Here is a 72,089-nt window from a genome sequence, read left to right on the forward strand (position 1 = left end):
GCTTTTTTAAGGTACCTCTCTATTAATACTCATAGTATATAATATAACTATTTTCATTTGCAATAACGTATATTCTTCTTTTATATTCTTAATAACAACGTTATACGAGTATTATACTATAATAATTTATTATATCGTCATAAAAAGATACTGATATGCTTTATAATTTATAAAATCAATGTATTTTTATAGATACCTTCAAAATACCCGACCACTGTAAAACCGGAGACTGATTTTGAGCGGGTTGAATCAGAGAATGAGATTGTCCAAGAGGATGTAGAGAAAAGCAATTATGATTGCCCTCAACCTAGTTGCTCTTATTACAAATGCAACCAAGGAAATCAGGTATATGATAATCTATTCATTTAAAATAATCTACTTATACTGATATAACATACACTTCTACCTCTAAATTCGAACCTCCCAAAAGTCAATATTCCTATATAATCTTTAAGACGTTTGATGTTTAAATAATATTCTCTGATATACCTAAGTCTTTTGCCTATGTTTATGTTAACGCGATGTTTACCTTATTTTAGTTGATTCCTGCAACCACTGCCGTGACCTATTTCGGTAGTCTCGGGTTTTCAGAGAGCAGCAAACCACAGGAGGCTTACGATGAAATACAGATCGACGATCAAAACATTAAAAAAGAATTAAAAATGATATATAAAACCAATAAAAATATAGTCAGTCGCACCACCAAACGTAAGCATATACAACCTGACGTCACAGATTCCAAATTATCAGTGGCTTTTATAAAGTTGGAGAAAAATTCTTTTAATAACGAAAATTTTGTGTGCAGTTTATGTTTCCATTTTTTCGCATCGTTATCTCTATTGACGCTTCACAAAGCGTGTCATAAAAAAATAAACGCGGACAAGACGGAAAATTGCTTGAACATTCAAACTAATTTTAAAAATCTAAACAAAATGAACAAAAATACTAGTAAAAAACGATTTAATTGTGACCACTGCAATAACTCTTGTAATCAATCCTGTAATTTGAAAAAACACAAAATGATTCATTCCGGTGAAAAACCATTTAATTGTGAACAATGTAATTTCTCTTGTATAACATCTCGTAATATGAAATTACACAAAATGACTCATTCCGGTGAAAAGCCATTTAAATGTAACCAATGTAATTATTCATGTATTACGTCCAGTAATTTGAAAAAACACAAAATGACTCTTCCGGTGAAAAGCCATTTAATTGTGAACAATGTAATTACTCGTGTATAAAATCGGCTAATATGAAATTACACAAAATGACTCATTCCGGTGAAAAACCATTTAAATGTAACCAATGTAATTACTCATGTATTACATCTAGTAAAATGAAATTACACAAAAATACTCATTCTGGTCAAAAGCCTTTCAAATGTGACCAATGTAAATACTCATGTAAAACATCTCATAATATGAATAGACACAAAATGACTCATTCTGCTAAAAAGCCATTTAAATGTGACCAATGTTATTTTATTTGTTCACGCTCTGATTCGATGAAAAGTCACAAAAAAACCCATTCTGTTGAAAAGCCACTTAAATGTGATCAGTGTAATTACTCTTGTATTCGATATTGTTCGATTAAAATGGACACAATGACTCATTCTGGTGAAAGGCCATTTAAATGTGACCAATGTAATTTTATTTGTTCACGCTCTGATTCCATGAGAATTCACAAAAAGACTCATTCAGGCGAGAAGCCATTAAAATGTGATCAATGTAAATACTTTTGTATATCATCTAGTAGGATGAATAGACACAAAATAACTCATTCTGGTGAAAAGCCATTTAAATGTGACCAATGTATATACTCATGTAATAGATCCAGTAACATGAAATTACACAAAATGACTCATTCTGGTGAAAAGCCATTTAAATGTGACCAATGTGATTACTCGTGTATCAAATCTGGTAACATGAAAAAACATAAATTAACTCACTCTAGTGCAGTAATTTAAATGTGTACAATTTGATTATTTATGTTTGACATCTGGTTAAATGAAATTACATAAATTGACTCACTGGTGAAAAGCGTTTTAAATGCAATATTGTGGGCTTCCTTCGTATTATGTCCAGTAGCATAAAATCTTATAAATTTACACATCCCGTGAAAAGTTTACATGTATCGAGTCTAATAACACATGTATATCACTGATAGGATGAAAGCACACATATTAACTCATATTGGCTAATATAAGATTTTACGGCAATTCCATTACGCTTTAGAAAAAAGCATGGGCGCCATATATAATAGAAACTGTATTATTCGTATTCTTTTTCTTTCTTTTTAAAAATATCAATGGTTGTGTTGACTCGCCAAACCTACTCGAAAGGGTGGGTCCATCAAGATTTTCGCGAAACCAAACATTGTTCCATATCAGTCGTAGCGGTTCTAATTATGCACAAAACTCTTTTATTCGGCGCTCTTGTTTAAATTATAACATGTATTTCTCCACCGTTGATCCTTTTAATTAATCACCTGTTTCATTTAAACACGCCATCTCCAAAATATTGTATAAATAGATATACTTATATATATATACATATATATATATATATATATACATATATATATATATATATATACATATATATATATATATACACACATATATATATATATATATATATATATATAATATATATTTTTCATGTTACTTTTTTTTGTATATATTTTAATTATTAATTATACTTTCTCATTTTTCTCTTATGTAATTTCTTTATATTTATGTTATTCTTACTCTCAATCTTGTTAGGCTTAACGTTATAATGTATACATGGAAACTTTAATTAAATTTTAAAATTTAAATTTTTGTAATCAATATGTACTGTTTGATTCCTTAATAAATAAAATAAAAAAATCTTAAATTAGTCCAGAACTTTCCGATATATCAGCTGAATCAGTCAATTTAAATTCTGTACACATGGCATCAACAATATTACATGAAAATTGAAACGTTACGTTAGTGTTGAAATTACCAAATTATCAGAATGGTGGTTTTTGGAGTGCATTAAAATTACACAAAATATGAGAGTAAAACAGTTTTATTTATAATATATCGTCTGTAATTTTATACAAAACACGTAAGTATCTAAAAAAACTTTTTAGGAGAGGCAAATAACGACTTTATACTCTCAGTTTTTAATTAGGAAATAAATTTTCTTCCATGAAATATCCACTTATTAGAGTTACACATATTTTCATGTAAAAAATGTTGTTTCTTCAATTTATCGCACTATACTTTCGACCGATCAGTCATATTGTCGGAGATACGAGAACGCGCTGCAACTTTACTGTTAATATTACTTCAGTTAACACGTATCTTGACTTACGAGAAAGATCTTCAGAACAATCATCTGTCGGAGTTCAGTATTCTGTATACCTACAAACACGTTACTCAAGATACGAGTTTATAATATTTATAAAAGTTTTTTTATTGTGATACGCGTTTTTGTTATTACTTAAATATAGTATGTAAGTTGTAAAGTATGTTTTGAGATACGTATTGGTGGAATATGTGCGTATTCTAATTCTGAATTCGTTATATCAAACAACTCAAAACTGACGAAAATTGAGATACGTGTTTGTAGAAAATTAACGACGATATGTGCATTATCGTTAGAATATTATTTTTAGCTGCCTGTCTGCCTGACTATCCAATTATATCACTGGTTAGTTTTATTATTGTTTGTTAGCTATTTTATTATATTTCATAAAAAAATATTTTATAGAAGTCCATATTATTATTATTATTATTCTGAAGTGCATCACGGTCGTTCATGTAGGTAGGTACAAGGTTAGCTTACAACGTCGACAGGTTTAATTATTTTGCTTGCTTTTTTGACTTGCTTGAGGCACCTTAGACTATAGTTGAAGTTATTGGCGTTGGTATTTAGAACACTTTTCTACAAAAAGGTCAGTTTTTATGTTTTTGGTACTAAGCGCCTAATTATTAATACACGTATTCATTTTACAAAAAGATTAAGTGTTTATATAGGACAGGTAGGTAGTTACATTAGTAATTTTAATATAATAATTGGTATTTTAATTTTGTAAAATAGAATTCTAGGTACCAAAATAAGCTAACTCAATCATTATTTTTTTTGAAACCAGGCAAACGTGCATCAGAATATCAGTCATATTATGCTGCATGGTGCATAAAAATGGCTAGGTCTCTGAAATAACAAACTTTTGCTCAGTGTCTGTTCTATCTGCACCGGTAAAACTATTTGAGTCAATTTTGTATACCTACTTAAATATATAAACATGTGGATGGTCAGCTGACTGACGCTCAACATGGTTTTTGATCTACTCTATCAACAGTTATCAACCTCATAGAGTACCTACACTGAATACATATCTTGTTCACTTGAACAAGATATGTATTCAGTGTACTCTATGAGGTAAATGTGTACAGTGTACTTTATGAAGTCAAAGGCCTTCGATCGAGTTGACCATGATATTCTAATAACTAAACTAAGTGCAGTAAGCGACATGGTGAAATCCATGGATAAATTAGAATTTTTACTTTTTGCAAATTTGAAATTATATGCACAAATTCGCAATGAGTTGGACTGTTGCATATTACAGCGAAATCTCTCTTCAATTGGTCAATAAAGAATAAATTAGAATTTAATACTGACAAATGTTTTGGTATTACTTTTTCTAGGTCAAGAACCCCGATTAAATATGATTATTATTGTGACAAAAATTTCATTAAAGCGTCAATATGAGATGAAAGATCTTGGGATATTTTTTTATTCTTTATTAGGTATCATTTCACTCGCATATAACTTCTACGGCTCTACGTGCGAGTAAGATTTTAGGATTCATCATGCGACAATCCAAACCATTCAATAATCCAAATTAATGTCTTAAGCGTCAATTACATTGAGCTTCTTTACGAGCTGTTTGTTGGCGAATTTATAATCTGCCTGTAAAGTCGCCCAGTGTAATCATCGAATATGTTAGCTTGTTCGATGATTACACTGTGCGACTTTACAGGCAGATTATAAATTCGCCAACAAACAGCTCGTAAAGAAGCTCATTGTAATTGACGCATAAAGCACTCTATTCCTCATTAGTTTGTAGCATTCTTAAATATGGGTCGATTATCTAGTGTCATAAGGTTTACTATCAGCTTTTTTTGAACGTGTCCAGAAGAAATTTCTTCGATGTCTTTATTTTAAGTATGGACTGCATTTTTACAAATAGCAAGGACGATCCTTAACTCGTTACTCACCTTGAGTGCATCACTCGACTCTACTCATCACGAGTCCGCTCACTCGACACAGTCGACCACCATTCCACTCGAGTCCAATCTCGCAGTCCTATAATTTCTCAATAACATCGATCTCACCATTACATCCATCCCGCGATTATAACATTATTTACTCGGTCATCTTTATTGTAAGATTTATTTATTCTTGTATCAATACATAAACTCTCTCCTCGAAACATCCAACCAGCTATGACTATTCTCTCTCCACACCTCATCATCCCCAAAATTCTATCATTCTAAATAAAAAGCTTCTATGAACGCATGGACTTAAAACATTTTAAACAAAACATCAAATAAAAATTACATTTCTCTTAACTACCTACGAAAGTATAATTTTTTAAATGTAAATTATGACTTTTCCCAAGACATATTATTTATGATGGTTTTTAAACTACGAGTATCATCCTTTTTACAATAAAAACAATTCCAAATACAAATTTCAGTTTACCATATAAAAATTTGTTTACAGTCAAATTCTTGGTGGAAGGACAATGTTTTATTTTATTTTATGCATTTGAAATAATGGGAAAGACTTTTACTCAACTCAGTGTTTGAAGTACAGTGGATTTGTGCTATATAAAAACAGTTTCATCTATAAAAAAATAATGAAATAAAATCATCTGCAATACATATTTTAAATGTTCCAATAAACACACACCATGAAGACCTTTTTCACACTACTTGTATTATTCCTCGTGTGGCATGACCGATTGTTTGCAATAACCGATAAAAATCAAAACTCTGTGCGTGGATCGTGCATTTCGCTCGCTCTCGCGATCGCCTGTATGATAGAGGGAAAAAGAGATATGTCAATTACTTGCCTCGTTATCTATTCAAAACGATACATTTATTACGAAACGTGCTTTCCGATTTCGCAGAATCAATTAGAGTGGTAAGGTGTCTAAAAATAATACAATACTTTAATTTATCGACAATTATTGGTAGCAATCCTCGACCGGATTTTGCACAACATCGTAGCAGCCAAAGGGTTAAGTAGAATTGAATTCATTTTCAGTTAATTCTGTTTTATATGAAAAGTTATTTCGACACCATTATTGGTGCTAGGGGTCTGGGATCCTAGCAACTAAATTATTAATATATACGTGCGTTACTATAGAAATCAAAATGAAATATCAAAAATGACGTTTCTGTATTATTTCTATCAAGTACAAATTTTTTTGATCGTTTAAGCTAGTCAAGTCAAGTTTATATGATTCAACAGAGGATTTAAAAACGTTGTATATAAAAAGTTCTTTTTATCTTGTAATTATTTGTATCTTCACTTTAATTTAATACTTCATATTTTTAGTGCATTCCTGAAACCTCTGCATTGACTTACATTCCTGGTCTCGAATCGTCAAAGAGTATCTCAGAATTACAACAGCCATACAATGAAATAGAGGTTAATGAACAAGACATTAAAAAAGAGCTGGAGATATATGAAACAATTACTAAAACAGACACCATCCTTCGTATTACTAAACGTTATCATATACAATCTAACGTCAAATATCCTGATTTATTAATAGCTGTTATTACATTAGAGAAAAAACAGTTTTATAATGAAAATTTTGTATGCGGTATTTGTTACGATTTTTTTGAATCGTTTCATTTATTAAAGCTTCACAAAGCATGTCATAAAAATACAATTGCCAAAAAGACTATAACAAGTGTAAAGCCATTTCAATGTAAAGACTGTGATTACTTCAGCTATCGATCTGCTTCCATGAAACTTCACAAAATGAATCATTTTGGTGAAAAACCATTTAAATATGATCAATGCGATTATTCGTGTATAACGGTTTATAAGCTGAAACTACACAAGATGAATCATTCAGGTAAATAGCCATTTAAATGTGTCAAATGTGAATACTCGTGCTCAACAACTAGTAAGTTAAACGTACACAAAATGACTCATACTGGCGTAAAGCCCTTCATTTGTAATCAATGTGATTATTCATGTGTACAATCAAGTTACATGAAGATACACAAAATGACGCACTCTGGTAAAAAGCCATTTAAGTGTGATATATGTGATTACTCTTGCATACAATCTAGTAGCTTAAAATTACATAAAATGACTCATTCTGGTGAAAGGCCATTCAAATGTGCCCAGTGTGATTATTCGTGTATAACTTCAGGTAGAATGAAAATCCACAAAGTTACGCATTCTGGTAAAAAGCCGTTTACATGTGATATATGTAATTACTCCTGTATAAAGTCAAGTAGCATGAAAACACACAAAATGACTCATACTGGCGAAAGGCCGTTCAATTGTACTCAGTGTGATTACTCATGTATAACATCAAGTAGTATGAAAAAACACAAAATGACTCACTCTGGTGAAAAGCCGTTTAAATGTGACACGTGTGAATACTCGTGTATACAGTCAAATAATTTAAAATTACACAAAATGACTCATTCTGGCGACAAACTATTTAAGTGTGATCAATATGATTACTCATGTATAACATCTGGCAATATGAAAAAACACAAAATAATCCATTAAACCCTTCATATATCTGCGTGATAGTTCTAATTGGGATGAAAAATAAGCTGAAAGGGATATTATATTCTTTATATGTATTTTATTAAAAACACCAGGGTACTAAACTATATGATGATGTATGTATGTATGAGTGGTAGGTATTTAATAGCCAATAGCTAAAATATTTGTCGTTATTAGTATGTCTTCCGTGGCATAATGGCTGAATGCGATGAGTTTGGGGCGTTTACCCGTTGGAGATGCCGGGTTCGATTCCCGACCGGTTGGTATACTTTTTTCAAAAAAGATTTTTCTATTGGTTGTGATATACTCTCTCAGTTAGTGTTTTTCTAAATTATATAATGTTCATATACATAATATGTAGATATGTACAATAGAGTTCAATAAGAAAATTGATATCTTTTTCGCCGTTTACCTTATTCTTTTGACAGTCGAAGAGATAGGCGAATATTTTACTCCCGGTTTGTGACTTGCAGTTATCGCATATACCATATAATATAGAAACGGGGATCATGTCTACATTGATTTGATTTATTTTGTCAATCGAATCGTAATCAAACAATACCAATACTATATTTTATGAAATCTAGTGATATTTTTACGTTCCACAAAATTCCCACCATCGGGAACAAAACGAGCCGTCTATGAAAATTTGGGAACATGCCACCCGCGGCGAAACTTTTGTCATAAAAAAAACGAGCCGACTAGTACGAAAAATTGGCTACCTGTGGCCCGCGGCGAAATATTTCTTTTTAAAAAAAAGAGCCACCTATGAAAAATTGGGAACCTGCGGCCCGCGGTGAAATATTTCTCCTAAAAACAAACGAGCCTACTATGAAAAATTGGGAACCTGCGGCCCGCGGTGAAATATTTCTCCTAAAAAAAACGAGCCGACTATGAAAAATAGGGAACCTACGGCCGGAGGTGAAATTTTTCTCGTCTAAATTGAGAAACATAAATCTGCTGATATTTTGTCGAATCTACTGAAATTTGTTTCTACATTCTACTGAAATTTCAAATTTTGACTTGGCAATATTGCTTAAATCTTGAAAATGGACACTAAAATTGAACCGGTAGATTTTGATTCCGATTTAGATGAATCCACTGGAACCTGGTCAAGTGATTCGTACAGCTCGGATGAGGATTTTTCTTCGGAATTTTCCGTCAAGCAGGAACGTGTTGATTTCACTAATTTTGAGGCGGTTTTTTTACATCCATCCATCCATACATCGGTATAATATATTATGACATGCGGTAGTTAACAACAAAATTACTGCGCCCCTTTCATTTATGTATTAAAGATATTGTATTGTTTTCAGTTTGCCGTCAAAGCTGAAAACGAAACATCGGAAGTCAAAAATTTCATTGACGACTGCCTTGGGCCAAGTCCACAAACTGGTTCACATGTAAGTTTATATCGCCAACTATATGTAATATTATTTAAGTTCAATCAGGTAAGTACTTATTATTTTAATAGTAGAGATCTTCAGTCCGCCATGAAAAGTATGCCTTTAACATTGATGTTCCGCGGCAGGTTTTTAAAAATTTACGCCTGTGCCCTTATAGAGTTCGAGTGAAATTGGTTTTGGTTATTTTCTGTTTATAGCCACCAGCAAAGAATTTTGAAAACAGCTGACATAGGTACTCGATCATTTGTTAGGTTAGGTTTTCGTTTTCATTCTTGAAATCATGAATTTTGCCAAAATCGCATAGGTATGTAAATTAGCGCGGTTCCAATCTGACCTCCTGTAAACCGACATGTACCATGGATTGTTGGTTTTTCTAGTAAATAATGTAATCTTTGTTAATTGGGTTATTTTATTGCCATATTTAATTTAAACTTTCAAAAACAATAGAAAACCGTTCAATAATTCACTAAGCATCTCACTCTTTACACATGTACCGTGTCTGGCAACTCATTTTCATTTGGCACACGCCTTCTTATGTGTCGCTGGATTCGCCTGTAAGGTATACCTTGATTTATAATATCTCTAGATCATATTTATTATATACATATAGGTATATAATATTGATCTTATCTCGTTGTAGATTTCTACCCAGCGATGTGTCACTGAGTATCCCAATATGGATGGCAGCCGACAATCCACAACTGATGGAAACCAAGATGGCGTGATAGAGTATTCAGAAATAACTGTAGATGAACAAATTATAAAAGAGGAAATTTCCGCAGCCAATTCTCCGAAGGTTGCTGCAATGGTGTTGAGGAGAGTAATGCATTTTCCACGAAATTTCATATGCAGTATCGATAATGCAGTCTTAGAATCCTCTAGTATTTTAAAAATACATAAAACTATTCACAATGATATTAATGTAAATAGTGAAACGCATGGCCGTTCACCCACAAGTGATGATAACCAAGATGGGGTGATTGAGTATTCAGCAATAACGATCGATGAACAAAATATTAACGAAGAAATCTCCGCAGCTAATACTCCGAAGGTTGCTGCAATGGTGCTGAAAAGAGTAATGCATTTTCCACGAAATTTCATATGCAGTCTTCGAATCCTCTAGTATCTTAAGAATACACAAAACTATTCACAATGATATTAATGTAAATAGTGAAACGCATGGCCGTTCACCCACAACTGATGATAACCAAGATGGGGTGATTGTGTATTCATAAATAACGATCAATGAACAAAATATTAACGAAGAAATCTCCGCAGCTCACACTCCGAAGGTTGCTGCAATGGTGCTGAGAAGAGTAATGCATTTTCCGCGAAATTTCATATGCAGTATCTGTAATGCAGTCTTCAAATCCTCTAGTATTTTAAGAAAACACAAAACTATATACAATTATATTACTGTAAATAGTGAAACGCATGACCGTTCACCCACAACTGATGATAACCAAGATATAACGATCGATGAACAAAATATTAACGAAGAAATCTCCGCAGCTCATACTCCGAAGGTTGCTGCAATGGCGCTGAGAAGAGTAATGCATTTTCCGCGAAACTTCATATGCAGTATCTGTAATGCAGTCTTCGAATCCTCTAGTATTTTGAAAAGACATAAAACTATCCACAATGATATTCATGTAAATAGTGAAACGCATGGCCGTTCCCATTTGCATAGTGCTTGGATAATTTGGGGCATGAACATTTTGAATACGAGATGCCGAGATTATGAAATTCACACGTAACAGTCCACATCGTGCTGCTGCCTTCTTTAAAATCATCAAATATTTTCCAATTAAGGTACTGCCATTTGTAGAATTCTACGAAATCCTGGCTGAAAAATTCTACTCCACCAGACGGGATATAAAATGTCGATGTAGTACCCCCTTTGTCTTCCAGTATATTGACATCCGACCTGGCCCACTGATAGGCATTAGTCCAAATTTTAGTAGTGTAGTCTACCGATGTAGTAAACAATTTACAATTTATATTCGTAGGATTTCGTTGCGTTGACCAGTTCCTAACTAAAGACTAATTTAACAACTCCAAAAATTGACCAACAGGAAAAACGCTCACGGAAGGTATACCTCCGTTTTATAACTGCATTTGTTGACTCCAATGCATTATTAGTACTAGGGAAACATGGCCTTGCCCCTTCATACCAATAACGGTGTGCTTCGAGCCACACTGATTGATATTATTCAAGAAAACTCTTAACACTGCCATCACTTTTGGAACTCCACTTGCGTACGAAAAGTCTTGCAGCAACATCAAACATATCATCGTCACTGCATTAATGCAACTCGCCGTCACACTATCATCAGTAAGATAGACATCAAGTCACTCTTGATGTCTATTTTATACATGATGGTTCGTAGCCTATCATCAATGTTTTTAATAACATGTAAGTAACACATCAACCGTCGTTCCGGTGGGTCAAAAACATTTTTGAAGCCATTTGTAATGGCATCACTGGCATGGCCAATAAAACTTTTGGCTTCCACGTTGTTTCAAAAATGAGAAACAAAGTTTCTTTTATTGTTTGAAATATGAATGTGAAGTCCGCTTCACATTCATTGCTACAAACAGCAATGGCAAATGGGTGGAATGCTCGGTTGCAATCTGACGTTCCTATAATTAGTACAGGATAACCCTGCCAAACCAGTTTCTAAGTTGCATCAGCTTGCATACCCTCACTATCTAGAGCAAGCCGGAGTAACCGTTTGGTTGATAGGACAATTTTGAGGCCTTGTTTTGTATGATCAACCTTATCCACCTCAATATTGGCATTTGCCACAAATGGCGTGTCATCGTCATCTGAAACACCTTTTCAACTAATTCCGCTAAAAATATAGTTGGCGGGCCAAACTTTTCCTTTCGGAATGACGTCAGAAAGGACTTCAATTTTGATTTTTCTGGCCCTTCTAGATTGCGGGCACGAATGCACTCAAAATAGCATTCGGTTTTCTAACACTGTCATCAAATAATTGCCGTACAATGTTTTTTGCTGACGCTGCAAGACCTCGAGGACCGTCCGCGTGGCTGTCATGCTCATTTATTATTTTATACATGGACACCTTTACATTTTCCGCATGAAATAGTAGCTGGATTCTAGCAGGGCGTTCTTCTTTTCGGTTTAAACCGGCTGTGCAGCGATAGCAGTCCTTCGGACGTTTTGTAGCATGCGTACTTGCTCCACGTGTTCAAAGAGGCCACGTGGGCTCGAGCCAATTCTGTTGTGTCAAATTCTTGACATTTCATCCACTCACGGTTGATAGCTGGCTTTCTTCTATTCAAAATGTGCGGCACTTCAATAGGTATCATCGGAATCACTGTCTGATTTATATGCGTCCACATATTGCAAAGAAGCCATCGTAGGTGCACTTGAACACGAAAGTCGAAAAAGTTATAAGTAATAATAATAGGCGATGTATTTACGATGTAGGTAGTCACGAGTGAGGTTGTAACACGAATAATCTAATCATAATCATAGAGTATAATAAACAAAATAATGACAGTACAAGACGCCGTAAAGTTGGTGACATTTTCGAATTTCAGCATTGTTGGCAGTATATGGTATTGCCACTACAATTATTACTTTGACATTTGTGAATTTCTACCTATTCTTTGTGCGATCTATTATTATTTATCGGTGAAACAATTTTAGCAAATTGTGCAGTTGTCAAAATTTTGTTAACTTATATTTACAATGAGTGACGTATGATTTTTGTTTTGTGAAACAAACCATTTTGTGTTATTTCATTTATTTATTTGTGAAATCATTTATTATGTGTGAAAACTACTTTCCAAATGTTAGAGCTATTTTTTTGTGAATTTTGTTTATTGCATTGTGCGATTAAGGGGGGGCTGAAGAGCCCGGTATTCAAATATAATTTAGTATGAAATGGACCTCGGCGTCGTACGCACGTTAATTTAAATCGATCTTTTGGCAAAAATCACTAATCATCGGAGATTTTATTAAAAAAAACATTATTATTACTATTGTCGACCTTCTACATTATTATTATTGTGGACAATCTTACATTATTATTTGATAAACACCTGCACGTGTCCGCTGATCAGAAAACAGGGCTGTCAAAATAATATAATATTTGTAAAATGTTAATTTCATCATAGTTTTTAATCAAACCTGTGCAAGTACATACTGATAACTTGGGTGGATATCGTAGCATACATATTATTGATATATCTACGGGTATATTATTATTATAACCCAATTCAAATTGAACATAGGTTGATACTAAATTACTATTATAGTATCTTTATGATTTCGAGAAAATAATACGATGGAATATATTATTTATAATCCATATCAATTATTTGAAAACATTATATTTGCATGTATATAATATAGTGAAAAGGTCAGATAACTGTTTTCTCTGCAAGATAACATCAAAATTTATATAGACTTACTTAAATGAAGAATTACATTCATGAGTGAGCACGGCTCAAAGCTCAAAGTTGACTTTATATAACTAATAGAAAATGCTGTTTGTTTCTACGAATAAAAAATCACGGCAATCAGAAAGGCCGGAAAATATGGCCGACAATGCATGATACACAAACATAAAATACACAAAATTACAAACACATACGAAGTTTACCGCACACGTGCAGACCACGTGATATTTGTTTACGCAAAATCGTCGCTTTCTCGAAAATGGCGAATTTGGTTGCCAGTTTTTACTGCGATGAACCAATGTGTTCCTTCCTGTCTTTTTTTATTCGTAGGTTTATTTACTATGTACACCGAGAAATTTCCATTAATAAAATCGGAAATGAGTTGGAATATAATGCAACCAAAACTGGAAAAATTCTATTATGGGTGTTTACTTTTTGAATTAGTTGACCCCAAAAAACAGGTACATGCCACTACGTGAACCGCAGTGGATATTAGATGGACAAAACTTAAATAATATAAATATTATAAATAAAACTTAAAAAATACAAAATAATTACGTCTTCGACAACCCAGACGTTATTTTTTGCCTGCCAGCCCGACTGGCGAATAAAAAATGAATGTGTGTGGTGACTGTATGTTAATAATTATTTTTAGGCACTCATGATATAAATTATTTCGTCCATTGGCTTTACATACAATAATGGTAGGTACTACCTACCTATTGTTTCACTATTTGTATAAAAGTGAAATTGCGCAATAAGTACCTATTATTTTTAATATGTAGGTCCTACACATTAAAAATAAATACTATTCATTATTAATGTTTTTTGGATAGCACATGAAATAAAAATGTAGGTAGATATGCATTTCAACATCCTTCGTATGTTTAATTCTCGGACAATTTCAGGTTAAAAAGTTATTAATATATTATTAAGTTTATATTGTGGCAACCACATAATTGAAAATGTCACCATCATATTGGTTGCAATACTTTCTCCCAAACAGTTGATTAACTAATTGAATTTAGTAACATTTACGTACCTACCTATATTAGAAGATATTATTTTTTGGTCACCCCATTCTGTCTTCACGTCGACCGTGTTTATGATTTAAATTTAATTTAGAGACCATTTACATTTGACACAAGCATTGTCGGCGACCTTTGTATATTGCTAGTAGACCAACAATTCCGGACCACATATAAAAAAATCATATTTTCAATTCACAAGGGCAATTCTGTAGAGCTTACCCTTAATTCCCACCCAATATTATAACTATTAGTGTGTTGACTATTAATTATTGTGGCAGTGGCAATGCAGACGTTTTGTCTATGATCAAGGATTAATATGGTTTAGCCGATTGTCTATTGTCACGACTGTCAATTATCTATGCTGTCAGTCTCCTTACCTACACGACTGCCTGTGATATTTTTGCGTCAATTAAACTTCGTAAGATGGATGTAAAACGTGAACTAGATGATTTTGAATCTGATTCAGAAGTGCAGCAATCGTTTGATGTTAAAACAATGCATACAAACAATCCGGTTACAAACATTTGTATAAAACAAGAGAAAGCTTACGATGCCAACAGAACTATTGAGGTTAGGTTTTCCGAACATATTAATCATTGTCAGATTATGCTTATTCTATGTTAAAGTGGTTTCTTACTAAGGCAAATAAAACATTTGGGAGACATTTTGAACTTTACTAACTGAAACATGTAATGAATTATACATCGTTGTATTGTCATTTTACAACGATTATTTGACTTGGTACCAACCTATAGGTTCTACGTCTCTGTGGCCACTGGTTCACTTCTTTCATTCATCTGAATACAGCTTATGAATATTTATTAATACTAACTGAACAGTGTCAACCCGTGATAATAGGTCGCAGCCAGAAACGCCCGTGTGTTGGCGCTCAATACAAAATACTAATATAGGACGTATAAACACGTACTATAAAATACCTACTGTCTTCTTTTCAGACTCCTGTAAGTAGCCTTGCTATTATTAAAACCGAGATTGATTCTCTCCGAGTTGATTTCAAAGATGAATTTGACAAAGAAAGTGATCCGCAACCATGTTGCTCATATTCAAATTGCGAGTCTCCAAATCAGTTGCTTACCTACTTACAATATTTTATTTATTTTAAATTTATAGCTACTCTAAAATAACTGTGATAACACACTTATTTCTTATTTAAACGACAGTTTGTTTATTTATAGACTCTTTCACTTCGATCTTTGAAGTCCCAAACTTACTTCTCTCTACTACACTTTAAAATGCATTTCTCATATATTTCGATAACTTCTCGTCATTTTATTCCGTGCTGTCATAATAGATACACCCATGGCCCCCACAAAGGGAGGGCTGACAGGGCTCTAGCCTGGGGGCCTGAGCTTAAGGAGGGCCCGGTGTAGTGGGTCGAAAAGTTAAGTGAGAAAAACATACACCACAAATTTGCTGTAATAATAAAAAAAAGTTGTATAGAATTTTATTTTATAATTAATTATTTAATGCAATGCAATTTGATGTTGATGTAATATGATGATTGATATAATTAGAAGAAAATTCAAGTGTAGAATGTTATTTAATAATTATCTTAGTGTATTTTCTGACTAATAAAAGTGGCTATTTATCCAAAATGGCAAAGAGTTGCATGTCACTTAGCTACCACAAAAAGGGCTCGATATCAGTGCTTTTTAATATGCTCTGGATCTCTGCGGAATACCATATATGAAACACTAGTGTAAGACATCATACTGCACTTAACTTTAGCGATAGATAGGGGGCCCACCAAACATCCTGGCCTGGAGACCCGCTTCAGGATGTGGGAACCATGGGTACACCATCATATCGCTTATTACATTTAATATACATTGCCTGTCAATATTCAATGTGTTTATTCAAATCTATAAAGCCACATTGGCGATCAACGATTATTAGATGGCGGAAAAGAGGAAAAAACGATTAAAACTCCATATAAAATGATACTTCACATTTGCATCACTTGACGGACTACACAATTTCGTTTGTTTCTAAGGCGTACCTAATATATCATTTTCAAATACCGAATCATGATGCGTTTTGTATTATTTTATATTTTAAGTAACTAGTAATACTGGGAAGAAGGGCGAGGAACTCACATGTATGCTGGCAGCATTCTTCAAATGTATCACTTAATTTGAGGGAGGTGTGACATCACGAGGTTTAATTTATATAAAACACATCTTCGATTCAAAAGCCTCCGCGCGGAGAATATATTCAATTACATTAAATTATACAGGTTAGGAATACAGGGATTCAGCATGACTGAGATAAAGTAACATTTAAATGACAGAGACTACGCGAAGCATGTGGGTGGCCGGCGGGCACGCGGCATTCGAATAGACAACACTTCACTTTGCATTCCTTCTCACCTGGACGCGTTTGCACATTATTTAATTTAGTTTCGCGGGCACTTTGATAGTTATCGATAACCGCGCGTGATTCGAGACGTAATAATCGGCAGGCGGGCGAGTCCACGCGGCACTTTCCCGCCACCGGGGATACGCGGGGACACGCCGCTTCGGTATTTTAGTGACACCTCGGTCGTGGGTAGATTCGAACTGTCCGCAAAACTATTTTTTCAAGGGATGCTTCCCCCTCGCGGGGTAAGGGATGAGGTTGCTTAACAAAACTCGAACGAATTACGGTATTTTTCACCGCGGAGTAGGCAACCGTCAATGCCCTTGGTTGTAGGCAGGTACTTCCCTTTGTGACCGTGGATACCCGAGATTCGCATCGTCGTTTTGAAAGATAATGTTTGTGAGGTAGGGCTGTGCAACCTTTTAGTTGGGGAGGTGTTTCGATATTAATGTTAAATCGTTGATCTAGAATTTGAAACTGTCGCGCCGGGGTCTTCTCTTTTTTGTCTGGTAACACTAGGTACCTTCCCACTGCCTAATAATACTCAATGTATATATATATATACATATTTTATTTTCAATAATGTTTGTTCTCCTTTTATATTGTAAATAACGACGCTATTTTACACTATAATATCATAATATCGTCACAAGAAGATACTGATATTATGCTTTTTTTATAAAATTAATGTATTCTACAACGTTTTATAAGCTCATATTCTTATTTGTCCGGTACAAATCTTGCAATCGATTTTTAACTAACTTTCTGACTAGCTAGTATTTGAAACTTTCAGAACACGATGCCAATGCATTCTTTGAATACTTTTAGCCATCTTTAAGTAGAATTGAATTCATTTTCAGTTAATTCTGTTTTGTGTGAAAAGTTATTTCAGAATAAATCCGTAATCCAATCCACTATTATTGGTTGCTAAGTGGGTGGTCTTAGCCACTAAATTATTAATATATACGTGCGTTACTATGGAAATCAAAATGACATTACAGTATTCTATATTTTGTTTGTTTGTTTTTTATTTACTTCATATCAAGTACAAGTTTGAGCATATTGAGCATAATTTAAACAGAAAATTTAAAAACGTTGTATATAAAAAGTTCTTTTTATCTTGTAATTATTTATAGATGCCTTCAAAATACCCTACCACTGTAAAACTGGAGACTGATTTTGAACGGATTGACTTAAAAAATGAGATTTTTCAAGAGGATGTAGAGCAAAGCAATTATGATAAACATCAACCTAGTTGCTCTTATTCGAAATTCAACCCAACAAATCAGGTACATATTGTATAACAATCTATTAATTAAAAATAATTTCGTAACATACTAATTTAACTGATTAACACCATCTTCTCCTAAATTGTATCCTCCCTGCACATCTTTAAAATGTTTGATTTTTTAAATAATATTCTCTCATATACGTATGCCGTTTACATAATATATGCTAAGGCGATATTTTACCTGCTTTTAGTTGATTCCTGCAACCACTGCCCTGACCTATTTCAGTAGTCTCGAGTTTTCAGAGAGAATCAAACTAGAAGAGGCAAACGATGAAATACACATCGACGATCAAGACATTACAAAAGAATTGGGGATATATGAAACCAATAAAAATATTGTTAGCCGTACTGATGACCGTAAGAATATAAAATCTAACATCACAGATCCTAAATTATTACTAGCTGTTATACAGATGGAGAAAAAATTGTTTAATAACAAAAATTTTGTGTGCAGTTTTTGTTTTGATTTTTTTGCATCGTTATCTCTATTAAAGCTCCACAAAGCGTTGCATAAAAAATCAATAGCAGAAACGGGTAATTATGTAAGCATTAGATCCAATTTTCAGAATATAAAAAAAATTACTCAAACTGGTAAAAAAACATTTAAATGTAATCAGTGTGACTACTACAGCAATCAATCTGCTTCTTTGAAACTACACAACATGAATCACTCTGGTATAAGGCCATTTAAGTGTATCCAATGTGACTACACATCCAAAACGTCTAGTACTATGAGATTACACAAAATGAGTCATTCGGGTGAAAAGCCATTTAAATGTGATCAGTGTAACTTTTCAAGTATAACATATTGTAAATTGAAAATACACAAAATGACTCATTCTGGTGAAAAGGTATTTAAATGTGACCAATGTGATTATTCTTGTATACAATCTGCTGGTATGAAAATACACAAAATGATTCATTCTGGTGAAAAGCCATTTAAATGTGATCAATGTGACTACACATCGAAAACGTCTAATACTATGAGATTACACAAAATGACTCATTCTGGTGAAAAGCCATTTAAATGTGATCAGTGTAACTTTTCATGTATAACAAATAGTCAATTGAAAATACACAACATGACTCATTCTGGTGAAAGGCCAATTAAATGTGACCAATGCAATTACTCTTGTATACAATTCGGTGGGATGAAAAGGCACAAAATGACTCATTCTGGTGAAAAGCCATTTAAATGTGACCAATGTGAATACTCTAGTGTAGAATCTAGTAAGATAAAGAAGCACAAAATGATTCATGATGAAAAACCATTTAAATGTGTTTAATGTATATACTCATGTGTTAGATTTCGTGATATAAAAATACACAAATTGAGTCATTCTGTTGAAAAACTATTTAAAAGTGACCAGTGTACATGTTTATTATCTAGTGTAATGAATGTATACAAAACGACTTATTCTGATGAAAAGCTATTTAAATGTAACCTATATAATTACTCATGTATTAGATTTGGTGGTATGAAAATACACAAAATGGATCATTTTTGTGTGAAGCAATTTAAATTTGTTCACTGACAATGTATTACATCCAAATCTATTAAAATACACAAAGGGACTGATTAAAACTCGTTAAAACTGGCATCGTCAGCATTCTCTTGCTCAATACAAATATTGGCAGCCGGACTGTTTAGTTGCAATATTGACACATTGCTGTCTTTCAAGTATATTATCATCATATATATGCAAAAAAGATCCAGCCTGTAAAGTTATTCCTTTCCCGTCAATTTATTTCTAAAATAATGCCGTATTACAAAGTCCAGTGATAGTTGGTCTCGATTCCGATTTCAATCATTTTTGTATGAAAGACCCAATTGTCTTAGGATCTTTCTTGAAACGATTTTTGCAATGGTAACATTATGTGAATCACCGCCATGTCTACTGAAATATCAGTAGATCTACTTACATTTTTGGGAAACTGAATTCTTGATTTTTTTTCGAACTGCAAGAAATCAACTGATGTATTTTCATATTTGTTGTTGATTCATGTTTATTATAATAAAAAATTTGAAATGATTTCCGAATTCTTTTCTTGATTTGTGACGCTTTTAAATTGACAAAGAAAGCAACTCAAGACCGCCTTTTCACTCAAAATAATCATTGTTTATAATACTTAAATATTATTAGGTTTTGTTAATATTAGTAGTTATTCCTCTTTATTAGTCTTATTTTTTCATATAAATATAATAATATAATCTAGATACAGCGATGATTTGTGTAACCGACAAATAAAATGTAATAAAGTTGAAGAACTGCGTTATTATGAGTACCCAGTATCAGAATACCGAATAAAAACAGGAAACATGTATTATTCAAAAATTTAAATCAGGTTTACGAAGGTGTCCAGTCAACTAAATTGTTTTATAAATTTCATAATTATTAAAAGACCATAAGTCATGATTTGCACAAAGTGAGGTCTCTCCTTATTTTAAATCATATCTAATATATTATTGCATTTTCCAAAATCTACTGATACTTTATGGAATCTTCTGAATTTTTTGTCAAAATTTTCTGAAATTTAAAATTCTGACTTAGCGACACTAATGTGGAGTGTGCAGCACAGCAATATGTATTAACAATTCATAAGTACGATGTATTTTACACACATAACACTAGCCCTATTAGATTCTAGCACTATTATTTTAAATAATTTATGATATTGTAAACATACTGACGTTACTTGGAATTATAATGACATTCTTAATCGATATACTTACTTACAAGTCTTTATGATTTACTTAAGACGATACATCAGTGAAACGGCAAATAATTTTCAACTATATGCGCGACGAAATTTTGGACTCGCTGGCATTCGGAGAGCGAACGTCGAGGTGTCAATACGTCAACTTGTTTCGTGATGGCGACGGGGGTATTAATTCTTAAATCGTGTATAGATGACTAAAAACGTTACCATTTACTTGAAAAAGAAAACATGTCAATGAATATATTATTATTGTTACTAATAGAACAATAAACAGAACATTAAATGTACTCATGTTGGATTTATATGACAAATTATATTTCGTTCGCCATGCGTCATTTTCACCCGCGACCTGTATCTCGCGCATCGCCTAGCCACGATCTTTTTAAACCATGCCTCAACTGATGTATAGCCTTAATATTATATTTCTCAATCATAATAATATGTTTCTAATGTTTAATTTTTTCATGGTAATTCTTGGCCAGTCGGGTACCCCCTGCTATTACCATTTTTACATAATATAAAAAAATCGATCCTGAAAATCAGCTGTAAGTGTCAGGGTCGCGCAACAAAGCGTTGTTTGTGGATTGGATCTTCCACGCATATATTATGTTTTACATTATAATAGAAATTTATAAGAGATCTAATTCACATTGACCACTTGGCCTAGGTTTGGTGTGATTTTGCATAATATAAAAATTAAGAAGTTTTCACTATTCTTTATAGATATACAATGAAGTATTGCGTTGTCAATTTCATGCAAGTGACGTAAAAATGCACATTTTATAGCAAAATTCTCCTAACTATGCCTATTGTTGTATTTTTCAAAGGTTGCCATATACCCGAAGAAAGAAATAGATTTATTAGAAAACAAAATGAACCATAGTGATGGTTGTATAAGGTTCAATTTAGCACGATATTGGTAGTAGGTGAAGTTACGAACCGGTTCTTTCATGTTTTCATACATTTTGATAAACTTCTGTCAGGCTTGGCAATAAAACTAATGTGAAATAATTATTTTAATAATTCATGAAAACTTTTTGACAATGGAAATACAATAGTTCAAAACTAGTATAAAATAAGTATAAAACTTTATATTATAAAGCATATAAGCACACCGAATGAACTAAGACGTGTTCCCTATTTTCAGAATTTTTAATACAACTACAACCTATACTCATCCTCACGTAGGGGGAATATATCAATATACCAAGCGATTTGGTTAAAAAGTAATATTGCCTCCCAATTGACATCGCCACTGGTAGGTTAGTTCTGCTCCTTGAGAAAACAAACAACTGATGCTTTCGATTTCTAAGATAGTTATCAGGTCAATACTACCAAGAATGGCAGAGTTTTCATTTAAGCAACGTATAAGTTGAAAAAATACGTAGCCAAATATTGATGTCTTATAGCATTTAAACTACAGTATTTCAGCATACCTAAGAGGAAGCTAGTTGGATAAGGCCACGGATAGTAGATATCCATATTATAACCTCAAATAAAGGAGTCTCAAATATTTCTTTTGAACTCGCTCCACCATAAGTAAAGTTCGTATTTCAACTGATGCGGGGACAAACAATTGACCCACTTTATATAGTGGCTGGCTTCGAACTAAGGAGTTAGGTATATACAATTTTAATACTGTAACATCCGAAAAAATCTGGGAAGTCCGCAAGACGAAGCCCAGTATTAATTGTTGCGACTTTCTACAAATGATAGGTAGCTAGATAGCTAGATAATAATTGCCAAGATCCCTTACAGATGGTATTCGCGAAAGAACTCTGCCTTGCATCGAATAGAAATAATATGAGCAACAGTCACGTCTCGTATTATTATTGCATTGTGTGGTAATAAACTTATTCATATTAAAGAATATTAAATTGTAGCGCGTAGATCACAGGTACCTACCAATATTGTCCTTCTGCACCGGATTTTAAATCACCTGATTTACGTTCCACGTCGATTTTAGCTACCTATTGAAAGATTTTTGTAATAATATTATAAAGCATGTAGGTACAAACCTTGTTCTGAGATATTCAATGTCAAGCCCATATTCCATTGGCAGATTGCGTCTGGCCCGATCGTCTGCCACGACTGTCAAACTCTATTCTCTATGGTTTTCAAGGATCGTGAGCGATCGGGTCGAAAGTGGAAAATTTTCTATTATCCGTCGTGCGATCCTTTCATTATCAAGCGAAGATTGCCGAAAGCGTACGAAAATAGCCGAATATGCGCCTGAGTCATGCAAACGGTCGTTCATTTCATCTGGTCGATTTCAACAGAGCAACTACAAGATGGCGAAAACTTAAAAAAATATATATGGAGTATCACCGAGGACACAGTCCTCGTCGAATAAATACACGCCAAAGATATAGTGTGGAACGTAAAAAAATCCGCCATATTCAATGGCGATCACGCTGTTCTTCAGTTAGCCAACTTTTGACCCAGTGTTTTCGTTTACGGCTAGTCCTGACCGCCTGAGCCAGTTGAAATATAGCCATACTTGCTACAATAAATTAGTCTTTGGATTATTCGATTTCGATATTCGAATTACTCAATTGGTTTGGAGATTCAAGCTCGTCCAGTTATTCATGATGTAAAATAACAATAAGTATACAAACTTTCTATAAATGTCAAACGGCCGCATAAATTTTAACAGATCTGATGCTCGCTAGGTTTGACAGCTGACAGCTCAGTTTTGTTGACGTAAAATTGCGCGGGAATGCGTTCAGTGTAGCCACCAATCTAAGAAATATCTAGTTTTCACTCAACCTATAATTTTAATAATAGCAACACTAGTATTATTTTAACCAATCAAATCAAGGACCTACGAGATTGAATCGTTGCGTGTAATTGCAAATAGCTAGCGACAACGGTTGGCGTCGATCGTTGGATCGGGTTGGGTCTGTGCGTCTGCCAATGGAATATGGCCTTTAAACATTTTGAAACGTTTCTTTGTATTTGATAATAGGAAATGTTATCATATTTATGCTTTGATATAATATTTCAACATTATTCAGCTACCTACGTAGGTAACCTAAGTAGGTAATCAAATGAAAATGTTTTTTTTTATTCTTAGTAAAGAAAATATAGCCTTGTAAAATAAATGACCCAATAATTTTATATGTTAAGGGGGGACATGCTCAGCGTATGTCAAAATGGAGCTTTTATTGTATTTTTCAAAGCATGATCCTGGACATTCCTTAAACGTTGTAGATAATCTATTTATGTAATTTTGAAGCCTTATTATCTTTTATATTTATTTTAAACATTTAATGACTGCATAAAGTATTTTTATTACATAAAATAGTATTCTTTTAAACCTCTCGCTCGAATGTTTAAGAATATAGTCATATTTCAGTACATCCACGTGCAGTGGTGTTAAGATTTTTACATTTATTAATTTTTAAACGCATTTATAAAATCATTAGTATAATTAATTTATGTCGAGATTATTATAGTGAAATATTTACGATAAAGAAACATATTGATAATCTCTGTGATCCCAAATTTGACAAGAATTAGGTTTAAAAAAAAAGATTTTTTTTTCGGTTAGGTACATGTTCAAACACGCGCGTTAACATGATCTTACTCCCTACTTCAGTTTTAGTTTGTAAATTTATGGTTACGGCCGTATGTTGTAGCTTAACCACTGGAAAATGCCAAAAGAATATTTAAAAAAAAACACTCCCTTATTCTTAGGTCAATAATTATTATAAAGCAATCATTATTCGTAGGATGTTTATCACACTGGTGTATTGAATAATTAATTTTTTTTCTTTGATCCTGACCAGTTTAGGTAGGTAGGTACCTAACACAAAAAAATTAAAGCTCGATTGATGTTCTTAGGATAATATTAAATAAAATAAAATTATAGATCTTATACATGCAATCCGATTCTCGGTGCAAATTAATATGAACACATTGGATAACTAATCTGGCTTTAGTTTGCAAAATACCTAAAGGCTCGATGACATTGAGCTACTTTACACGCTGCTTGTTGGCGAACTTACAATCTGCTCGTAAACTCACCCAGTGTCATCATAGACAAGCTAACAAGCATAATTATTATAAACAATCTAGCGAGAAAAGTTGACAGCCGGTCAACTTTACAAGCTTACACGCTTACGTGTGGGCCTACTGCGTCTGCGCAGTAGAGCGATGGTAGCGACCTGCGGAAGACTGCGACAGCGGAAAAAATAATTTGACCATGAACAAGATAGGTCATAATTTATAACAAAAAATATAAGTAACACACTTATTTTTAGAAAAATGTACATAGCATTGATAACGACTATGTTCCAGCTCGTAAAATAAATTGTCCATTTCGACCGCTGCAGCGAATGGAAAGTTTTGTGAGTCATCATCACAATCGCAGTAGCTGAATCGCCCGCTTTTAAATTTTCCAATAAACAGCTTGTAAAGTAGCTCAATGTCATTGACGGTTTACTGGTTATCACGTCAGTGGGAAAGAGGACCATTTACCTGGATCACTCAATGTTAAAACTCCAACTTTTGTTGGGTGCGTTCGTTTGTGCACGATTTGTTTTCGTTAGTGCACCTATAATAACCGAAAAAATCCAATTTCAAATTGGGTGTTCCAGCTAAACGTTGGGTCCCCAATGTTGAAATTTCAACTTTTTTTGAGTGCGTTCATTTCTGCATCGCTACTGCACGTTTGTGCACGCACATTAAGGGAGTTATTCGAATTTCAATTTGTGTGACCCAGCTAATTGCTGGATACTTGTGTTACTAAGCTTGGGTTTTTTCTTAAATTTAAATTGTTAACACTGTCTTGTCGGTTGGTAGTGAACGTTAGTGCACGATTATGTTTTGCTTTTTCACTTATATTCAGTGCGCTATTTAATTTTTAAGTTTTTGTGTAAAACCTGACTGCGTGGGTTTCAAAATTTTTTTTAGTGGAATCTCTTTTCGCATAGCTAGTGTACGATTCTGCATATTTTGTTATTTTTTTCTCATACTATTATTTATTGTGCGTGAGTTATTCGATATTGAATATTTGATACGACACAGTGTAGCCAACCGTACTATAATTATAGTTCATATTTGTAATATAATTTTTGTCTGCGTACTATATACGATATAAAACAGGTATAGTACGCCCAAAATAGGTACTATAATTTTGACTATCGGAAAAAATATGTAAAAAGTACTAAAATTTCGATATTTTCATTCGATACATTTGTGCAAAGTACTATAATTTCGCAATATAACATAATTTGGAAAACTTGGAAAAAAATGCTCGAAAAACGTAAGAAAATCCCAGCATTTTTGGTCGGAAGAGGTACCTATCTAAATAAAAAGGGGTCTCGGAGTTTCTCAAATTCTCCGTTATTTTTTTTTCTGAAAAACAAAAAACCTATACATTTTCAACAGATGACAACGCGTACTATATTTTTTCCCCAAATACTATAATTTTTGAGGCTATGTACTATAATTTCACTTTGAAAAGATGGCAACACTTCGCCGGCCAAATTGTGTTTTGTCCACTGTCATCGTGCCATCTACAGTCGGCTAATGCCAGCGCTCCATTGGCGAGCCAAAAGTCCGTGGACAATAAATCGTCCGATTTGTCTATGCCCTGCTACTGATCAATGAACGAATAAAAAAGTCGAGCTGTCAAAAGTCAAAAATTGCGATTATCGTAATGTCTTCTGATAACCCTATAATTTTGTGTTATTCATATGTAGACTTGCGTAAAATAATATAGCAGTGAAAACAACACAAGATTTACGTTTTCTTTTATGAATTTCATAAATACAAATAAAAAAATAATTGGTAAATCTCTCATTTTATAATGTGTAAATTAACAAATAAATCAATGAAAATGTTTAAAACAATTACAGATTTTTTTGCGGTCCGAATGATTGCGTATTAATAAAAAAATCGAATTTGCATTGCGATCGACGGACGAAGTCTGGCAACTCGGAGGTAAAATATCAAACATGTTTGAAATCCAACGAGCCTGGTCTGCGGATTAAAAAGTCCGCAGACCTGGGGTGCTCCACGCGAAAAAAAAGTCCGAAGACTGTAAATCGTCTGACTTGCGTGCCAATGGAGCGCCGGCATAAAAGTATATTAGTCTATGAGTCGCAGCGTTGCCATGTCTACTGAAATTTCAGTAGATCTACTGATATTTTTGGCAATATACTGAATCTACTGATATTTTCTGAAATCTACTGATATTTCTTCATTTCACAAAATTCCCACCAGCCGGGAAAAAAAATAGCCATTTTTGAAAACTTGGGAATCTGCGGCCCGCGGCGAAATTTTTTCTCCTAAAAAAACTAGCCGACCATGAAAAATAGGGAACCTGCGGCCCGCGGCGAAATATTTTTCCTAAAAAAAACAAGCCGACTATGAAAAATTGGGAACCTGCGGCTCGCGGCGAAATTTTTTTCCTAAAACAGAAATCTACTGATATTTTGTCGAATCTACTGAATTTTTTTTACACATTCTACTGAAATTAAAAATTTTGACTTGGCAACACTGATGAGTCGGCTTGTCGGCTATGGTCTGTCGCGATAGTCTTTGGCTTATTCTCAAATTCAAACACGTAAAATGGACGTAAAACGTGAAATACCTGAGCTGGAATCTTATATAAAAGATCATAACTATTGCTCTAATGTGAAACATACAAGCAAACCAGACGCCAACACCAATATAAAGCAAGAGAATGCCGATGCTGCCACGTGCATTTTTGAGGTTAGTTTGTTATTACAAATTATTAATAATTATTGTAGAATGCATGTAGGCCTTAGTTCGTTTTTTGTATGTACGTATGTTACATAGCATTTCAAACCGAATCAATGAAATCGGATGGTTGGATTTGACAGATATATACTCGGGAAAGCGATTTCCGACAACTAATATTTAGTTTTGCCAAAACCCAAAGTTAATTCAATAATACATTATTTTGTGTCTAAAACAGCAACTCGTTGACTGAAATGGCAACTTGAAATGAGCTTATAAAATTTTAACTTGCTATACCTAGCTCGTCGTCTACAAGGGCACACATTTAATTGTCGAGTTTATTTATTTAAAATATAAACAATGCTTCATGGCAGCCATCGATGGCCGAGAGGCTTACGCATCGGTTTATAATGTAGGTTGTAAGGGGACCCGGGACCAGGATACCTACCTATCAAAACACCTTAACCACAATGGCGATACTGCAGGTTACTATAAAATTTCGGTTTTTTCATTTATTTATAATATCAAGTCTTCTACAACACGCTGATTGATAGCATTGCTAATTTATGCATAATATATCTACAGTATATTGAATGAACATTTGCATAAGATAGTACATCTAGGAACAAAATTAATTCGCTTCATTTTTTCAGCACGGAGCACATGACAATCCTGAGATACAAGCCGCAATGCCGTACAATGCAATTACAATACAAGAACATAACATTAAGCAGGAAATAATGAATGCTCCCAAAAAAGAAATCTCTTTAAAATTGACACGAGCTTCATTTTATCACAATAATTTTGTGTGCGATGTATGTTATGCATTTTTCTCTTCAAAAAAGATTCTGACCTATCACAAGTGTATACATGACGCATGTCTGACTGATAATAAAGTAGCCCTTCTTCAAGCGCAAGCCTTTCAAGAGTTTGGCGAATATTCGGAAGCGTCAATGTTGAATAACGATTCACAAGTACGTTCCATTGTCATTGTATTATTGCTACCTACTATAAATATTTTTGTTAATTCAAACACTTGGGAATTGTACGAAATATACTATATGGTTGCACTTTTCATAGTGGATTGTAATTGATTGGTGGATATGGATGCTGGGGGGGTGTTACACGAGATTCTTGACTTAATAGGTGGGTAATAAAGTTTTACCTAGGTACTTTATTTATAAGTGAGTATTAATTTTATTCGTCATCTCAGTGTGTATATACATTTTAGTGAGGGCACATAAAGCCCAAAGATACCGAAAGGCGAAACCCGGGTTGCAAAAAACGACGAAAACGGAGTGCAAAACTTAAATCCATTAGAATTTAGACCAGTAGGTAGTGTTTGTTTTGGTTGAGAATTACTGAGAATATCTATGGTAATATATGTACTTCATTGATGTAAATAAGAAGAAAAATCTATGAACTAACACTCCACTTGTTGAGTCCGTCACGAGATGTGGGTATTGCTATTGTCACGAGTTCTTCACTCGACATTGTACATCCGTTATTCCACTCGAATCAAGTCTCACTGCATTCTTATAATTAATCTCTTGATCATATAGATCTCACGTATCTCGCGATTATAATCTCACGTCATCATCCAATCCATATTCTTGTATCAATCAATAAACCCTCATCTCAACAACCAAGCAACAATGACTCTCTCCTCATCTACCTCCAACATCAGCATACCTCCAAATACAGTTTTGGAACAAACTAAATTTTTAACAAACAGCCCCATGTCAGGAATAAATCCATACTTATATATGTCAAGTTTAATCGCTACATAATATCAATACCATAATCATCATTAGCCGGTGTCGATCCATCACAGGATGAAGGCCTCCCCTTGCCCCCTTCCCACTCTTCTCTTCAGTCGAATCAGTACCATTTTAATTATAAACAAAACTAACTCCCTCATACTAAAATAATGGCGTTTAAAATTTAATTGTATATTTTGCAGTGGCCTGAAATTAACCGTGCTAATGTAAAGTGTGAGACAGATTCTGAACTAGTTAATTCGAAGGATGAATTTATAGAAGATACAAAACCACAAATCAAATATGAAGATTCACAACCCGGTTGCTCATATTCCGAATGCAAGCCAGTAGAACAGGTAGGAACGTTGATAATATTAATTCATTTATCACTATATAATTGAGATTATGATACCCCGTATACGCGTGCATGGATAAACTGCTGACAGTACATATTATCGCGGTTATTACAAGAAAATGGACGTGTAAACACGTATTATCGTGCAAGATTGCATGTAATTTATTGGTGCTTGCATGACGGTGCGCATGCGCAGTGGAACGATAGTGGCGAACCTGCCGAAAAAAATAAGAACTACATCACACAAAATATTATGATGTCTACCGATTATCTACGAACTTGTCCGAATGACATCGCGTCTCGCTTACGCTTGAAGTATGATTTTGCAGAGATAGTCAGCACTTTTAACGTGTAAATATTATTTATTATTGCGATAGTTTGAAATACACATTGTTTATACAAGTAAATCCATGCACGTGTACAGGCGCTAGTATGTTATTTTCTTTTATACTGCCAATTACGGTAACACGTGAGCGTAGTAGATAGGGTAGTTTCATTGGGGTAGATCATTAAAAAAATTCTCTATTGACTAACAGCTTCCCTCGTGTGTATTTATAACGATTAGATTTTTCATTCATAGATACCTGTTCGAGTTTTGACGCGTATCAGTGCTGGAAGGTATCCCGTCAACAGCAGTAGGAAAACGACAAAGCGATCATCGTTTCCCATGTCTGTTACCGCAACCCCGCATGCGTATTACCGACAACTGCCAGGAGGCCAATCCCCGAATGAAGCATGGTCGAAGTGAGTAGCAAACCTGCTTCATAATGCGATAGTGTGTTTTCTGACGCTTCCGTGGAAGCGTATTGCTTCTCCATATGTCCAATAATAGAACGTGATAATTGCCAAAAATCGGGTGTACATATATGATCGCCTAAAAGTTTGCATTATATTTTTGTCTATGCCTTCAACTGACGGCTATTTCGCGCGCGCAAAAACTTTTATAAGAACAGATACGTCGGTAAGTCAGATTTTATTTCAGATATACTGTGTCTCTTTTATAAAATAATATGTATGAATCATACTAAAAGTGTATTTATTTATTCCTTTACAGAATTAACAAAATGTCAATGGCCAATAGGTATCAGATGGAGCTGTTAGTGGACTTCATGGAAAGTAAGTACATAAAAGTTTTTATTCAATTTGGATATATTGTAAACATATCTCGTATACTCGTAAGAAATGTAGCCTACTAAAATAACGCCAACATATGGAGTTAACACAGTTCGAGACGTAGCCTGTATAATTATTATGACATATTTATATGGTTAAAAGTGTTTAATTTGTGATGGCGAATTGTGTAATGACCTCGTTTTTGAGACTAAAAACCAAACCATAACCTACTGTAACTCAAACCAGCTTAACCGCAATGATATCGAATACTATAAAATTACCCTATTTTCCTTAGTGCATCCTGACCTCGTCGCCGGAAGGCTTACCGGGCAGTTCACCAGCCTCGACATGGAGAGGTTGTGGAGAGAACTGTCGGAGCAATTGAATGCTTGTGTGGGTGGTGCCACAAAATCATACAGACAGTGGAAAAAGGTGATGTACTATTTATTACTAGTATCGGTAGAAATTATTATTGATTTAAATTAATTAGACTGTGTCAACAACATATCCAATATTATTTTACAAAATATCTTACTCCACATAAATCCACCATAGGTAGCTATAGAATATAGATAGCAAGTTCAAGTAAGAAATGTTTAATAATTAATTCTTCGATTATCAGCTGTTTTCATACATTAAACCACATCTTTTGAAAGCATCCCAAATGTCACTGCTGTGTATAGTACTAAATCGTTAGTAATATTGTTGAAATTAAAAATTTCTAATTTTTATTGTTTACAGGGATGGCAAGACACGAGGCGGAACACGCAGGCCAAAATGGCCAAAATCCTGATCTCCCAGAAGAATACAGGAGGCGGCCCGCCCTCTAGAATCCGGCTGTCTACTCTCCAGCAGCGAATTATGGCTCTAAGCCAGCCATTTACAGTTACTGGGGAGCAAGGTAGACAGGGCAATTACTCTGAGGGGGTAGGTCATTCATAAAATTCTATATTGATTAACAGTATAAAAGGGTTCACCCGTCGCATGTTTACTTATGATGATAACATTTAATTCACAGGTACCACAGGAAGTTTTGGGTCGCGTCTGTGTCGCGTCAACATCTGAGCCCCAACGGTGGATCAACCAACCCTGCACGAGCAACATGGAGGAGTTTCTCACCGTAACCCCTCCTACTGTACCTACTACAGCACATTCAGAATCATCATCAGATGCAGATATGATGACAACCCCCGAATGTGCAATTTCTGCGACATCACGGCTAACCGCTCAAACTGTTGCACTGGAAGACAGTGCTGCCTTCACAAGAGCCCATGCTGCTACACGTGAAGGCAGTGCTGTCTTCCCAGCAAAAGTGAGAGCCCGCAGGCTCTCGTTGTCACAAACTTCTGTGGCAACGCAGACGATGGGTCCGTTGTCTCAGAATACCATCCTAGAGATGCTGGCACTCAATATGGCTGCGCTCAGGTCAGAGGTTGTGGCACTGAACGCTGCAAACAGGTCTGAGATGCTGGCTCTAAAAACAGAAGTGTTATTGCTTGGTTCCAAGATAGATAGTCTGGGCAATGCACAGTAACACTTCCTTTGGGGTGGTGGTTGTTGCTATTTCGGGGGTTTCACTTAATCATAATTACCGTGTTGAGCCGAATATAAAATAAGATTTTACAGCATCGTGTATATAGGTATAAGTGATCCTTGTCACATTTTAAACCATGCATTATTTCACCTGTTTACAAACAACTGTGAAACATTATTTTATATTAGTCTCAAAGCAGTTTTTTCATGTAAATACTCAAAAGAAATCCATTTCAAAGTATACATTCATGTCAGTATCCTTATGAAAAACCAATAATTACTTGTCTAGTTCTGTTTCAATGCAGTGATTTATTTAAATGGAATTGTTTAATGAGTATGTATGTGTGTCTGCATCTGTGATTTTTCCTGCCTTATCTTGTGTGTTATTATAATAAGTGTCTTGAAAATTTTATGCAAACCTATATTAAATTTCATATTTTGTGCGTATGATTACTATGTATAATTAGTCTATATAATATTTATAAGGAATTGTGGAATGAGTGTTTATGTGTGCCACCATAGTGTATTTTGTTTTGATTTCGATACACAGAGTATCAGAATCTTTGTTTTGATTTAGTATGTGTCCGATGCATATTTTATATTATATATTTTATAGCCATTTTGATGAGCTATTGAGGCGTCTAACTCATGTGGTATTTATTTATAGTTACTGATAGATACTTAGCTGCCTTATTTCCAGGTTATTCTATATCACATTTTTTAGCAAAATGGCTTTTTAATGCCATTTTGTTCTATTTCCAGAACTCTGTTTAATCTATTAATCAGAATACAAGAATTATGAATGGATTTCTCGATATCTGCGATTCTTTTTTATTCTATCTCAAATTTAAAAAATGTTTTCATTTCCAGACTGTCCTAGTTACATTGTTTAAAAAATGTTCATTCCATGTTGTTCCATTGCACGGATGTTGTAGCATCAAGCATACTGACCCACGCGACGTCTTGAGTTTGAATATCGATCGAGTAGTATTCAAGATTGATTATTGCATTTTTGTGAGTGCTAGTGGAGTGGCGTTTGCTATTTATTGATATTAAGATATTATTATATATTGACGTTCATGAGATGAACACCAATTGCCAGTGCCATTATTCTTATTATTGCTGATGTGGAATATAATAAAAATGGAATAGAAATTTCAAGAATCTGACCATAGGCCGTGATATGAAAAAAAATCTGAAGTACCCAACCCTTTGGCTATATTACGAGGGGTTACCAACGTGAAGTCAAATAAAAGTTAATTGAAACACATTATAATATAAACAATGTAACCCATATATTGTAAAAACAGCCAAATATTCGATCCAAATATAGTAATACCCTTAATTATGCATCACGAGTTATTCATATGGCTTTACCAATAACCAAAAAATTATCAAAAAATGGAATAATATTCGCTATGGATTTGAGGCAAGCGTTTATTTCATCGGCAGCGGTCGATCTTGGAATGACTGGTAGTGTTTGGTGGAAATCGCCAGATAGTAGAATCATTGTGCCTCCAAAACACCTTGAGTCATCTTTCATAGTTCGATTGAGTGCTTCTAATGCGCGTTTGTGCGCCATTGTGCATTCATCCCAGGTGATGATTTTACTTGCTACCAAAACTTTGGCCATTGATGAGTGTTTCGAAATATTGCATGTCGGTTTTTCAGTCGTTTGAAGGTTTAACGGCAATTTCAACGCTGAATGAGCCGTTCAACCAGAAGAAGCAAATGCTAAAGAAATTTCGGATCTCGCACGAACAGTGGCCAAAATCAATAACATGAGGAATGTCTTCCCAGTTCTACCAGGCACATCGAGGAAAAATAAGTCACCATTTCCATCATCAATTGCCTCATCATCGTGTGATCGACGCCGATACAGTGGATAACCATCGTTGACGGTGATAGTCTCCGCCGTCAAATTTCGTGGATAACGCTTGGAACACTTGCCGTCGACCATGCACGGTGATTGGGGGCTGATTGCACCACACGGTCCGTGAATCATGTTAGTACTTACAACATTATGCAGGTTTGGATTGGTTTCGGGATCAGGAATCTCGGCACATATGATGTCATCTATTTGGTCTGGTCGAATTTTTTCGACTAACCAAATAAAAATGTGTGCATGCGGCAAGCCTCGTTTTTGCCATTCAATCGAATACATCCAGCATCGATTATCCCCAAAGACGCGATGCTTAACAATGTAGTTCATCAGCGACAGAAATTTTTATTTAAAGACACGTGCGGTGATGTCGTGCCGATCACTTGATGTTTGTCCGGGGAGTAGCAGTTTAAGAATTTCTATCCATTTCGGATTGCACGTAAAGGTGATGAATAGATCTGGACGAACATATGTCATTGAATCTTGCGCATATTCATGCATATGACGCGGGTTGCCCATGTACGTCGCCGGTAGAATATTCAATCGACCAACATTAGCTGCATCTCCTTCGGTGCTGATTGCATCGCGTAAATGAATATACTTCTCCGAACGCAGTTTATTATTAGTTGTATACGATTTTTTTTTGTGATTTTCGTACGTATTTTCCAATGCGCGAGAAAAATTTTCTAGGCCGAGACGAACAAAAAAAAAATCATCGAAATCAGTCAATCAGTTCTCGAGATAGCATCAAAAAAGCCGTTCCATACGAAATGTATGAGAAAATGAATTTTCTTCATAATTTTTTTCCGATGTTTTAATAGTGATTCTGCTATTCGGGTCGAAGACGAATCCAACAAATCAAAGATCATAAAAATCGGTCCAGCCGTTCTTGAGTTATAAATGGTGTAACTAACCCGCCTTTGTCTTATATCTATAGATTACCCATCCATGATTTGAGTTGTATTAGCATTGCCTACTCTGTCAGAGTAGGGAACAAAACTATTGACGGATCTGTTAATTTTATCGGTCACTATGATACCCACTCCATTTCGATGGTGGTTATCATCACTTCTCGAGTAATACAAGGTGCCGTTATCAGTTTTAAAACTACCGTTTCTCTTCCACTTTACTTCGCTGATACCAAGGATGTCTAATTTTAACCGATTCATTTCCATTATAACGTTTTGCAATTTTCCACTTTTAAACATAGATCGCACATTCCAGGTCGCAATCTTCATAGCTGGCCCGGGGATTCTTAGCATCCTCTGACCATTTAAAGCCTGCCGTAGACTGAGGGCCATGCAATTTGATTTTCCAGCCATGATAATTACTAGGGATATAGTTAATGTGGTAGTTTCCCGTTGCTTTCCACATCGCAGTGTCAAAACCATTAAAGCCGTTGCGACCATGCCTTCAGTTATCTAAATGTAAGCTGTACCGAACTCCATCCTCTCCACCTTACATCAGTACTGGTAATTGCTGCTGCCCAATACCAGGGATATTTATTGACTTCCCAGTCTAGATCCGCTGTATTCTGCGATACCAGGGTCACCTCTAGGATGATGTGGTGCTGGCACCACGCATAGACGGTCTCGGTAAGGGAGAGGCTAATGATCCGTATACATCTATATTATCTATATTACGCATCCACTTGCCTTGTAGGACAGCGAGAACCAGTGTCTGGTTTACTCAGAACAAAGGTACTAGGTACCTACCTCTGCAGTCCAACTTAACCCCATCTTTCAAAGATAATACAATATTATAACTATTTCGACGCTTGCATTCTGACGGTGCTGCTTTACGGTAGCGAATCATGGCACGTCCTTACGAAGGTTCAGAGCAACCGTATACTGAGCTTCGAAAACAGATGCTTGCGATGGATACTAAGTGTGCGATGGTATGACTTTAGGAGCAACGAGGAGATAAGAGAACTCACTATGCAGCCTCTCATTACACTGAGTTTGCGATACGACGTTTACATAAAATGCAAATTAATAATTAATTATAAACAGACTATTGAAAGTTAGTTAATAATCGTTGGAACGCACATATTTGGCATTATACATACTAAAATAGGTATTCTCATCTAAATATAATATATCAATCACAAAGACTAAAATTACATCGGTATCCATGAATTTTGTGTTTGAAAATATGACATAACTTTAAAACCATAAATGCATTAACCATTTACACTCCGTAAGTTCATCATATGAACACCACACGGCACCTCCTCCCATAGTTTGCCAATCTTCTTGCGGAATCACGTGGGTTATGTACGCTTTGGGACGTCAGCGAGCTCTGTAAACTGTAAGTTTTATATATATGATATACTGATACCAATAGGTATACTTCTGAAAAATGTTGAGACGCCAATGTCCAAGAAAGTCAGCAAATCCTATCTCTAGCCTCCGCGCGGCGTCCCCAGGGCAATGCAGATAATGTACTGTATAACGCAGCATATCTGTAGCTAATAGAGAAGGGTGCAAGGCGAAACTCTAGTGCCTTAAAACAAGAGACCTTTGGCTACGGGAAGGATCACCCAGACAGAAAAACCACACACCAACCGGTCTGGACAGCGTGGTGTGTTAACCAAAACCTTCAAAATCAAAACGCAAACTTCTAAAACCCGGCCCTCATTCTCCGGAGGCCAACCTGATACTGATCACGGCAGCGATCAGCGAAGGAAGGCAGAGGGTGCTAACAATCTCCGGAGACCCGGGAAAGGCTGTCAACAGATGACCATTGCTACGTATAACGCGAGAACATTGTCCAGCGATGCCAAACATGTAGAGTTACAAGAAGGGCTCACGAATATCCACTGGGATGTTGTTGGACTCAGCTAAGTAGGATGTAAAGGTGAGGGTATTATCACTAATAATTAATCACAATTAATGGTAGGTGTGTTCATGAAAATTTTAAAAACAGTTTGTCGGATATTTCAACAATTGAAATGAAAAAATTGGAAAAAGATGTTTGTATTTTGGATAAAACCATTTATCAAAAAATTATTTATGAAAAGCAAAATAGGTACATAAATGGTTAACTATAACAATTATGGTCAGGAATGTTCACATTATTTAAATCATGGTGATTTAATATCAGCATGATACTCACAGAAAAGCACCGTATTCTTGCCCGGTGGTTGGGTTTCTTTGATCAACATTTAAATACCCCCCATAATGATGCCGGCAACACTAACATTAATACTCATGACCAGGAATCAGTACAAAGTGGCATGGATGATAACGAAGAACCACCGACATTAAATGAATACGTGTATTAATTAAGGCGCTAAGTACCAAAAACATAAAAACTAACATTTTTATAGAAAAATGTTCTACATACCAACGCCAATAACTTCAACTATAGTCTAAGTGCCTCAAGCAAGTCAAAAAAATACAGCAAAATAATTAAACCTGTCGACGTTGTAAGTCCGTTAGCGTGTTTTATTTATAATGGTGTAAGTAGCACTGCAGTGGTCAACGGCATTCAATATAAAATAGCTAACGATGGTGTGTTGACACTTGCGAGTTCTCAATACCTAAAATTATAGAAGCTGCCGTGATGCTTCACACTGTAAAACTACATTTTTCAAAAGGTCTGCTTCATGAAATTTTACTGCAATGACTCGGTATTTTGTAACTACAGGCAATACTACTTTTTGGTACTTAGAGCCTTATTTAATACACGTATTCAAATGAGGTAAAAGGTGCCATGTCAAGGTTAAAAACAAACAAATCGCCTGGAATAGATAACCTCCAGAGTGAATTAATAAAATGTGGGGGAGAAAGCCTGCTCAAACATTTACATAACCTAATCCACCAAGTATGGACTTCAGAAAAGATGTCAGAGGCGTGGAAGGATAGGCTGATTTGTCCCCTGCACAAGAAAGGAGACCAACTAGAATGTAGTAACTACAGAGGGGTGACACTCCTTAACTCTGCATATAAACTGTTGTCGATTCTGATATTCCAGCGGCTGGAACCCATTGTAGAAGGAATACTCGGGCACTACCAAGGAGGCTTTCGACGAGGGAGATCATGTGTTACTCAAATATTCACTCTAAGGCAGATTCTAGAAAAGACCACTAAATTCAATATTAACACGTATCACCTGTTCATCGATTTTAAGGCAGCTTATGATAGCATTAATCGATACTGGCTATACGAAGCAATATGAGAATTTGAAATTCCGACGAAAATAATTAAACTTGAAGAGATGACAATGACACCAGTACAATGCCGGGTAAAGCTTCAAGCGGAAATATCCGAGCCATTTGTATCACTGAATGGCCTAAGGCAAGGTGACGCTCTGGCATGCCTTCTTTTCAATATTGCGCTAGAAAAGGCGATACGGGATGCAAAGATTGATGCCCGTGGCAGTGGCACGATATTTACTAAGCCTGTGCAGCTGCTGGCGTATGCCGATGATATCGACATCATTGCCATATCAGAATTGGCGCTGAAAAAGGCATTCACAGCACTAGAAGCCTCTGCCAAAAGAATGGGTTTACAAATAAACGAGGCAAAAACTAAATACATGCCTGTCTATGTCACACCACGAGAAGTCGCACCAAAGTTAGATATTGGTGCATACAAGTTTGATACGGTCGACAGTTTCATATACCTTGGATCTCTTGTAACTCGACATAATGATATTACAGAAGAAATTAACAAGAGAATCATGTCTGCGAATAAATGCTACTTTGGTATGTTAAGACATTTTAAGTCCCGCTTACTATCTCGTCGAACTAAAAGCACTCTTTACAAGACACTTGTAAAGCCAGTGCTCACCTACGCATCGGAAACCTGGACATTAACTCTGCGAAATGAACGAGCCCTGAACATCTTTGAAAGAGAAAATTCTCCGCCGTATATATGGACCGATCAGGGATGGCACCAATTGGAGGAGAAGATATAATGCTGAGCTCTACGGACTGTACGAAGATTGCAGCGCAGTTCAATCAATTAAGATTGGGAGACTGCGATGGCTAGGTCATGTGCACCGTATGAATGACAATGAACCGGCAAAGAGAGTGATGTCCAGCAATCCAATAGGACGTAGAAGAAGAGGGAGGCCAAAGATTCGCTGATTAGATGGAGCTGCCAGTGACTGCCGTATTCTGGGGGTACCAAATTGGAAAGCGGCCACACTGGATAGGGACAGGTGGAGGGAGCTGTTGGAGGAGGCCAGGACCCACACCGGGTTGTCGCGCTCCTGATGATGATGATGATTTAATATCAGTGTACTTTATTAATACAAATAAAACACAATGTTTTAGTACTTGTTCCATGACGTACAAAAGCTAAACTGATACTGATAATACATTTAAAGCCGCGTTGACACGGTCCAAGTACGATCCTAGTACACTAGAACCGAGTGCCATCCAAGCGCACTCGTATGAGACAGCTTCATACTAATTATTCCTATCCATGCTACTCGGACCGCGTCCTTCTCATCCAAGTTAGCTTGTTAGGAGTAATTATTTGTATGAAGCTGTCTCATACGACTGCGCTTGGATGGCACTCGGTCCGAGTGTACTTGGACCGACGATATATTATATATATAATAATAATATAATTCCAGCATCCAAATTAAAGAGTATAATGATAAGTGGTGAACTTTGATTTAAAATAAAGAGATTTTTAAATATCTCAGTAACTAGAAATAAATACCACATATGAGTCTATAGCCTCATATGTGCCAATGTAACGCTAGACTGAAAGTCGGATATTATACTTACGCTGGTCTTATAACATTAATACTTTACTTGTCGACCATGCTCTCCAATCCACCCACCTTATTAGCATGAGATGATCTTTCTCAGGGGGGTGGATCCGGGCGCTGTTCAAAGCAGTGAAACCTATGCCGGGAAATGTCTTCCATGGCGTGGACTCCCAGACTCTAATGGAGTCTGGAATGAGTGTTGCATGCCTCACTTAACCTATAGGCGATCCCCATATTACCTTATGGGCGCCAGCAAGCTTTTCTTTTCAAGGGAAATAGCAGCAAAAGACCATGTCCAAGTCAACTTGAATAGTGTCAACGCGGCTTTAAGGCATGCAAAAGTTATGAAAATGGAATTATTTCGAGTATTTAGGTACATGAGAAAACTGTTTTGAGACGAATATAAAATTATGTTTCACAGTTGATTATAAACAGGTATATTCATGCATGGTTTAAAATGTAACAAGTGGACAAGCATAATATCGCCATATACATAAAACATAAGTTCTGATAAAACATTGGATCACTTACATTGAGATACACTATGCTGCAACATCTTATTTTATATTCGGCTCAACACGGTAATAAATTATGATTCAGTGAAACCCCCGAAATAGCGACAACCACCCCAAAGAAGTGATTACGGTGCATTGCCCAGATTGTCTATTTTTGCACCGAGCATTAATATTAATGCGCTCAACTCTGACTTGGTTGCAGCGTTGAGAGCCACCATGTCAGACCTGAGCGCAGCAACGTTGATGGCCAGCAACTCTAGGGTGGTATTCAATACGGGCACCGGACCCATTGTCTGCGTTCCCACAGAAGTTTGGGACAACGAGAGCCTGCGGGTTCTCACTGTTGCTGGGAAGACAGCACTGCCTTCACGTGTAGCAGCATGGGCTCTCGTAAAGACAGCACTGTCTTCCTGTGCAACAGTTCCAGCCGTGACCCGCGGTGTCACAGAGATTGCACATTCGGGGGTTTCCATATCTGCATCTGATGACTCGGAATATGTCACTCGACATGGTGACATATTCCGAGCCCCGAATCTCTGCATGGTGTTGCCGGAAACTTCTGTAGAAGGAGGAGTTGCAGGGTGCACGCTCCGCATACTGTTACCGGAGTTCTCCGCGGCACCAACTTCTGCAGGAGGAGTTGCAGCGACACCAATACGCAACAGGACATCATGACGCATCTGTAAATTAAATGTAATCATCATAAGTAAACATGCGACGGATGAATCCTTTTATATTGTTAATCAATATAGAATTTTATGAATGACCTACCCCAGAGAAGCTCCCCTGTCCAATGTGCTCACCAGTAACCGTTATTGGCTGTATGAGAACCGAAAGTCGGTTCTGGAGAGCAGACAGCTGGATTCTACAGGGCGGGCCGCCTCCCGTCTACCTCTGCGAAATAATGATTTTGACCATTTTGGCCCACGTGTTGCGCTGCGTGTCTTGCCATATTACTACCTACCTAACAATCTAAAGTCTATCTTCTATAAGCTGGCGTCCCGGTTTTCCCGAATCCATCTCGTTCCGTCCCATTGAAAGCTTGCAACCGTTCAACGCGATGGCACAATGCTTTCCGTGTGACGTGTACGCCAGTTTATAGAATACAGACTGTAGTACTATACACGGCAGTGACATTTGAGATACTTTCAAAAGACGTGGTTTAATTTACGAAAACAGCTGATAATCGAAGAATTAATAATTATTAAACATATTATATAGTAATAGTACATCACCTTTTTCCAATCTCGCCATGTTTTAGTGGCACCCCCACAAGCATTGAGTCGCACCGCAATCTCCCTCCACTGCCTCTCGATTTCAAAGCAGGTGAGGTCGTTGGATATCCTTCCTGCGACGAGTTCAGGATGCACTAAGGAAAATAGGGTAATTTTATAGTATTTCATATCGTCATTGCGGTTAAGGTAGTTTGAGTTACAGTAGCTGAAGGGTACAATAATAGCATAGAAAAAATGGTGTGAAAATAATACATCTGCGTAGAGGTATTACTAAATGGTACAAACCAAATGTGTCAGACATATCAACCAAATAGCATCTCAGACTCTGGTGATTTGGGTAAGTGTCTAACTAATATTACATTTATTCGCTTATTTATTTATTAATATCTAAATTTAATTTTGTATGTTTGTACTACCACATGTTGGCATTATTTTAGTAGGGTACATTTCTTACGAGTATACGAGATATGTTTACAATGAAATGAATAAAAATGTTGTGTAAGTACTTACATTCCATTAACTCTACTAGCATCTCCATCTGCACTCGATTTGCAATAGCCATTTTTCCTTTCTGTAAAGGAATAAATAAATACACTTTTAGTACGATTTCTACATACTATTCTATAAAAGAGACACAATACATCCGAAATAAATGTTCCGACACTTACCGACGTATTTGTTGATATAAAACTTCTCTGCGCGCCAAATTTTGCTGTCAGTGAGGGCATAGACAAAAATATAATGCAAACTCTCAGGCGATCAAAAATGTACACCCGATTTTTGGCAAATATTTGGTTGCATTATTGGACACAGGGCGAAGCGGTATACTTCCGCGGAAGCGTCGGAGAACACACTATCGCATTATGAAGCAGGCTGGAACTTGCTGGTGGCAGGTTTGATACTTATTTCGACCATACTTCGGTAGTGCTTCATTCGTGATTTGGTACCTATCCAGCAAGTGCTCGAGAAAGTGGTGTCCAGAATGCGCTTCGTCAAGAACAGCCGCGGTGGCCAAATGCCACAAATCATTTTCAAATGTTAGGCACTGTAGACTGTCTAAAAGAACACGCTTAGTGCCTACCTAAGCACATTACATTAGTTTCAAAACTCAAATACACTAGTCATTACTACTTGCGAGGATGTTATACATAAATAAAATTTCAAGAAATTCAGGGTTACCTCTGATCAGTAATCACGTCCGTGCTAATCATGTTGTGACTTTAAAGTTTTCCGCATCCAAAACTGCCTTACAAATGCTGCAAATAAAATAATACGATAAATTTATTACCCTTGTCAGAATAAGTCGAAGTTCCTTCGGAGTTTTTGATTTTAAGACTTCTTCTTTAATTTTTTGTTCGTCTATCGTCACTTCTGAATACTGCATCATTCCTTTTTGGATTCCATCAGGAGAGGATTGTTGACTTTTATCTGTATCGTGATGCCTTGTGAAAAATCCCTTGGGAGAAACCTAGAAAACAAAAATTATCGTCATTATAAATTTTTAATTGTTTTACACTAGATTTATTTTCCAACGTTTTTGCTTTTAAGCATCTTCAGACATTAAGCAATGAGAGTAAAAATGACGATATGAAATGGTAATAGTATGATACGACCCCACTGACGCTCACTATATGAAGCATTTGGCGACCTAACCATATACTCTGGTTACATAGTCAACTGGGACAACAACCGTATGCGCCGATCTCTTGACAGCTGAGATGAAAATTTCCAGGTGAAAGTTCCGCGGTTTACACTGGCGAATCAGGCAGGTAAACCGAGGAACAAATGAAAGTCGGCCATAAGGCCTATGAAAGGTAAATTATGTCTTAATAATTCGCCATACAATGTGGCATAATGAGTAAAACTGTAAAAACAATACCTTTTGTTAGAATGTAAGAAATTCCTGCATATAATTATATAATTTGATCCGTTAATTAACGGACACGAAAGTAAGGCGAGAGAAAAAATGACAATTATTGTATGAAAGAGAAGAAGATCTTTTTTATAACATCGACGAGAAAAAAACCGTTCGATTTAAATTTCGAATTTGTGCAATAAATTATTTTATTTTTACAAAATATAATTATGTTAGAAAGATTTTATTGTAATTAATTTAATTTTGTTCGTAAGGAAAGGAGTCGACGCGAAACGCTTTTTATTCTTAATTTCTATAGCTCGGTCCCCGAATGGAATTTTTAATCGGAATCTTCCCATGACTATCATATTCATAATAAGTATATATATGCAACTTTTTCCGACATACATATAATATATAGGTACTTATATACTTATGTGAAGTTTTTTTTACTGTTTTATTTTTAGTTCTATAACTCAGTTCCTGGAAAGAAATTTTCAACTGGAAACTTAATGGAACTGTTACATTTTACGACGCGTATATATATACTTAATATATATATATATGTATTTATGAAACTTTTCACTGGCACATATATGTAATTTTTCTTAAATAGTCCAATCACAGAAATATTTTGCAATAACTTCCTTCACCACGTTTCACGACCGTGATGGAGGACGATTTCTGCGTTGCAAATGCTGCAAATCAAATTACGTAAGAAATGTATTACTCTTGTCAGAATAAGTCGAAGTTCTTTCGGGGTATTTAGTTTTGAGATTTCTTCTTTGATATTTTGTTCATCTATCGTCACTTCCGAATACTGCATCAGTCGATCTTGGATTCCATCAGGCGACGATTGTTGACTCTTATATGTATCTTGATGACTTGTGAAAAATCCCTTGGTAGAAACCTAGAAAACCAAAATTATCGTTCTTATAAATTCTATATTATGTTTTATACTATTCCACGTAAGCTATTTTTTTCAACATCTTCAGACAATATGTACAATATTACAATATTAAGTAAAGAAGTGATAGTAAAAATGACGATAAGAAATGATAATATTAACTAGTACTTAGATCAGGGGGGGCAAACTGCGGCCCGCGGGCCTCATGTGGCCCGACGGGTAATTTTTTACGGCCCGCCATCGTTAATTGTACTTCTGATTACGAATAACTTTTTTATAATTCTTTAAAAAATATTGACAATAGATTAAAATTTATTTAGCAACAGTACGCTATCCATTTTCAATAGATATTGATAGTGTACCGATAGAGCTACAATTTGAGATTATTGATCTGCAGTGTGACACTGATTTAATTGAATTGCATCGTCGTGAAGAAATCTTCAAATTTTACAATGCCCTTAATTCAGACAAATTCGACCAACTTAAATATTATGCAAGAAAAATGTTCGTTATTTTTGGATCAACCTATATATGTGAACAAACATTTTCGATCATGAACCTCCACGGTCACAAAGGGAAGTACCTGTCTACGACCAAGGGCATTTACGGTCGCTCACTCCGCACTGAAAAATACCGTAATTCGTGCGAGTTTTTGTTAAGCAACTTCATCCCTTACCCCGCGAGGGGGAAGCGTCCCTTGAAAAAATAGTTTTTGCGGACAGTTCGAATCTACCTACAACGAAGTGATGACATAAAACGAGCGTCACGCCGGCGGCGGTATCAGCCGTGCAATGGCGTAATCAACCGTGCTTCTAGCCAATTACTAAACCAATTTTTAATTATCAATAGACATTGTGATGAATATCAAAGTACCCGCGAAATTAAATAATGTGCAAACGCGTCCATGTGAAAAAGAATGCAAAGTGAAGTGTTGTCTATTCGAACGCCACGTGCCCGCTGGCTACCGACATACTCCGCGTGGTCCCTGTTATTTAAATGTTACTTTATCTCAGTCATGTTAAACCCTTGTATTCCTAACCTGTATAATTTAGTGTAAATAAACCGAGCCTGCGCAGGGCTATTGGATCAAAAAGTTTCTGTGTTATAATTCACCCCGTCAGTAATGACGTCACACACATCCCTCTAACCGATATGATACTGGAGGAGGTTCTACCACCGACATACATGTGAGCCCTCTTCTTCTTCCCGGTATTACTATATAATTATATCAAATTCCCCATTAACAAAGGTGTCCGGCAAGGTGATACCATTTCACCTAAACAATTCACCGCTACTCTTGAGGACTTATTTAGGAAACTTGATTCGGAGGAAAAAGGTGTTCCAATTAACGGAGGGCACCTCAGTCACCTGCGCTTTGCAGATGATATTGTTATACTCTCACAAGACCCGAAAGACCTCCAAGGTAGAATGCAAGAACTCGCGGATGTCAGTCAAACGGTCGGTCTAAAGATAAATGTCTCAAAAACAAAAGTGATGAGGAACTGTTTTTCGGATCCTGCGATTATCTGTATTTCTGGAACCCAACTCGAGCAAGTCAGCAGCTACATCTATCTCGGACAGCAGGTGTCCATAGACGGAAGCATGCACGATGAAATTGCTCGAAGAACAAAGCTGGGATGGAGTGCTTTCGGACGTCTGAATAGTATCTTCAAGAGTGACCTATCATTATGTCTTAAGCGTAGGGGGTTCAACCAGTGTGTGCTACCCGTGCTCACGTATGGCTGCGAGACGTGGACCCTCAACACAAGAGATGTCCAAAAGCTAAGAGTCAAACAGCAAGGCATGGAGAGGTGCATGTTGGGCATCACGCGAAAGGACCGTAAGAGAAACGAATGGGTTAGGAAGCAGACAAGAGTACGCGATGTAATAGACGTTGCCAAACAGCTGAAATGGAGATGGGCGGGGCACATTGCTCGCTGGACAAATGCCATCATCCAATGGTACCCAAGGGGTACGAAACGGCCACAGGGTCGCCCTAAAAGCCGCTGGATTGACGAACTGGTAAAGTTCGGCGGAAATACGTGGCAGCAAACGACACAGGACCAAGAGAGTTGGACAAAGCTTGGGGAGGCCTTCATCCAGCAGTGGATTGACCCCGGCTGATGATGATATAATTATATAAGTACAAAAGTTTTACAGTTTCGCAGGTAAAGCATCAGATTGCATAAGGTGCTCAACACGTGAATAGGGTAGGTTCACTCTGCGACCGTATTACCACAATAATGTAACGATGGCTGAGAGGCTTACGCATCGATCTATAATGTCTGATGTATGATCTATAATGTAACAAAAGCAAGTGGGGTCATCGGATCTTATTTCTTCAAAAATGAGACTGGGGCTAGCATCACGGTCAATGGAGATCGTTAGACACCGAATCATGACCAACAATTTTTTTGGTGTTGTAAATTTGGACGACATTGATCCGAACGAGATGTGGTTTTAACAGTATGGCACTACGCGCCGTACAATGACCGCAACCATCAACTTATTAAAATCTAAATTTGAGGAACGTTTTACAGGTGACTATTAGTTAATTTTAGCGTAATTATGTAAGGTACAGATGGCAAAGTACATTGGTCGGAATCCTATGGATTCGATTTTTTCCAAAGGAAGGGTATGTTTCTAGCGTGTTTCCAAATTAAAAGGTAGCCTATATATATTTTACACAATTGAAATAAATAGTGACTTAATTTGACAAGGGATGTTGGTGTTACTTCAGTACGATGTGGTTAAGGCTGTCATATATTATTATACAATAGGTATTGTAATGTGAAATCAATATGTAAGCCAGCTATAAATACACACGTGAATGCTCATAGACAAATGGTACGGGGGGATCAATTGCAAAAAACACCCATAATAACTCATAAGCTATTGCTATTGTTCAATTGAAATTAACTCTCTTGTTGTTAGAATCTCTTATAAAAAATAGTATTTTGTCATCCCTAATAGATGTATACCCTGACTTCTCCGTGGGACATCATTGTCAATAACCTACCTCCACCCTTCGCAACTAATATATGATATAGTTTGTTTTGAAAAAGGGTTTTAAATAGCAAAATATCACACTATTAGAGCGTTTTCAATGCAAATGCTTCTGTAATACCAATACCATACTTGTGTTATACCAATCGATTCTTTGCACGTACCCACTTAAATACTAAACATATTTTTGTACTTTTTTTTTAAATAGGTAGTTAGTTTTAGAAAAAAAAGCCCACAGCATAAAATTAAATGTTGAATAATTACAAGATAAAAAGAACTTTTTATATACTTGCAACATTTTTAAATTTTCTGTTGAATCATATAAACTTGACTTGACTAGCTTACGTTCAAAAAATTTGTACTTGATAGAAATACTGAATAATGAAATTTCATTTCATATTGATTTCCGTAGTAACGCATGTATATATTATTTAATAATTTAGTTGCTAGGACCCCCTAGGAAACAATAATGGTATCGAAATAACTTTTCATACAAAACAGAATAAACTGAAAATGAATTGAATTCTACTTAAAGATGGCTATAAGTGCATGCACACCGCTTGCGAAAAAAAATAAATGGGAACGAAATGAATAAGCTGAAAATTTGACAGCTGTAATTTTTTAAGAGAAATTTAATAATTAAAAGTAGTTTATATGTTTCCGACATATGAACTTTCGGAATATAGGGGAAGAGCTACAATTATTGGCCAGTTAAGGATTTTTTCAACTTTGTTAATTTTTTGTAGACAGATATCATTAGGAAGGTGAAATAAAAAAATATTATTTGTTAAATTGTTTATTTATTTATAATAATCAATTATCAGAACATTTAAAAAAATATATTTTACATCATAAAAAAAATAATCAAAAAAAAAGGCAGAAATCTACAATTATTGGCCACTTTTTTCAATTATTGGCCACCAAAAAATGCAATTATTGGCCACCCCGAAATTGCTGTAATAACATTATTTAAACAAAAATTAAAATACAGTTTATGTAATATTATGATCACACATCATTATTAAGTGTTCAATCAAGTACTTAATGCAACTTTATCGTCATTTTATTAGACATACGTAACATATTACTTAAAAATACAAAGAACACATTCACATTGAGTTACAGTGAGATAGGCATATTTAATTAAATACGTAAAGCTTGTTGGAAATTGATTTTAAAAATTTAAAAGAAATATTATACCTCCCTGATAGAAGTTAACAAACATCTTGACGTAGCATAAAGGATAAATGAGAATCATTGAAGTTTTCTCACAGTAGGAACAGCATACATAACTTTTCAGTAGAGGATTTTTGCGGAAGGAATTTTAGTGTGCTTATTGGTATTTCAAATCTTCTTGTTACTGAACGCAAAGACTCTTCACTATGGTCTTTCATATACTCTATTGCTTCTTTTATTCTTCAGTTCTTGACTATATTTCATTTGTTTATTTTGATGCATTTTTATTCTGGAACAATCAAGAAAAAAGTTTCTATTATCGGCCATCAAAACTACAATTATGGGCCAGGTGGCCAACATTTATCTACGAATGTCGGAGAAATATAATAAAAACAAAGATGATTAATAATACTGTTAAAACACTATTCAACTAATAAAAATAAATGCAATACTTTACTAATTAGTCACATATTCTATTATTAGCAAGGCCGGCCGATAAAGGAAAATCGACGTATTTTGGAATCAGTTATTGGCCACCATCATAATATACCTACCCACCTATTTTTTTCCAAAATATATGTCTAATGATATATACATAAACCAAATACATAGATACTTGTCAATTGGATTAGCATTTTGTATGATATTAAATGTTTAACATACATTTTAACAGAAGTCATGTCCTTGTACAATTTACAACAAATCGCACTTATTTCACGGTTTCGCTCGAACTGTCAGATAAAAATGCGGTTTTGAGGTTGTTTTATAATGCTAAAAGTAACAATTATCTGTTTTACCAACGGAGGAACAATTGACGAGATTTCTTAATAACTGAACAGATGGCAATGTTGATTTAATATCTTAAAAAAACTAGATTTTATCTGCAAGTGGCCAATAATTGAAGCTGGCCCATAATAGTAGCTCTTACCCTACCCGTATTCGGAATTACCCCAATGCACCTTACATCTTTATTTTACAAAAAAATATTTCAATTTAAATTTAAAAAATGAACATAAAGGTTGAAAAATGGGGGAAAATATCAGTTAACGTAATTTAGATGAATTTATGATCGCATATACTTTGGACATAACATTGTTTTTGAAAGAAGATCAAAATATGTAGGTACGGATATGCTGTAATCTATACTTAAATTTAATAATGTAACAATTGAAATTTAAAATGAACTTCAAGTAAAACACTAAATATCATGATAAACTAGGAAAATGCAAAATTTATAATAAACTTCTGGAACATAATTGTTTAATACTGGTGTCCCAGCAGCATTTATACAGCATATTTCCTTGAAAACAATTAATCAATTAGGTACGCACCTGTGAATCATCAGTAATCGTCGGCCCGGTCGAGCAAACACCGAATTCATCAAACGGATGACAGCTTTCATCTACTTCAGGTTTGATATCAACCTACAAACAAACCAAAAAGTAAGTATACAGTTTATTACGACATTTTGGAAAGAGACAATAAGTGTAAAAAAGCATTTTATAATGCAACATTAAGTATTAAGCGTTATCAAAATAACCTGAATTGTGTTATCGTCAACAAGTTCTGGTGCTGATCGACCTTCCGGACTAAGCGAATGCATATTTGGTATAACATTATAATCAATAACACTTCGCAGTATTTCGCTATCTGCCTCAACGTCTAGCGGTTCACTTTTAATGTCCATTTTAATTAACAATAATACAACAGGACAAGACTGGCAATCATTCCTATAATAGCAGTTTTTACATAACTAATCCATACAGCAAATAGCGATCACTACTAGGTATATTAAAATATAAAGATTAACACTCATTACTGTGTTTTAATAAGACTTTTATAGGACGAGAATACATAATTTGCAGCGCGAGTCTATCAAATGGCGTCATAAGAAACAAAATGGCGTCGATTCAGTTAGAACAGTGCTGCCATCACTTTAACCGTCATAGACAAGTTTTCAATTTTATATACTTACATCATAATAATTATTATTTGAACAAAATAAAAAACATTTTAAATATAATTGTATTTAATTGGGTCTCAGGCTTGTAGACCAGAATTTATTATGCATTGATCATTATTATGATTGGTGCAGGGTGAATAAAGCACACAAATATATTCAGTAATGTACCGTATATTATCACTAAATATTATTTACACTGGATTTCACAGATTAATTATTAGGTAGATAATTAATTGTTTTTAGTACCTATCGAGTTACTAAGCAAGGAATCAGGGATAATGAACCTGCGGCCTTTTAGGGTCTCAAGTGCGATCTTTTCTGAATCCAAATTTTACTAAATAAATCCTTTTGTTTTTATATACATAGGTAGGTACCTAACTTTTAATTTATTTTGACGTATAAAAAATATATATAAGATTTTTTTAAGTACCTATTTAAGTAGGTATATCATTTTAGTAAGTTTTTACATATAAATTTATCGTAAAGTAAAGTAAGGTAAATTATCGCCCAAAATACATTTTCAACCATTCGATTCGCTTATTGACAATAACTCATAGATTAAAAATCATTATTGTTGTTGTTATATCGAGTGCTTAAAGTCAAACAACGTTATATTCTATAAAATAGGATTTTATTTTAGATAACGTTATTTAGCATTTCCGGCTACATGATAGTCAAACAACTTTATGTCAATCTTTTCTAATTTCTTTTTAAATCGTCAGTAAAGTAGGTCCATTTACCTGGATCACCCAATGTTAAAACTCCAACCTTTTTTGGGTGCATTTGTTTGTGCATCGTTAGTGCACGTTTGTGCACGATTTTTTTTCGTTTGTGAACATATAATAACAGAAAAATTCCAATTTCAAATTGGATGTTCCAGCTAAACGTTTGGTAGTGACTTGATACTTGAACCAATAAATTAGCCTTAAAATTTTTTTGTTAAATGCATCTGATTAGGTATATTTATGTCAACTTTAAACACGATTTTTTAAATTTTTATCTCTTATATTAAGCTAGTAATTTAATTTTGAGCGGCCGTCAAGTTTTAAAACCAAACATTTTTTTTCCACATTTTTTAATTACACACCTTTGAGTAATTTAATTACATGATTTTTCATGAAGTTTTTATTGTTTTTTCATTTAAATTACGCGAAAAATTCGCATTTTTCCATTTTCACTAAGTACCCCGTGAAAATATCCCGAACAAAAAAGACCGCATCCGTTTGGAAAATCCAGTCAAAAGAGTCTATACAAAATAGCCAAAACGGTGTAAAGCTCACTAAATATGTCCGTTTATACTACCTAAAACTTAAAATTACTACCTTTAAATTGATATTTTGATTACACAAAAGTGTCAAAATTACAAAAACATTCAACATTCTTAACATTTATCTTTTTATTTATGATTTTGAATAGGTAGATCAATGTCAGTTGCATACGGGAAAAGCAGTAATTAATAATTATTCTTAGGTACCTACTGTTTTTTAACAATATGATCCGTAATAAAAATAAATAAGTTATTAGAATACAATTATTAGGTATGCATATTTTTGAAAAATGCAATATATTTTATGCAACGATATTTTCTTCAAAAGATAATATTGGAATGACATTTATATTTATTTTGTATATAGGAGTTACCTTGCAGGCACTTAACTCTTCCTAATAATATTTGCATAGGTATTATGATTTTTTTCTTTTTCTCTGTTTCTCCAGATGGTGCAACGTATGCTTGTAGTTCTGGTAGGTATTATGTTAGGAGAGAAGTGTTAGACAAAAACTTCATATTATGCTCTTCAGAATCGATATCAAATGAAGTTTTGTAGGTACTTTAAAGAGTTATTGCCTCTGACAGATTCGACAATTGTTTCACGCAAATGGTTTTCTTCCGAATGTGTGAGTTTATGAGTTCTTAAACAACGTACCGACCTATATATCTGTTTACATTTATATTTAAATTCATCACGTTTATGAGTTTTTAAATGACATTTGTTTACATTTAAAATGAAATAGATCACACGCAAATGGTTTTTCTCCTGTTTCGTTTTATGAACTCTAAGATAATGTTGTGCCGTGGCTCCGTATAGGTAGTCAATTTATTTAAAAGGTTATTCACCATTAAGTATCTTTACATGTGTTTAAAGATTACTCCGTCGCGAGCATCCAAATGAACATACATTGCATTTATAAGATTTTTCACGAGTATGTTCTATATATTATGTATATATTCATTTCATGTGTTTTAAGACAACTAAGTCGCACGCATTTATATGAATATACATCGCATTTTAAAGGTTTTTCACCAGAATTGGTCATTTGTTTGTTTTTAAGATGACTAAGTTGCGAGCATCTATATGAGCATACATTGCATTTATAAGGTTTTTCACCAGTCACCAAAAATGCCGGCGCAGCTTAAGAGTTGGCCTATTGCGTCGAGGGTCTCAGGTTCTAATCCTCGGTTTGGCAAGTATGCATATTATTCGCGAGAATCTATATGAACATACATTGCATTTATTAGATTTTCTTCAAAATGCGTCATTGTGTCTTTTTAAAATATTAATTCGCGAGCATCTATATGAACATAAATCGCATTTGTGAGGGTGTGCACCAGTATTAATTGTCATTCAACATATTTTAAGACTACAAGGTGTTTTTAAATGACATATTTGATTACATTTCAAATCACAATCATCACACGCAACTGGTTTTTCTCCTGAATGTGTAAGTTTATGAGTTCTTAAACAACGTATTCAATACGTTGCTGCCAAAAGTTGGTTAGTCGATAGTTTAGGTATTTTGAGCTTACCACGGATAAATAAGATGTCTATACTTAAATACGTTTGCTAGAAAAAAAAAATCAAAGTCATCCGATTTTTAGAACATTGTATTTTTAGCTATTCATTATCTTGATAAAAATACGTAACTCTTGATTTTTCAATTTCCCAACATCAAAAGACTGTAGAGATGTTTACAGTATTAATCTAGAATAATGTAATTACATTATTTTCAACAGAAGGTATATCGAATAAATATCAGAAACATTATCAAATTACATAAACTTATTCAATGAAAGAACTTAAAGTTCTAATGTGTAAGTTCATAATATGAACTTACACATTCAGGAGAAAACCCATTTGCGTGTGATGAATGTGATTTCCAAGATAATCAAATATGTAATTTAAAAATACCTAATAAGCTTAAAACATATTATGGAATGGCAATACTGATAAAAAAAAACCTTATAAATGCGATGAATGTTCATATAGATGCTCGCAAATTAGTTGTCTTCTCCTTTCTTCTTTGTTGTATACTCATGGCTGAGGATCTTTACCACTTTTTAATTTTGTCATCCTTTGAGCAACCAAGACTTTCAATCCTTCTCGAGCTTCTGCTTCTCTCAAAGCAGAATGAATGGTGCAAGCAGTATTCGTAAAAAACATGAAATAACACATTGTGACGAAGAACCTAAATGGAATCAGTGTACATATAGATGCTCGCTAGTTTAAAAATACATAAGATGACAGAAAATAGTGTTCAAAAACCTTAAAAATGCAATATATGTTTATAAAGATGCTCGCAACCTAGAAACCTTAAAATCAATAAAATAAAACATAACGGAGCACACCCTCATAAATGTGATTTGTGTTTATATAGATGCTCGCAAATTTATGTTTTAAGAGACATACAATGACACATTCTAATGAAAAATGTTATAAATTCAATCTATGTTCATATAGATTCTCGCGACGTGGTAGTCTTTAAATACCTACATATTATGACACATTTTGTTTTCGACAATGTCCATAACTTATAAGATCATATGGGACTAGGGATTATAAGATCTTATAAGTAATGGACATGGTAGCCATGAGTATACAACCAAGAAGAGAGCAGAAGACAACTAATTTGCGAGCATCTATATGAACATTCATCGCATTTATAAGGTTTTTTTTTATCAGTATTGCCATTCCATAATATGTTTTAAGATTACTAGGTATTTTTAAATTACATATTTGATTATCTTGGAAATCACATTCATCACGCGCAAATGGGTTTTCTCCTGAATGTGTAAGTTCATATTATGAACTTACACATTAGAACTTTAAGTTCTTTCATTGAATAAGTTTATGTAATTTGATAATGTTTCTGATATTTATTCGATATACCTTCTGTTGAAAATAATGTAATTAAATTATTCTAGATTAATACTGTAAACATCTCTACAGTCTTTTGATGTTGGGAAATTGAAAAATCAAGAGTTACGTATTTTTATCAAGATAATGAATTGCTAAAAATACAATGTTCTAAAAATCGGATGACCTTTTTTTTTCTTCTAGCAAACGTATTTAAGTATAGACATCTTATCCGTGGTAAGCTCAAAATACCTAAACTATCGACTAACCAACTTTTGGCAGCAACGTATTGAATACGTTGTTTAAGAACTCATAAACTTACACATTCAGGAGAAAAACCAGTTGCGTGTGATGATTGTGATTTGAAATGTAATCAAATATGTCATTTAAAAACACCTTGTAGTCTTAAAATATGTTGAATGACAATTAATACTGGTGCACACACTCACAAATGCGATTTATGTTCATATAGATGCTCGCGAATTAATATTTTAAAAAGACACAATGACGCATTTTGAAGAAAATCTAATAAATGCAATGTATGTTCATATAGATTCTCGCGAATAATATGCATACTTGCCAGACCGAGGATTAGAACCTGAGACCCTCGACGCAATAGGCCAACTCTTAAGCTGCGCTGGCATTTTTGGTGACTGGTGAAAAACCTTATAAATGCAATGTATGCTCATATAGATTGCTCGCAACTTAGTCATCTTAAAAACAAACAAATGATCAATTCTGGTGAAAAACCTTTAAAATGCGATATATATTCATATAAATGCGTGCGACTTAGTTGTCTTAAAACACATGAAATGAATATATACATAATATATAGAACATACTCGTGAAAAATCTTATAAATGCAATGTATGTTCATTTGGATGCTCGCGACGGAGTAATCTTTAAACACATGTAAAGATACTTAATGGTGAATAACCTTTTAAATAAATTGACTACCTATACGGAGCCACGGCACAATATTATCTTAGAGTTCATAAAACGAAACAGGAGAAAAACCATTTGCGTGTGATCTATTTCATTTTAAATGTAAACAAATGTCATTTAAAAACTCATAAACGTGATGAATTTAAATATAAATGTAAACAGATATGTAGGTCGGTACGTTGTTTAAGAACTCATAAACTCACACATTTGGAAGAAAACCATTTGCGTGAAACAATTGTCGAAGCCGTCAGAGGCAATAACTCTTTAAAGTACCTACAAAACTTCATTTGATATCGATTCTGAAGAGCATAATATGAAGTTTTTGTCTAACACTTCTCTCCTAACATAATACCTACCAGAACTACAAGCATACGTTGCACCATCTGGAGAAACAGAGAAAAAGAAAAAAATCATAATACCTATGCAAATATTATTAGGAAGAGTTAAGTGCATGCAAGGTAACTCCTATATACAAAATAAATATAAATGTCATTCCAATATTATCTTTTGAAGAAAATATCGTTGCATAAAATATATTGCATTTTTCAAAAATATGCATACCTAATTGTATTCTAATAACTTATTTGTTTTTATTACGGATCATATTGTTAAAAAACAGTAGGTACCTAAGAATAATTATTAATTACTGCTTTTCCCGTATGCAACTGACATTGATCTATTCAAAATCATAAATAAAAAGATAAATGTTAAGAATGTTGAATGTTTTTGTAATTTTGACACTTTTGTGTAATCAAAATATAAATTTTATGGTAGTAATTTTAAGTTTTAGGTAGTATAAACGGACATATTTAGTGAGCATTACACCGTTTTGACTATTTTGTATAGACTCTTTTGACTGGATTTTCCAAACGGATGCGGTCTTTTTTGTTCGGGATATTTTCACGGGGTACTTAGTGAAAATGGAAAAATGCGAATTTTTCACGTAATTTAAATGGAAAAACCAGAAAAACTTCATGAAAAATCATGTATTTAAATTACTCAAAGGTGTGTAATTAAAAAAATGTGGAAAAAAAATGTTTGGTTTTTAAACTTGACGGCCGCTCAAAATTTAATTACTAGCTTAATATAAGAGATAAAAATTTAAAAAAATCGTGTTTAAAGTTGACATAAATATACCTAATCAGATGCATTTAACAAAAAAAATTTAGTGCTAATTTATTGGTTCAAGTATCAAGTCACTAGAGACCAAACGTTTAGCTGGAACACCCAATTTGAAATTGGAATTTTTCTGTTATTATATGTGCACAAACGAAAAAAATCGTGCACAAACGTGCACTAACGATGCACAAACAAATGCACCCAAAAAAAGTTGGAGTTTTAACATTGGGTGATCCAGGTAAATGGACCTATACAACTTGCAACTGAGCACATGCCACTCAAATATACCTACTGGTTCAAAGTTGTCTCTCTCTAAAGTAATATTCTGTCTCTCTCTATCAACATGGTGTAGCTGGCGGGCTTTTTTTAAATAATCTGGTGCATTGTAATATGGTAATAAAAAGTCATTTTTATTGCAGAAATATAAATGTACAACAAAAAATAATAGTACATAGCATAATAAATGAATAATATTCCAGACATGGTTTATAATATTACATATTACATTATCACAAAATCATGACAAATATAAATTTATCAAATACAATGAAATAATTGTGAATTACATTAGGATTTTACATATTTCAATTAATTTAAAAAACTGATTATTGTTCTCTGATCAACAGCATTTAAAGAACATGAATTAGAAGAATGTCACTTTAAGAGTATTACATTTATTATTTAATTATATTTTAGGTCTAAACAATAAAAAACATATTTTTAAATGTTGTATCTTGCTAAATAGTTAATTTGTGTACTTATTTTAGAAAGATATCCTGTATATTATAAAGAAAACATAAATTTAAAAGGTGTCATTTTTTAAAAAGGTAGTTATTATATAATGTAATTTAATTATTGTTGATATTTAGACAATAAAAAATTTACTCATATTTTTTTATCGTACTAGATAGATAATGTTCCTTGTTACGGCTTGGGAAAATTTACAAAATTTATGGCAATATTCGGCAAATTCATATTTTTCATTTCATCTGGCAACAATGCTGGCGTCCTCATGAAAGTTTTTGACGTACGTAAATATTAACGGCACATTTTATATTTATACAAAAAATTAGTGTGTTCTAAGACAAAATCAAAAGCGGAGTTAGCAGAATATATACTAATATACTTTTGTGTCTAGTACATAAATATTATTATGTATTAATTTAAACAATGTTTAACAAAAACGGTGCCATGGAGGATGTGTTAATTACGTAAGTTGTGTACAATATTACATTAAAATGAAGTATTCATACATCTGCACTATATTTTAATATGGCTCAAACAACAACAATTACACTCGACATACATACAATAATACATCAAGCTTCCTCTCAAATATGAATGTTAGTCAATGAATCGTAGAAAAGTCTACTGTTGCGTGAGGCTCATTGCTCTGAGAAGCAAAACCGTAATTTAGTATTATTTTCTATTTCAGCTAGATCAGTGCTTCATCGACACCCAGAGAAGAATACAGAAATATTTTTACAGTGGGTACCTACGACTCAGCGGTGGCCATAAAAAAGAATTAGATGCGACTTTTATATGTACCTATGCATCGTCGGATATGTGATTTTCATTTCCTTAGTCCTGTTCGGAAAGGCGGAAAAGTGAGTAATATTTTTAAGTAATGTACCTACCTAACGCAGTAGTTGGGACTTGCATGGCGGATACGCATGGCCAGTAGAAAGAAAGTGGCAAACCTGCCTGAAATAATACTTATTACACGGTGACGCAGGGCATTTTTGACGTTTACCATTTTCACAACCTGTTAAATGGCACCATACATTGACAACATCGCGTCTTGCTTACGCTCGAAGAATGAGATTGGCGGGACATTCAGCACTTTTAGGTGTAAACGTTTATTATTGGGATAGTATAGTTTACACACTATCTTCGACCATGTCCGATCCTAATAGGATCATATGGGCCTCCACAGGGTGGAGGTTTGTATTAACAGAAGTTGTTTTTACGAGAAATGGGTATCAACCACTTGCTCAACCTATTAGGTCCATACTATAACTCATACACAAATTGAAAAAACTATGTGTACTTGTCAGACTCAGGATTCGAACCTGGGACCCACAACACTATAGGCTGACGCTTAAGCCGCGCGGCCAACGTGGATGTACTATTGGTGCCGGTAAATCCATGCACATGGAGCTATAAAGTTATATACTAGTGTGATCCATTCTGTATACACAAGTTATAATGAATCTGTGGACACAAACTTAATTTCAATTCTCTTCGATTTGTTAAGTATGGTAAACTGTTCTTCAACGATTACTAACGATGGTGAATATTACACGATTTCAGCTGAACGTGCAGAATCGCCAGGATCCCTAACGATGCAGCAAGAGCCTCAGTTGGAGAGGTCTAGCACTTCTGCTGTTCGGAAAGAGAAGCGTGAGTAATTTTTTAAGTTTTTAGTTGCCTTGAAGTACATAATTACTAGTGCTGATTGACTCAAATCGATCCTATCCACACAACTAAAAAATATCAATACTTCATCAACTGGTAGGTTCACAAGGTGCTAAATTGACTGGAACCGACTTGCAAGAATAAGAATTAAATTATATTGTATACACATTACATTTGGTGTTCTCAAAAACATCATAGCTCTTGTTTTAAATTAATTAAATGGGTAGCAATTTTTTATGTGACTTTTACAGCCATTTTATACTGATCTGATTAATGCCATGGCTAACTATACAAAACTGAAAAATAAAACATTTACTCTAATAATTATAAGTAAATAATACATTGTTTTATGATGTTTCAGATAAAACATATGGCTGCATCTTAGTGCGTGTTGGTGTCTCTCGTGTTGATTAACTCACTCCCAAGGCAGAATACTTTCTCTGATATTTTAAAGCAAACACGTTTGTGTTGGGTTATAAAATAACCTCTGAAGATCGGATAAATAAATATACATAATAATATATCAATCGCTAAATCCGCTCTAGATGTTTACGTAGTGATTGACAGACTAATCTTTTAATTAAATGATAATTTAATTTATAATTTCAATTTAGAACAATAAAGCTATTTTTCTATGCCGATAAACCCGTAAATGCAAAAATAAATTAGATGTTGTCATTTTAAATAATCGGTTTTTTTAGGTTATCGGGGTTTTAAAAAAGCAAACAAATGAAAAATATTAATTTATCCTTTTGCTATTACAAAATTATTTCTTAGTATTTGAAATATAATCTTTTCATGACGATATCATGCAATTAATAATACTTAAGTACATACCACAGTAATTATATAATTTCCAACCGGCTGTACAATTATTATAATATGTCTGTATCATCATTGTTAAACTGTTGAAATTTGAATTATTACGACTAAATCCTAATTGAATTATGATTTTTGAAAGCTATTGATCAGAGAACAATAATCAGTTTTTTGGAGTAATTGAAATAATGTGAAATCCTAACGTAATTCACAAATTTCATTGTATAATATATTCGTCGATGAAACTAGAAAAATGTGACTCCATTTTAATCGAAAATTGATTTTCAATGCCATCGAGTGGCCGTTGTTAATATTTACCCGTCTTGCAAATGATGTAATTCCATAAAAAATCTAACATTGTTAAACCATGGATGATTAAACTACATAACCATTTATGTTTGTATATATTTCTATAATAACCATGATGTTTTTTGTCTCTCCTGCAAAACTTGTGTACGCTCTCAATTTTAACTCGACTCTAAATACAGTTGTACCTAAATGCTTTTAAAAATAAGTTGATAATTAAGAATTTTTGGGTTTATGTACATTTTGTGGAAATATTTAATTTACAAACATTGTACAGCAAAGAACTAATATTTATCTAAAAAGATATGTAACCAATTTACAGTAATTTATTTTGAATTGTCCTTTTCTTAATTTATGCTAATGCAGGCGCAGGCGAGCGAAAAGTCTGAGGACAATGAATCGTCCGATTTCCTTACCTTACTTTGAAAAGGTTCTAACTGACATTTTGGCCTAAAATGACTTTTTGGTATGAAAAGGTTCCATTAGCCATATTCTATCATATACATTCATTTCAGAGACATCTATTGTCAAATATGGGAATTAGCAGTATTCCGGAGTTCTATCTACACGTTTTTTTTCATAAATATATTTTACAAGGTTCTAAAATACTATGGAACTATTTAGTATTGACTTACAATAAAAACACACACAGCATATTTTATTTGAAAAGGTTGTATCGTCCGGTTGAACTTTCTTCACTCTATGATTAGTATGTGTTTGACAGTTCTCTATCGATGGTCATAGTTGAAAGTCGTTTTACGTTCGTTCAATCAATCAAGAGTTTATTATAATTCTGTTGTATAATAACTACGTACCTACTTATAAGTAATAAGAGTTGTAATAAGTAATAATAATATTGTGGAACAATACTGTGTATTCTGCCACTACAAAAAATACGAATAAAAGAGACCATGGAATTTTCAAATGGACTAGTTTCTTTACCATGCTCTTATGAATCAAATAGTAATAATGGTTCTAATGATTGCATCCTCGACATTACACCGGATAATAAAAACAGGTGCGTAAATTAAATGAACATATATATATATATAATTCATTACTCTTAAAGTCTAAATTAATGAGATAAATGAAACATAACCTCTAAACGTTGTTTTCGAAATTGTGCTCGCAAACGTCATGTTTTGTTTCTAGAGTAAGTACTAGTAGGTACTATTGTTTATTGTTCATAAAAATCGATGCGGCCTTGTAGCCCAGTGCATAAGGTGCTGGATATTCATCTGGAGGTTCCGGGTTCGATACCCGCTGAGGTCACAATGTATTTATGTAATTTTCTCAAAGCCTGGATGTTTGTATTTGTTTCTATTCTATTACTAACTACTGTTTCATTACACTACATTGGGCCTCGTGGTCTGTTTAGTGTTAAAAAAAATACAATATACTCGTAATATATATATATATTTTCTAAAAATTTTGAATCTTATGTTAATTAAGCTATTACTTCCATTATATATTAGGTATTTCTTCATTGAACTACATTTTACCAGTAAAGTTAAGATGAATTTGACAACATTATTTTATATTTGTTTTAGATTCGATGTAACTAATAATGACACACCACATCCAGAGGCCTTGTCTCCAGACACTCCAATTATTATAATCGAAGAAATCATCATACTGCCATCAGGTTCTTCTGAATAGCCGTTGAACTCAGATACTGATCGTATTCAAACTACATCACCTATACCTGGACAAATAGATGCTGAAGAAAACATGACTCCGAAAAAGAAAAGCCGTAAGCGAGTGGCTAATTCCAGTAAATGGCACTGCAATGTTGCAAAAAAAAATTGTCAGGCTGGGGAAACCTACAAAAATACCCGCGGAAAACTTATCCCTAAAAAAAAATTAAAAACTGTTAAAAACTGCATTGAATCGTGTTTATTTAAATGTAGTAAAAACATTACAGCTGAAGAAAGAACACAATTATTCAATTCGTTATACTCATTAAATGTTAATGAGAAAAAGCACTTCTATTTGAACACAACAAAATGAACATTAACGAAACGTGTTAGTAGAGATGACTCTGGAGAAAAATCTCGTCGACAATATTCATTTGAATATTTTTTCATAGTTAAGACAGAGCAAATCAGAGTCTGTAAATCATTTTATTTAAGCACGCTTTCAATATCTCAAAAGCCAATTTATACCGTTCATCTTCAAAAAAGCTTGTCAAATACTCCGAAACTTGATGGAAGGGGTTTATCGGATAAAAGTATCCATACACTACCAGAGGAACAAAATATAAAAGTTCGTGAACATATAAACTCCTACCCTCGTGTAGAATCACACTACTGCCGAGCGACAACGACTAAAAAAATACCTGGAGTCAAATCTAAATATAGCAAAGATGTACAAGATGTACAAAAGCCTCGCTATCACTGACAATTTTAATCCATATGTATCGAAAAATGTTTCTCACAGGGTTTAATTTAGATTTTCATAAAAGAAAATCTGATCGTTGCGATCTCTGCGAGAAATTCGATGTAGCCAAGAAACAATCTCTTGTGACAGAAGAGTTGCAATTGTCCTACGACCATCATATAACTGTGAAAAATGCCATGAGAAGTGAACGAAAACGAGATAAAGAAGGAAATCTTCCAGTACTTTGTTTTGACTTGCAAAATGTCATTACTTGTCCCCGAGCAGAAATAAGTTCCTTCTTTTATAGAAGAAAACTGAACGTATACAATTTGACTGCGCATCTCTCAACAACCAAGACCATAGACTATAGATACATATAGACGCCACCCGTTGCATTGCTAAATGAAGCTACGTGCCTTGCGTTTGGTTTGTGGGCGAGCGAACGCATTCGCCTATAAATGTTCGAGACCATAGACCATTTCGCTAGTGCTCGCACTAGACGCTCAGAATTAAAATATAATTTTCTGTTTTTTACGTTATATAGTATTTTTAAGCGGTCAAAATGCAACCAATTAGGTAAATATATCCATAATTTAAGTTATTTTAAAGAAACACTAGGTCACTGATATTAAAATAAATAATAATATACTTACAAATAAATTGTCACGAACATGTATCAACTTACCTATGAAACGTAATACCATCTTCTTTGTTATCAGTACGGCTACCATATTTTAATACAACATGCAGAAACCACCTTTCCTACTTAATTAACTAAAAATATTTACCACTGACTTTATGTTTAACACAAAAAATAGCAAATTTAGCAACACGAACAACACGCTACGTGAAGCGATTCAGCACGAATTGCCGGCGATATTTTTGGAAACCAACTTAAAAATATGTAGACCTTTTATCTTACTCTAGCGCGTGTCGCAGAGATTATAAGGGTGCCGAATACTTTCTCACTCGCATTCATGCATCGTTTTTGTTCAGGCCTTGACCAAGACGGTGTATTGTGCCGTGTGGTCTGAAGGAACTTCTGGCAGGGCAGGTAATGATATTGCAAGTGCATTTACGAAAATACTGGAACGCGTTTGTGAAGAAAATGTCATTACAGATCTAATTACCTGGAGCGATTCTTGTGTGCCTCAAAATCGCAATTCTATCATTGCAAATGCAGTGATGGATTTTCTGATAGAACACACAGAGGTAAACAGCGTGGAGATGAAATACTTTGTTCCGGGGCATTCTTGCATACAGGAGGTGGATTCAGCCCATAGTGCCATTGAAAAAGCTTTAAGTAAAACAGAAATATTCTCCCCGGTGTCTTTACTTAAAGTTTTGAAAACCATAAATAAAAAAAAGCCTTACCGGGTGATACAAATGCTTCCAAATGATTTCAAAGAGTTCTCCACAAGTGCGAAATTATTTAATTTATATTCTTCTCCAATTTATATTTTTCAAAAGTATTCATCACTGGTTCCTCGTTAATGCGAGTTACACTTTATTTCATTGTACTCACATTTATAAAGTTGAGGTAGATCGCTCTTGTAGCTCCGGTATAAGGTTCTTAAAACCTCTCAGGTAACCACAATTGATTGATACACTTCACAATATATTGTTTTTAAAATCTTTTAGTAGATCTTAGTTGTAGGATCGTTCAGGTTTTCACAACCTGAAGATGCCGCACGCATTTGGGCGCCATAATGACATGACCCGGCTCACGGCTAGCTCAATAATGCTACCGGGCCGTCACTGAGGAGACTAGTGATGAACTAGGAGAGGTGGATCTCCTTTGTAGTATCACAACTTTTGAATTCCCGAATAAAACTCTCAGCTGGTGTGGTGCCGAATTTATTCAGGTACTAGAGTTCACGGTCACACAATAAGGTTAACTGTCATTGTTCCCGTAATTAAATCTCATTAAAGTATCAGCAAACTATTTATTTGTTCACTATAGAGTCTCTGTGAAATCTTTCACAAATTCCCAAAAAGTCACACCTAACTCGGAGAATGTATACGCAGATATTCTTTGGATATTTTTAATTCATGAAATATTTTCCCATAAGAAAGAAAATATAAATTATTCTTTGGTCACACAGTATTAGGTTTATAAAAGAATAGAATTATTTTATTGTTGTTTATAAAGTTTATTTGTGTTCACAGTGTATTTACAAATATTTATTTGTGTTTACAGACTTGTTTACAAAAGGTTTGCTTAATGTTTACAAATTTATTTACTAAAATTTGTTTTATGTTTATGAATTTGTTTACTAAAATTTATTTTATGATTATGTTTACTTAATAAAGTTTCAAAAATTTATTTTATAATCCCGAAAAGATTTGTAAAATTTATTATTACAGACTGAGTTTATTAATTTGTTTTTATAAAACAAATCCGATCGCGTAATTTATCCCGATTACGTCACCTCGTATGATGAGTAATGAAAAATAAAATTACTCCGCGAACGCGTCACTATCGACAGATACGTGGTATTCGTGCTACGTTTTAGCAGCCGACGTCACTACCGACAGATACGTGTTATTCGCGCTACGTTTTGCCCGTCGAAGGGGACTTACTGGTACGTATGAATCGCGAATGTACTGAGAACCATGTCTCACAACTTTGCAGTGAGGACTGCTGCTTGCTGAAGATCGCTGGTGAAGAGTGTAGAAACTAATGATTTTACGGGAAAAGTGGTCGCCTTTTATACCCTTCGGATAGAGGTTTAACAGGAAACAGTCCGTAAGGGATAGCAGATCTATATCTTTCTCTCACGGGATGAATTTACGTATATCTCCCGTTCCTGGCAACTTTCTAATAGAGATATCTTCTAATTTAGTCGGGTTAAATTTACTCTACTTTATTTTCGCAAAATTAAGACTCAATAGGGGTGTTTCAAGCACCCTCTAGAACATGTCCCTTAAATGCGCAGTTAGGATGACGTAAGCAAAATAGTTGATTTTATATGATTTTTCGTGTTCAAATGAAGGGGAAAGTTTCTAGCTTTTCATCGAGGTATCGGAATAAGTATTCGGGTACTAAATAAGGGAATGGCAGTCTTTAAATTTAAAATGTCAAAATGAAAGGTTGACACCCACGTACTAGTCCTTTCCACCACTCTTGGCCTTTTTAGGCCAATAGAATTTTACTAAGTTTTAATAAAACTGTTTGGAGCCGCAGAAACTTTCTCATTCGATATTTACTTTTCGGACGAATATTATTACGAGAAAATACTATAATATTATACTTAACATTTCAACTTAAATATATAAATGCTTAATCCTAACAAGATGTTATACACGAACAGTTACTAACTTATTTAATCTTGCATAGTGACTTTTATATAGTAATATGGATGTAACCTTGAATCTATTTTTACCTCGCGAGCCAGCACAGCCGGGCCGTAAATTCTAGTCGGACAGAATTCAGTTAAAGTTCAAGGTCACACGCCAATTTGTATTTTTAGTTGCAGTATTTAATTCTTTTATTTACCCAAGATGCGATTAAGATTTATTATTATTTATGGGTAGAAACCCATCTATGCCAGAATCTTAAGTTTTTCCAATTGTTACTTTTACAATATTCGTTATAGTCAGTAAGTTATAGCATTAACAAAATCTATAATTATAATTACGCGTCTATAAATATAGGTACGCGTTTACAGTATTTTTATAACAGTAGTTAGCTTCTATCTTGTATTGATAAAATTAGTATAAAAATTCTTTATTCACAATTATACAGTATATAAATTTATAAATATTCAATTTTCTTTTCCAATTTTCATACACTTCCATTATTGCTATAAAAGTTATTGAAGCATGTACTTGCTAAATTTTACGTAAACAATCTCTTCCATAACTTATTTTCTAAGTTTAATGGAGATTTCCCGGAAATTTATATTAAAAAATACATCGCGCTGATATTTCACGACGTGACATTTCGAGGTCTGTGGTCACAGCGTTCCAATTACACTGGAGCACTCTTGATTTTCGGAGGCGAAAATTTTTTTACGTAAAATTTTATTACATTTACAAAGAAAAGGTTAACAACATACATTTTACTTCCTAATACTAAACGATTACGCTAGTGGTTACCTGTTCATGGTCTTTTTGACCATTTCATTCTTGATTCTTCCATAGTTTAGAACCATGGGACTTATATATCCTGTCTGAACCGTGTCGTGAGGTTGTCGCATGGCTATTGAGAAGTAGAATTGACTACAAGGCTAGATTTGTATAGTTATGTCGTTAAACCATACTCTGCCACAAACACTAACTGAAGGTCGGCGTTTTTGTTCGTGTCAATTTCCTACGTATTTTTTAAAACACACATCACATTGATAAGGTTTTTTTTTTATCAGGATGAATTTTTTTATGTGTTTTAAGATCACCAATCCGCTGGAAATTCTTTAAACACACGTCGCATTGATGTGGTTTTTTTTTATCAGTATGTGTTTTTTTATGTATTTTGAGAACATGAATTTGCTGAAATTTTTTTAAACACACGTCGCATTGATGTGGTTTTTCACCAGTATGTGTCATTTTATGTATTTTGAGAATATTAATTCGCGTGAATTTTTTAAAACACACATCGCACTGGTGTGGTTCTGTACCGCTATGTTTCATTTTATGGAATTTGAGACCACTAATTTGACGAAATTTTTGTAAACACACATCGCATTGATATGGTTTTTCACCAGTATGTGTCAATTGATGTCTTTTGAGATCACTATTTACTATGAACTTTTTAAAACACACATCGCACTGATATGCTTTTTCACCAGAATGTATCCTTTTATGAATTTTGAGATAACCAAGATGCAGAAAATGTTTAAAACACACATCGCATTGATGAGGTTTTTTATCAGTATGAGGTTTTTTATCAGTATGTGTTTTTTTATGTATTTTGAGAACATGAATTTGCTGAAATTTTTTTAAACACACGTCGCATTGATGTGGTTTTTCACCAGTATGTATCATTTTATGTGTTTTGAGAACATGCATTTGCTGGAATTTTTTTAAACACACATCGCATTGATGTGATTTTTCTCCAGTGTGTGACATTTTATGTGTTCTGAGATAACTAAGCTGCGTGAATTTTTTAAAACACACATCGCACTCGTGTGGTTCTGTACCGCTATGTTTCATTTGATGGAATTTGAGACCACTAATTTGACGAAATTTTTGTAAACACACATCGCATTGATATGGTTTTTCACCAGTATGTGTCAATTGATGTCTTTTGAGACTACCAATTGTAAGATATTTTTTAAAACACAGTTTGCATTGATTTGGGTTGTCACCAGTACACGTTTTGTATGACCTGACAAGCTGAGGCTTTATGCATGAAATGTAGTGACCATTAAGATGATTTACACATTTAAACACTCCATAACAACAATTGCAAATAAAATTACGTGCAAAATATGTAACTCTTCTCAACACAATTCGAACCTCTTTTGGCAAGTATAATTTCGAAACTTCCTGTTTTACGCTTTGTTCATCTATAGTTATCTCTGAATGCTGTATCATATTATCCATTGTATTGGTTGCATCTTTTATGTTGTTCCTGGTCAGGTTATTGTCAAGCGTTTCTTTTTTAACGACGTCCATTGGATTATATGTGACACGTTCCTGGGGAGAAATCTACAAAAAGAATTGGGTTGGTATATTTATTTCAACAATATTAAAACAAATAAAGTGAATTTTCGTCTTGAGAGTTATAAATAATACGTGTTTTTTTTTGCTAATATAGAACTTAAAAAAGGGTTAACTGTCAAACCGATGTGTAACACGCGTTAACTTTTTGACATTTATGATTGGTTTACTCTGGCAAAGCAACACGAATAGAGTCACGTTAACAAATTTACCAAATCTACCTAGAAAATAAGTTGTCGATTCACGCAACTTATAGTTATTGGATTTTTCTCGCAAAATTGCGTTAAATGATTTGGGTCATTTTCACTTAACGGGTTTATTAGTATAGAAATATGCCGCATATGGATTGAGACCGATCTATAAACGTCCTTAATTTCCTAACATCCATAAAAACAGACCTTTGGGTTCAGTCTCCACGCTTATTAGGTCCCCATACACGTTTGAGTAATAGGTTGAACATGCCAGTTAATACGTAATGGCGGCTGTCACCCCCTTCAGGGGTGTTACCACCGAGGGTTGATAACAAGCCTCGTGATGAGAAGTAGGATGTTATCAGTCCCTCAGAAGTATCGATGTTCGACTAGCTCAGTCTTGAAGAGAAATTTCATTTAGTGAGGATTTGGAGTAGAAGGTGGATGCACCCGAGAATGGTGATCCACTAAAGGCACTTAATAATGATAACTCGCTTTAAAATATTTATAATTTATTGTCTATGGCACAATCTTTTACAGAGGTCAAGGTCACAGAATATTGTTCATAATAATATAAAGTTATTGAAGTATATATTTAAAGTATTTGTAGAAATTAATTTATTTTTAATAAATGTTTTTGTATATATAGTCTTTTAGTTACACATTCAGGTTTTCAATTAAAAGTAGCCACTTATTATTTATTTGTTTAATTATTTATATAAAATCTTAATTTATTTAGCACATATTTATAATTTATAAAATATTCTTATATTTAGTTATTATTAAAAACTAAATCTTAAAACACTATTTAGTTTGAGAGGTAAACGTTCAATTAAATTTGAAAGATTATTCACGTGTTTATTTTAGCGTTCATATAGAACGTCAGTTTATAAAATTCAGTACACGTTTCGCGTTACTGTGAGGTGACGTCATCTGCGTATGACGTCTGCTTAGCGCGAGCGGGATTTCCGCTGAGAACTTTACGCGAGGGCGTAGTCCTAGAATTATCGAAACCCTCTAGCGGGTTACGGAGGACATCGTAGCTGTAGGGTCCGAACGGAACTGAACTTGAATTATCGAAACCCCTTCGCGAAGATCTGAAGAGATCTAAAGCGGGTTACGGAGACGTTGCAGGAGCACGGCTCGGACGGATCTGATTTGATGAAAGAGATTATGCTCTTTTATAGAGGTCCAGAGGGACATCGGAGAGGGGGCTTTGCCAAAGAGAGAAAAACCTCCTGTCTCTTTCTCGTAAGAAAGAAAATACGTGGTTGTCAGTAAATACATGATGATTTCCTCAGAAAATGTATCCATAAGGAAGAATTGATTAATAGATAGTAAATTGGATATTTTTAAGAAAGCTAGAATAATCGGAAATAGAATATTTCGACCTTTTTAATTCTCCATACAACTCATCTCGTGAGTTGACATGTTGTATGAATTATTGTCTTTACCGCTAAAACCATTACAATATGTTAATAAAGTTTATAAGAATACTTAATTACTACATTCTAATAACATAAACAATATTCATTCTTTCATTTAAGTTATATAAATCAATAATCGCATCTCAAAAGTTCGACACAAAAGATTTCCCCTTTAGTTCGATTATATTTTAAGATTGTGAACTTGTCTCGCTCACACGTACGAGATCTGACTACAGAGAATCTGTCTTAGAGTGTTCTCTTTCTTACTCACTGGGCTTCACAATGCGAGAGAATTAACAGCGCTGTCTCTGTTTAACATAAAGGGTTACATAGCATTTACTTGAGAAGATATATGACATTATTTATAAGATATTAGTACTTTCGACCGAAGGTACTTGATGGAATTTGAATTTAAATTCTAATGGATTCAAACTCTGTACTATTCCATTTAAGTCGTTTTTTGCGACCCGGATTTCGCCTTTCGGCATCTTCAGGCGTCGTGTACACTCACCAAAGGCAAACACATTGACAACGAACACCCTTAACTGCACCAAGCATCACCTTCGCAAGTATCACCTTTATGTTCAGCCAGAGTAGGCCTTCCACAAGGCTTAATTACATTGGCAGACGCGCAGACCCAACCCGATCCAACAACCGTCGTGGCCAACGATTCAATCGCGTTGGTCGTTGCTTTTGATTGGTTTACAATAAACATAGTTTTGCTATTATTAAAAATATACGTTGACCGAAAACTAGATATTTCTTAGATTGGTGCTACACTGAACGTATTCTCGCGCAATTTTATGTCAAAAAACTGAGTTTTCAAACCTAGCGAGCATCTGATGAAATTTGTGCGGCCGTTTGACATTTATATAAAGTTTTGTATACTTATTCTTAATTTACATCATGAATAACTAGGCGAGCTTGAATCTCCAAGCCAATCGATTAAGACTAATTGTAGCGAGTAGGTATGGCTACATTTAAACTGGCGTGGCTAGTCCACACATTTTTTTGAGATTTCGCCATCTTGTAGTTGTTGAAATCGAGCAGTAGAATGAACGACCGTTTTCGTGGTTCGCGAGCGGGTGCGTATTCGGCTATTTTCATACGCTTTCGGCAATCTTCGCTTGCTAATGAATGGATCGCACGACGGAATAATAGAAAATTTTCCACTTTTGTCCCGATCACTCACGATCCTTGAAAACCATAGAGAATAGAGTTTGACAGTCGTGGCAGACAATCGGGCCAGACGCAATCTGCCAATGTAATTTGACCTACGGGTCTTTCTTCTACTGTCAGTGGCCGCTTATGTATAACTGTATTTGGCAAGCGTCGTTCCGGCCCAAAACAATCTCATTAGTTTAGCTATTTGTCGCATGATATCCAACATGCACCCATACCGTGTTATATTAAAGCCACTCGTAAGTTTTTGATTATTTTTTTTACACTATTCGAACCAGGGAACTGGCTTGCCCTACTTGTTGTAGTATAATAGGCTACACATAGATTTGAGGTATGGAAAAACATGGGATAAACATGTGTTATTAGTTACGTCTGTATGATAATAATATGCATTAAAGTCTGTTACGTCACTATAACGCACATCCAATATTATAGCGTCGTACGCATTGTTAATTCTGATTTTTAAGGCTTGACCGCCATAAAATACCCTGCTTTAGAATATTTGTCAACAGCGATGGCTTTTACATTACAATTACCTGTTTTTTTACCGTACAAATTGGTGGTTTATCATACTTTAACCATAATGGGAGACAAATAACCCGAAACCACTCCACAAACACTAAATGATACAATTTCACGCATGCATTTTAAAAAGAGTTCATTATGAAGGGTCGTTTCACACGAGACACTGGTATCTGAAC

General features: G+C 34.4%; 1 protein-coding gene and 1 long non-coding RNA gene across 2 annotated transcripts; one reads left to right on the forward strand and one right to left on the reverse strand.

Moving 5' to 3' along the window:
* The first annotated feature begins 15,039 nt into the window (after nucleotides 1-15,039).
* LOC147076012 (uncharacterized) lies at nucleotides 15,040-20,375 on the forward strand. The gene is made up of 3 exons (XR_015069911.1): nucleotides 15,040-15,243; nucleotides 18,189-18,341; nucleotides 18,535-20,375. It is a non-coding gene; the product is annotated as an uncharacterized LOC147076012 (long non-coding RNA).
* A 20,081-nt stretch (nucleotides 20,376-40,456) lies between these two features.
* LOC147076013 (uncharacterized) lies at nucleotides 40,457-50,744 on the reverse strand. Its single transcript, XM_085941758.1, has 7 exons — nucleotides 50,383-50,744; nucleotides 50,174-50,266; nucleotides 44,484-44,663; nucleotides 43,187-43,366; nucleotides 42,409-42,469; nucleotides 41,899-42,032; nucleotides 40,457-41,343 (listed from the first exon to the last, which is right to left on the reverse strand). The coding sequence occupies exons 1-7, from the start codon at nucleotides 50,527-50,529 to the stop codon at nucleotides 40,789-40,791; spliced, it is 1,350 nt and encodes a 449-aa protein (XP_085797884.1). The 5' UTR covers nucleotides 50,530-50,744; the 3' UTR covers nucleotides 40,457-40,788.
* Nucleotides 50,745-72,089: the final 21,345 nt, after the last annotated feature.

This window comes from Rhyacophila brunnea, unplaced genomic scaffold, assembly GCF_057557595.1.
Source record: "Rhyacophila brunnea isolate RB1 unplaced genomic scaffold, BYU_Rbru_1.0 scaffold_136, whole genome shotgun sequence".
In the NCBI taxonomy this organism is placed as follows: domain Eukaryota; kingdom Metazoa; phylum Arthropoda; class Insecta; order Trichoptera; family Rhyacophilidae; genus Rhyacophila; species Rhyacophila brunnea.

Excerpts from the sequence above, each read along its gene's own strand:
- LOC147076013 (XM_085941758.1), bottom strand. The coding sequence starts at position 50,529 with ATGGACATTAAAAGTGAACCGCTAGACGTTGAGGCAGATAGCGAAATA. Across the intron at positions 44,664-50,173 it reads CGATTACTGATGATTCACAG|GTTTCTACCAAGGGATTTTT; the intron begins GTGCGTACCTAA and ends TTGGTTTTCTAG. Across the intron at positions 41,344-41,898 it reads CATGGCGAGATTGGAAAAAG|ATGCGTCATGATGTCCTGTT; the intron begins GTGATGTACTAT and ends TTTAATTTACAG.